This window comes from Hordeum vulgare, chromosome 4H (assembly GCF_904849725.1).
Source record: "Hordeum vulgare subsp. vulgare chromosome 4H, MorexV3_pseudomolecules_assembly, whole genome shotgun sequence".
Taxonomy (NCBI): Eukaryota; Viridiplantae; Streptophyta; class Magnoliopsida; order Poales; family Poaceae; genus Hordeum; species Hordeum vulgare.
Window position 1 is genome coordinate 438,697,313 of NC_058521.1, and position 72,089 is coordinate 438,769,401.

The window sequence follows — 72,089 nt, forward strand, 5'->3', positions numbered from 1 at the left end:
TTAATACAAAATTTTGCTCGATGTTTACCACTTGTTACCTTGCTGTTTTTATATTTTCAGATTGCAAAAACCTATATCTACCATCCATATTGCACTTGTACCACCATCTCTTCTCTGAACTAGTGCACCTACACAAAATACCATTGTATTGGGTGTCTTGCGGACACAAGAGATTTCTTGTGTTTGATTGTAGGGTTGATTGAGAGAGACCATCTTCATCCTACACCTACCACGGATTGATAAACCTTAGGTCATCCACTTGAGGGAAAATTGCTACTGTCCTACAAAACTCTGCGCTTGCAAGCCCAACATGAGTCTACAAGAATAAAGTTGTGTAGTAGACATCAAGCTATTTTCTCGCACCGTTCCCGGGGAGGTGAGTGCTTGAAGGTATATCTTTACATCTTGCAATTAAATCTTTTAGTTTCTTGTTTTTCACTAGTTTGGTTTTATAAAATAAAACTACAAAAAATGGAGTTTAGATTGCCTCAATGGTTTAGTCTTTTTAATCTCTTTCGTGAAAATAATGGTTTGGAAAATTATGCTCAATTGTTAGACGAAGAAATTGTGAGAATACGTAATGATAATTACTTGAATGATGAGCATGATTGCAATGCTGTGAGTTTGAATTCTATGAATGTCCATGATTTTAATAATATGCAAAGCCACAAGCTTGGGTATGCTACGTTTGATGAAGATGATATTTCCAGTCCTCCAAGTTTTGATGAGAAAATTTATTATCATGATGGCATGCCTCCTATTTATGATGACTATGATGATGAAATGTATGCTATAAAGAGTAACGATAACCATGAAACTTGTCATCATGATTTTAATATTCAATTTGGTTATGTCAATCAATTGTCTCATGATAGTTACTTTGTTGAGTTTGCTCCCACTACTGTGAATGGGGAGAAAATTACTTATGTGGAGAGTAAAGAAAATTCTATGCTTGTGCATCATGAAGATAATTCTTTATGTGATAGTTATATTGTTGAATTCCTTCATGGCGCCACTGAAAATTCTTATGAGGAAGGAACTTATGCTTGTAGGAATTGCAACAATAACAAGTTTCCTCCCTATGTGTTGAAAATCTTGAAGTTTTGCTTGTTTTGCCTTCCTATGCTAGTTGATTCTTGTTCCCAAAAAATGTTTGCTCACAAAATACCTATTCATAGGAAGAGGGTTAGACTTAAATGTGCTTGTCATATGCTTCATGATGCTCCCATTGTGTTAGAGTTCAATATTTTTACGTGGGCATCATTGAAATCATCATGCCAAGCTAAAAAGGCTTTAAAGAAAAGCGCTTGTTGGGAGACAACCCAACACTTTTACATTCTGTTCTTGTGTGTTCACATTATTATTCTACTTCATTAATCATGTTTTGTGTATTTTATTTCAATAAATTTCCAAGTAAAGCCTTTGGGATAGTGTGGAAACTTGTTAGTTTGAATCGGTGCAAAAACAGAAACTTTTGCCTCCAGTATATGAATTATGTGATTTTACTGGAAAGTCAAAATAGTCTGAACTTTTACCAAATCTTTCTACGCAAATTATACGAGTTGTCCTAATTTTTTCAGAATTGTTAGAGTCGGATAATATGATGTTCAGTCAGATCTTCATAGTCTATTCGGTTTTCGACAGATTCGGTTTTGCATGCATAGTTTGCTTGTTTTATTGTTTCTATAGCTTATATTGAGTGATATAAATTATGGGAATTATACAATACAGTACGTATCATGTGGTAACAATTATGAATCTTGTCTTGACAGTACCTAAGTGAATGATCTATCTTTATTATACTAACTCATCTCATGAAGTTTCGTTAAGTTTTGTGTGATTGAAGTTTTCAGGTTTTGGGTGAGATGCCAATATGAGGAGAATAAGGAGTGGAAATACCCAAGGCACACCGAAGGTAATATTCAAGGAAGACCCAAGCGTCTAAGCTTAGGGATGCCCCGGAAAGCATCCCCTCTTTCGTTTTCGATACTATCGGTATATCTTACTTGGAGCTATATTTTTATTCGTCACATAATATGAGTTTTTCTTGGAGCGTCATTTTACTTTGTTAGTATTTGCTTGCTGTTATTTATAATCTTGTTTTTCAATAAAAAAATGTCACACCCCAATTTTTGGCTTTCCTGACTAACTAACTTATTTCAAAATTTTGGACCAATTAAAATTTTTGTGAATGCTTGTGATGCTTGGAGTGACTATTGTTTGCCTGTTTGCTTGGATGCATGTGATTGCTCCCCCTTAATTCTTGCCATCCTCCTAATCACCTCCTCACTCCATGATCTCCTGCCTAATGATCATACCATGTGTTTAGGACAAATATCTATTTTGACCAAATATTATTTTCACCAAAAAGCTTTTCTTTGAATTTAAACTTTCAAACCCCAAAGATGAGGTTTGTACTACAAGTCCTCAAATTAGGGAATTTCTTTTGCACCAAAACTTTTATTTAAAACCTATTATCAAAATGACTTCCAAAAACCATCTTATTATTATTTTAAAAGTTATTTTATTATTTTATTTAAAAGCCCTTCTGTGAGGCCAGGAATGGTCTCCTATGAAGGAAAGTTATTTTTATTGCCTTCAAAATATTTCAGAAAATTTAGGGAAACTAAGTGGATATATTTATTCCATATTTATGAGTTTCAATACATGGTCATGTTCAAAATATTGGGCAAACCCCTCCAAAACCATTCCTTCCTATTTCAAGCTTTTGGAATATTTCTATAAGAAATATTCTCAATAAATTCCAGTAAAATTCTAGAATGGCATCTATGATATTCTGGATGATCTTGCCAAGTTTCATTTCAATCCAAGTTGATTTGACTCCCCTAATCACTCTAAAACCCTGTCTGTCCAGAAACAAATTTGAGAAACTTTACATTGTGAAGTGTCTCCAATTGTGCTCAAATTTTGTGGACATGTTCCAGTACTCCAATGAGGCATCCACACCAAGTGGTAATCAAGGAGAATAGAGGAACTTGTCCTAAGACCCTCAAAACCCTGTGTGTTGATTTCTGACTTTGACAAACTTTACATTATAAAGTTTGTCCAATTGACCTCAAACTTTTTGTGCATGCCTTAATACCCAAATAATGCCCCTACACCAAATATTGGATTTGTGGGAATTTATTTGAATAGGGTTCTAAGTAGAAACCCATTTCTGTCCATTTCTAGGGTTTTTCAAGTCTACATTGGAAAACTTGTCCAGCAAATCCCAAATTTGGTGTGCAAACCTATTTTCATCTATTAATTCATCCTGTTAAGTTTCATAGCCATTGGAATTCATCTGGTGGCCCAACCACAGATCAAACACCTTGTGTGCACTCACTAATTTGGTTTCAATTGCCCCTTCCACTTTATTCCTTGAGCTCAACTTTCTACCACAGCCTCACCTAGTCACATTTCACCTCCAGTAACATTCCCATGGCCGCTGGTCAATTATTGGAGAAGGTCCCTTTGTAACTCTCTCTCATTTTTACCCTTGGCAGCACTGTTTTACCCTTCTTCCCCTTCTTCTGCTTAAGCTATCACCCCCAACTCTTCCCAGAGCATCTAATACATGCCAAGGCTTCATTTAGAACCAAGACATGGCATGCTCATGTGGAGAAAATGAGCACCATTTCTTCAAATAGATTTCTGGCTGAATCATGGCTTTGAACAGCAAGTACTAGCTAAATTTGCTTTCTTGAGCTGAAACTTTGCAGTCTAGTAGTCCTTCCATGCCTAACACTGCCAGACATAATTTGTCCCCAAGTCTCCCCACCTAAGACCCACTTTTATCAGCTCCAAGTTTGTTGTTAGAAACTTTGCGGCAGTCAAGAGCCATTCAAATCAACTCCTCTAGCCTCCAAACTCCAGAGTCACTCTCCTGCGTGTGTGCCTTGAGTGCTGGACATGTTTGACTGGCCATTTGGACCCTGTAGACACAGGTGACCGTGGTGACCACCACTCTAGCATGCAGTAATGGTGCTCTACACCCTCTTCTACTTCTGCAGCTCGGTCCCCTCCTTGGCAGCATGCCCCAGTGCGCCAGAACGCTCCCCTTGACCGTTCAAACCATCCCCCGCCATTAGCTAGCCTCCAAATCCCCTCAAGCATGCGTGGCGACCACGCACCGAGAGCTCCAGAGAGCTCTTGAGCTCTCTCGGCCCTCCCCTCTCCTATCTTCTCTCCCCCGAGCCCTCACTTCCTCTCTCTCATTCTCCCTCTCTCCCTTGGACCCCGAGGCACCCCATTTTCTTTCCTCCCGTGCTCTGTCTCCCCTCCTCCAGTCACCATGGCCGACTCTCGAAGATCTCTGCGCGAGCCAACCAACCCAGGGGGTTTCCCCCTCGCCCCTAGGCTCTCTGGTGAGCCGCCGTTGCCGCGCATCCCCTCCCTTGAGTCCTCTCTCTTCCCCTGGCACCAGGGAGAAGATCCCCAAGAAGGTCGCGGCCGCCTGCCTTGTCGCGGAAGCCGGTGCCGCCCTGGCCCTCTCCGGCCAACGGGGGCCTCCAGCAGGGCACGGCACACGACCCCGGTGCCTCCGGCGGCAGGGCCGCAGTGAGAGGTGGCCGGAGGTGTGGGCCATCGGCGAAGGGGCGCCCCTCCCCCTGTCTCCTGCTCTGACGGGAGGTAGACAAGAGACCCGACAAGCGGGACCCATGCGTCAGCGAGTGAGGAGTTGGGCCACCCGTTTAAGTGAAGGCGCCCCACGTGCTTCGCGCTTTCCCCTGACCGAAGGCGTACTAGGCCGGTGCGCCTCCTGCGTGGCCAGCCTGCCGGTGTCCAGGGCAGTTGGGCCAGCACATTTGCCTAATCAGTGCCCTGGGCACTAGTTAGCTCAAAGGATGAGTATCTTTCTACCTTTTCTTTTTCATTCCTAACTTCAAAAATCCATTCTAAAATCATTCTAACTCCAAATATGTTGATTCAAATTTCAGCAGGTCCCAAAAATCAAGGCCTATCCATATCTGTACCTTGCACATTTTTCCAAGCACTTTTCCTGTTGTATTATTTTTCAAATGTCAATCTGGACATTGAAAACTCCATCTTTCAAAAATCCCATAGGCTTCATATCAACTCCAAATGGAGTGATTCAAACTTCCACAGACTCCTAAAATCATTCTCCATTTTTACAACCCTGGTCAACATTTTTGTGTGACCTATTTCTGTTGCAATAAATAACTAGCTCCTATTGCTATTTATTCCTCATTGTAAAATCTCTAGAATATTCATACCTTCTCCAAATCCAATGAAACAACTTCCTAGATATTTCTAAAATCATTCTCTGTTAAATGGGTGCCTCCACTCATTTTTAACAGAAAAATTTATGTTGGCTTATTCAATGGCCACCTATTACTCCTTTCACCTATTCAAAAATCCTTGATGATTCAAATCTCCTGTGAGAAGCTTCAGGTATTTTTATTATGACCAGAGAGGTCCAAGAAAAATAAAACTTCTATTTATAGAACACTTTTATTTCTGCTTGATGTGTGGCTTACTATGGTTATTTCCGACGATAGTTGACGGTAGACGGAGTATTCTGGAACGGAGCGGAAGACCTAGAAGACCCCGAGAACTTACGTGAGCAAGGCAAGCAGCCTTTAGCCATGACTTAAGCATATGAAATAATGCATGCTAGAATAGCAAATACTTTTACCGTTGCATGTGATCACGATGCCGGTTCATCATTGATGTGATGGCCCCGGAGGCTTCTTCAAAGCCCTTGCATGTTGATAATGTTAATCACATGGCTCCTCAGAGCACAAACATGATGAGCTTGATCTTACCATCTACGAGGATCATGCTACTGTCATGCTGACTAGTAGAGTAAGATCATTGCATCGAGCTTGACCCTACCCCGTGAGGGTCATCTCATACCATGTTGACAAGTAATGATGGAGCATATTATCATGAACATGATGATGAGTTAAATAAAAAGTTTATGAAAACCCTGTCGGGTGCCACTAATGCCCGAGGGTGATGATGAGTTGGTGATCACTTTTGGTGAAGTGATGCACCGGTGTTTTTGTGTGAGTATGGTTTCGGAAATGGGATTAGATTTATGATGTGTCGACCGTCCCAACCTTACCAGTACGACCATGATACCCCTTTATGGGATGGGGCTTTATTGATTACTCTGGTCGATACTAGCAAAGAGCCACATTACAAGTGGCGGGAGTGATCGGTGTCACTCTCGTGATGGGGTCGTGCCAGGTAGGACGACTATACCATTATTATGAGTTCCAGGCACACCGTTGGTCCCTGTATGGTTGATACGGTCCAGAGTCGGTGCTCGTAAGACATACAACACGTGGGCTGGGTACCAATCGAGTGGACCTCTTTGTCTAGTATCGTCAGGGGAAAGATGATGATCGGGTACTTACCTCGGGTATATGTGATATACCGCGAGTCGTGGATGACACAGAAGTTTCCCGTTTCTCGTGGGTGTAAACTATTCGAATAGCCGTGTCCACGGTCAAGGACAGTTGGGTGGTGCTGCTTAAACTACGTCCAGCATTTCCGCATAAACCAAGTGTGTGTGTGTGTGTGTGGTGTTAAAAAGGTGTTGTTATAATCATGATAATAATATGACCAAGTTCGATGACTTGGCATATAGGGTAAACCCGGATGGTTTAACCCTCAGCTGATATATTGAGGTTATGACAAGTCTGATGACTTGGCATATAGGGTGAACCCGGATGGTTCAACCCTTAGCAGGTATGTTGATATTTGTGACCTGTTCTTCAAAAGTAATTCTTTAAATTGTTGCATATACATGATCATTCCACCCAGATGAGTTACACTAAATATGCATGATATTGTTACCCTTCACTTTCATTGTTAGAATCATGGGCTGTTTGCGAGTACATTCAAAGTACTCATTGGCTTGCCACTGGTTATTTCATTGACCAGGTGTGAAAGACAGGATACGGTGAAGATAACTCGGTGACGTACTTGCGAGCTAGGACGCTTTCCAGTCAGAATGCCTGTAGGTTAAGGCTGATGGCATGGTTTCACGCTTTCAACCAATAATTCGGCTATTGGTCTAGTTTGGTGCTTTGGCCTATAAGGCCCTGTGAACTTAAGACTCGATCGAAGAGGTCATTTATTGTATCAAACGGTATGTATGGATGTAAGACTCTATTGTTCAGTATATGTGTTCAGTGAGCATTGATCCTTGGGATCACTAGGCACGGCGATCTCGACTTACCAGTCGGGGTCCCCACAAAAAAGTTCCAAGAATTGCTTTTAGTATGCTTGAATTACATGGGTGAGTTGTGCTGTATAAAAATAGAAACTTTTGTTGTAGTATTTGAAATATGTAATTTTACTGAAACATGGAAAGTTTCTGAAAATTTTACACAGTATCTTCATACAAATTATTTATCATGTCCTAAATGTTCATAATTTTTGGAGATACAGAAGTACACTGTTTTAATAAATTCCTACAGATTGTCCTGTTTATACGGATTGTTGTCATAGCTTTGTTATTTACTTCTTCTATGGTTTTCATGACTTATATTGGTAGATAAAATTGTGGAAATGATAGTATACAATATATAATGTTTAAAAATTATTATGCAACTTGTCTTGGAAGTACATGAAGTGTTGATTTATTCTTATGCGTACTAACCTTTCTCACGAGTTCTTTTCAAGTTTTTGGTGGATGAAGTTTTTGTGACATAGGTGAAACCGGGACATGAGAGGATTGAACGAGATACAAAAGGTCAAGCTTGGGGATTCCCAAGGCACCCCAAGACAATATTAAAAGAAGTATCATGCATCTAAGCTTGGGGATGCTACGCATCCCACCCCTCTTCGTCAACTATTGGTTAGCCTATGTTGAGCCTAAATTTTTATTCGTTCAAATGATATAGGCTATTCTTGGACTGCTATTTTTGTTTTGTTTATGGTTTGAATAAAATATCAAGATCTAAAAATCTTTACTGAAAGAGAGTCCTCATATAGCTACGTAATTGTTTGACTACTCATTTATCTTCACTTATATCTTTTGAGAGTAGTTTGATGTTTACTCTCGTGCTTCACTTATATCCTAAGTGTAAAACGTTGAATGAATTGAATATCATAAATATGAAGTTATATATATTCTTCATATGATTATCCCATGGGGAGTAGTGACTTCACATACTAGGAGTATAAGCGGTAAAATTTACTGGAAGTTAGCAAACATAACATTGATCATTTAGAAGATTCATGAAAGAACATTGAAGGGAGAGAGGTTTCACATATAGATATGCTATCTTGGACATCTTCTATGATTGTGAGCCCCATTAATTATTTTCAAACTTTATCAAGTAGTTGTCGTTCGACAAGGAAGACAACTTAATGGTTATGTTTGTTTATATTCACATAACAGTTATATTGTCATGGATCCTCTAACATGTGGTGCTTGTTTAGAACCTTTTGCTAGCCAAAACTTTGTACTAAGTAGAGATACTACTTGTGCATCCAAATCCTTGAACCTAGTTTCTTACCATGAGAGCCCACCATATCTAACTATGGATTGAATAAGATCCTTCAAGAAAGTTGTTATCGGTGCAAAAAGCAATAAAAATGCTCCTAAATATGTATGATCTTTTATTGAAAGGGAAAATAAGCTTTGTACAAACTTGAGATGGTGAAGAAATAAAAGCGACGGACTGCATAATAAAGGTTGCCATCACAAGGGGCAATATAAAGTGACGTTCCTTTTCATTAACAGATTGCACATCCAAAAATAAAAAGCGCATGACAACCGTTGCTTCCCTATGCGAAGGGCCTATCTTCTACTTTTCAAGTCGAGACAACTTATTAATCCAATCTATTAATTCCTTAGTTGGCAAGCATCATGTGGTGGGGAAATATCCAGACACATATATCCAATTGAATATAGGTGATCATGATTCATTATTTGTTGACATTATCCCCGAGATAAATAAGTTCGGAGGCGAAACTTTAAGCCCCTATCTTCCTTGTGTTTGACTGAAATTGTTTGTTCTAAAAATATACTTTGAGTGTGAGGAATCATGGAAGACTAAATGATAGTGGATTATGTGGAAATTGCTGAACCAAAGCTCTTACATAAACCCTTCCTGAAAATAAGATGAATTGTAATTGTTTGATGACTGAAAACACACTACAAGAAATATGCTCATACATGACGTTCTTTAAGAGGTTGTTGATGAATTCGTCATAAAGCTATGACGATTTCATCCAAGATGGTCGTAAACCATTTGAGGGGATCAAATCTACATATAAATTACGATGATATGAGTCAAAAACATCGTAACCGCATAAGATGAGATCGTCATAACTTCTATTACGATTATAAAAATATCGTAACATGTTCTAACTATGTTGACATGTCACTCGTGGGTCCATTCTATCCCATCTCATCCATGTATTGAACTGTTTTTTATACCACTTTTCTGTTGGGCTATTTTTTCAGCTTACTTTTATATTGGGCTGGTATTTTATCCTCCATGCTTGCTAATGGGCTGGTTTGTGGTCTGTCAAAAAGGCCCACATAAACAGTTTTACCTACGTGTCATGTCCATGTGTTATTTTTTGCCTAGTTTGTGAAGCAACCTACTATTATGTCATTCCAAAAATTCTCGAAACAATCTCATAAATACTTTGTATCATATATTCCTCAAATATGTGAAAACCCTTCCTTCCATAGTTTGAAAATAATTCAGTAATATTCATTTTCCTATTCTGTTCAGAATGGCACTTTGTGAAGGAAGTGCTATTTCTAATTCTTTGATTACCCTAAAAAATTGGGCACTCTTCCCTATCCAAATCATTGCCTCATGAAAACTTTCGTAACCATTTGCCTAGTAAATCTTTCTCAGCAAATGTCCAAAGTTTGTGTTCAGCTAACAGCTTTGTGAAGGAAGTACTCGATAGGACTATCCTGATGAGTTGAATTTTTTCCACATCTTCTATGTGCCCAAAACATAGCTCTCCACAAAATTTTAGCCCCATCTAACAATCCATGTGAGGTCATCATCCAATCTTTGTTTCTGGTAATATTTTTAGTTTGTGAAGCAACTACATTTTATATTGCTTTATAGTTAATGAAAATTTACCACGCAGTAAAACTAACCATATAACCTCACTCCACCAAATTTTAGCTCATTTAATTCAGCCAGTTTCCCTCAATATTTTTCCCAATATTCTGTTCAGTAGAGAGCATTGTGAAGGAAGTACAATTTTTGTTTATCCAAATTTTATTAAATTTTTACAGTTTCTTAATGTGCCCAAATTATCCTCCTCCTCCAAATTTCAGCTCAATCCAATCATCTATGTGAGCCCAGTTTCAATTATCATTTTCTGTCCAGATTGGTACATTGTGAAGCAAGTATCACTTTGGCATGTCCAAATGGTATATTTGTTTTACAGTGCCTTCCTATGCCCAAATTAACATCATACACCAAATTTCAGCTCAATCCATTCATTCATTTGATCCCAGCTTCAACATCCATATTTCTGCACACTATGTTACTTGGCAAATCAAGTGCCACCTAGGTTCATCCATTTGAGCTAAAAAATTGTCAAGAGAATCTCCTTAGTAGATGATCATCCTCATCCAAAATTTAGGCCCATTGTCTATGTTCATTACCCGCACCGCTAATCAAACACTTGGTTGCTAATTCATGTTTGAGCTTAGTTCAGTCTCCTCATGAGATTCTTATATTGTATTCTTCTTCCTAACACCTACCGAGGGATTGTCCAACCCACCAGACATGCCTATTCCACCCGGAATGCGTGGCAATGCAATGGTTAGGCGGTGACCATGAGGCTGGCATGCAAGTTCACGTGCTCTGGAGTTGGGGCCCTCGACCACCATTCAAACCTCGACGTCAAGCCACCACACCATGTATTTCTGATTAAATATGTACTTTTGTACCTATAAATTATTTTTGGAAAAAATAAAGAGCAAACCATAATGTAGCTGCAGTTCAAATTTAACCCGTTTCGAGCTGAATCGACATGAATTTGTCTTTTTCACGAGAGGTGGATAAAAGCTTTTAACACCCAACCATTTTGTCAATTGTACATTAAATATGGCTTAGTATTTTCGAAAAATGATTTGGTCCAATTTTGAAACAAATATATGGTAGGTCCTTCACGAAAAAACTCATTCTGGTCACTTGAAAAATGGAAAATGAATTTTTCATACAGGGAAAATGAAAACTTCCTTAATCAACATTGTTTGCCATTCCAATATGCACCCTTGTGCATAATATTATATCATTTCAACAAACTATGCCATAAATGTCGCTATAAGATTGATCATTTGGCTTGAAAGCCATGAATCTTCACACATGATAGCTCATTTCTAAGAACACTTTTTAATTACCATATTACAAGTTTATTATTTTTCCTGGTAACTTGGTCACATATTATAACACAACGCGAAGGTTTTGCATTTTTTTGATTGTTTTTGAATTTGTTATGCCCATTTCAAAATGTGGTCGAAACGGCGGGCATGACCGTTCATAGCTAGGGGTTGCATCTTGCCAAAATGAAATGGATACTTATTTACCTAAAAATGATTTTTGGAAAAAAATCATGAGAAAACTATCTAGTTCATATTTGACCCGCTTCCTCCTGAATCGGCATAAATTTGTCTTTTTCACGAGAGGTGGATAAAAGTTTTTGACACCCAACCATTTTGTCAATTTCGTATTAAATATGGACTAGTATTTTAGAAAATTGATGCACTCCAGTTTTGCAACAAATATTTGGTAGGTTCTTCACAAAAAACCCATTTCTGCCACTCGGAAAATGATTTAAAAAGCTAGAAACATCGAAAATGCATACAAATTGGTCCTCATCCATAAAATGTGGTCTAACTCTAGTAAAAATTTGCACGGTGCCCTTTTGCAAAATATTTTTGATAGATGCTTCACAAAATTTCACTATTTTTAGTACTTCAAAACTATTTTAAATCATTGATTTTCCGAACCAATGAGAAATCTTCCCACGGATCAATGACATGGCGTCCATCCATCCATCCATCCATATCTCCAACCCACATCCATCCATCCATCTATCTACAGAAAAAAAAAAGATACCCCACCCGCAGCCCAAACCCTAGCTCACACCCCCCATCGCACCCTTCCTCCCGATCCGGTGTCACCAGTCCTCTCCCCTACGCCAGAGCCACCGGCTCCCCCCACCTCCGATCCGGCGCCGCCGCACACTCTCCTCTCCTCTCCTCCTCCTTCCAGATCCGGAGCAGCCGAGCATCTCCAAGTCGCCCGAGCCTCTATGGGATGCGTCTGTCGCCGCCGGCGGTGGAGTTCGCGTTGGCGGATGGGAAGCGGCTGTTCGCGGAGGTGCTACAGGGCGGGACCATGGAGGTATTCTTCAACCTCATCTCCTACTTCCAAACGCAGTCAGAGTCGGCCTTCTGCGGCATCGCCTCCCTCTCTGTCATGCTCAATGCGCTTGCCATCGACCCCAGGCGGCCGTTGAAGGGGCCCTCGCGATGGTTCGACGAGTCCATGCTCGACTGCTGCGAGCCCGTCCACAATGTCAAGGTAGAGGGTGTTGGGGATATTACCTGTTAATAACCCGCCCTAGTTGGGCCAGGTCACCAAATCAGGCGATTCACCTGAGCGTGGTTTGGGCCTTGGCCTGGTCAGATCAAGGTCGTATGGCGGTTTATGATTTCCGGAAGGTCTCCAAGCTTTGAAGGACGGCGACTTAGAGACCACAGGGGTCACGATTTGTAAAAAGTAAAGTACCCTTGTAAACCCTAAGGGTTCGACCTGTATATAAAGGCGAGTCCCAGGGAAGGACAGGACAGGTTAGAAATCATCGAGTGCTAGGTTTGGTGAGTTACGCCCTCCTTGTAATCGAAACCACATCATTACAAACCAAAGCAGGACGTAGGCCTTTACCTCCTCACGAGGGGCCGAACCTGGGTAAATCGCCGTGTCTGTCCCGCTTAACCCCTTTGAGTCGCCACCAAGGTGCGATGGCTCCAGTACTAAGTCCTTTCACGAGGACATCTGGCGTGACAAAACCACGACAGTTGGCGCCCACCGTGGGGCCTACGCACGGTGGAGTTGAGTTCTCAAAGGGAGCCCTACCAGGGTTTGGGAGTTACGCGACGGGGCTCATGACCCGGAGCCGCCACGGGAAAACCTACATCGACAACCAGCGGTGGGGGCCTGAAGCGGATTCGATTGAATCTGGTTACACGGTCCCCTTCGGCAAGATCAACATCTTCATCGGCATGATCAGATCATCCGTGCCTGAGCCGGACATCTCCACCGACATCGTCGAGCCGGACAGGTACGTCCGCCCAGTAATAACGCCAAATCTGACTCGCCCGGTCTTTGTGGGGTTCACACAGGGATCGGAGGAGCCAGAGCGCTCGGCGACTCATGAAACTACACCGGTCAACTCTGATGACGAATCATCCATGGGCGATTCAAATTCAATCCGGTCTCTACATGGGGATTGTCTTGGGGGCTTGTCGTTGGCCATGGACCCTGAAGTCCTTGACCGAACCTGCCGCCAGATCGCCATTTACATGGCTGTTGGAATTACGCCCTGGAGGCAATAATAAATATAGTTATTATTATAATTCCTATATCAAGATAATCGTTTACTATCCATGCTATAATTGTATTGAATGAAGACTTATATACATGTGTGGATACATAGACAAAACACTGTCCCTAGCAAGCCTCTAGTTGGCTAGCCAGTTGATCAAAGATAGTCAGTGTCTTCTGATTATGAACAAGGTGTTGTTGCTTGATAACTGGATCACGTCATTCGGAGAATCACGTGATGGACTAGACCCAAACTAATAGACGTAGCATGTTGATCGTGTCATTTTATTGCTACTGTTTTCTGTGTGTCAAGTATTTGTTCCTATGACCATGAGATCATACAACTCACTAACACCGGAGGAATACTTTGTGTGTATCAAACGTCGCAACGTAACTGGGTGACTATAAAGATGCTCTACAGGTATCTCCGAAGGTGTTCGTTGAGTTAGTATGGATCGAGACTGGGATTTGTCACTCCGTGTGACGGAGAGGTATCTCGGGGCCCACTCGGTAATACAACATCACACACAAGCCTTGCAAGCAATGTGACTTAGTGTAAGTTGCGGGATCTTGTATTATGGAATGAGTAAAGAGACTTGCCGGTAAACGACATTGAAATAGGTATACAGATACTGACGATCGAATCTCGGGCAAGTAACATACCGAAGGACAAAGGGAATGACATACGGGATTATATGAATCCTTGGCACTGAGGTTCAAACGATAAGATCTTCGTAGAATATGTAGGATCCAATATGGGAATCCAGGTCCCGCTATTGGATATTGACCGAGGAGTCTCTCGGGTCATGTCTACATAGTTCTCGAACCCGCAGGGTCTGCACACTTAAGGTTCGACGTTGTTTTATGCGTATTTGAGTTATATGGTTGGTTACCGAATGTTGTTCGGAGTCCCGGATGAGATCACGGACGTCACGAGGGTTTCCGGAATGGTCCGGAAACGAGGATTGATATATAGGATTACCTCATTTGATTACGGGAAGATTTTCGGAGTAACCGGGAATGTACCGGGAATGACGAATGGGTTCCGGGAGTTTACCGGGGAGGCAACCCACCCCGGGGAAGCCCATAGGCATTGGGAGTGGCGCACCAGCCCTTAGTGGGCTAGTGGGACAGCCCAAAAGAGCCCTATGCGCCATAGGAAGAAAAATCAAAGAGAAAAGAAAAAAAAAGGAGGTGGGAAAAGGGGGAAGGACTCCTCCTTCCAAACCTAGTTGGACTCGGTTTGGAAGGGGAGATCTCCACCCCTTGGCTCGGCCGAAGTCCTTAGGGGTCCTTGGACCCCCAAGGCAAGGCTCCCCCTCTTCCCCCTATATATACGGAGGTTTTAGGGCTGATTTGACACAACTTTGCCACGGCAGCCCGACCACATATCTCCACGGTTTTACCTCTCGATCGTGTTTCTGCGGAGCTCGGGCGGAGCCCTGCTGAGACGAGATCATCACCAACCTCCGGAGCGCCGTCACGCTGTCGGAGAACTCTTCTACCTCTCCGTCTCTCTTGCTGGATCAAGAAGACCGAGATCATCGTCGAGCCGTACGTGTGCTGAACGCGGAGGTGCCGTCCGGTCGGCACTAGATCGTGGGACTGATCGCGGGACGGTTCGCGGGGCGGATCGAGGGACGTGAGGACGTTCCACTACATCAACCGCATTCACTAACGCTTCTGCTGTACGGTCTACAAGGGTACGTAGATCACACATCCCCTCTCGTAGATGGACATCACCATGATAGGTCTTCGTGTGCGTAGGAAAATTTTTGTTTCCCATGCGACGTTCCCCTACAGTGGCATCATGAGCTAGGTTCATGCGTAAATGTCTTCTCGAGTAGAACACAAAAGTTTTTGTGGGCGGTGATGTGTGTTTTGCTGCCCTCCTTAGTCTTTTCTTGATTCCGCGGTATTGTTGGATCGAAGCGGCTCGGACCGACATTACTTGTACGCTTACAAGAGACTGGTTTCATCGCTACGAGTAACTCCGTTGCTCAAAGATGACTGGCGGGTGTCAGTTTCTCCAACTTTAGTTGAATCGGATTTGACCGAGGAGGTCCTTGGATGAGGTTAAATAGCAACTCATATATCTCCGTTGTGGTGTTTGCGTAAGTAAGATGCGATCCTACTAGATACCCATGGTCACCACGTAAAACATGCAACAACAAAATTAGAGGACGTCTAACTTGTTTTTGCAGGGTATGCTTGTGATGTGATATGGCCAACGATGTGATGTGATATATTGGATGTATGAGATGATCATGTTGTAATAGATAATATCGACTTGCACGTCGATGGTACGGCAACTGGCAGGAGCCATAGGGTTGTCTTTATAACTAACGTTTGTGCTTGCAGATGCGTTTACTATTTTGTTAGGATGTAGCTTTAGTAGTAATAGCATGAGTAGCACGACAACCCCGATGGCGACACATTGATGGAGATCATGGTGTGGAGCCGGTGACAAGAAGATCGTGCCGGTGCTTTGGTGATGGAGATCAAGGAGCATATGATGATGGCCATATCATGTCACTTATGAATTGCATGTGATGTTAATCCTTTTATGCACCTTATTTTGCTTAGAACGACGGTAGCATTATGAGGTGATCTCTCACTAAAATTTCAAGACGAAATTGTGCTCTCCCCGACTGTGCACCGTTGCTACAGTTCGTCGTTTCGAGACACCACGTGATGATCGGGTGTGATAGACTCAACGTTCACATACAACGGGTGCAAAACAGTTGCGCACGCGGAACACTCGGGTTAAGCTTGACGAGCCTAGCATGTGCATACATGGCCTCAGAACACATGAGACCGAAAGGTCGATCATGAATCATATAGATGATATGATTAGCATAGGGATGCTTACCACTGACACTATACTCAACTCACGTGATGATCGGACTTGAGCTAGTGTAAGTGAATCATGAACCACTCAAATGACTAGAGAGATGTACTTTTTGAGTGGGAGTTTAGCGAGTAATTTGATTAAGTTAAACTCTAATTATCTTGAACATAGTCTAAGTCCACTTTGAATATATTTGTGTTGTAGATCATGGCTCACGCGACAGTCACCATGAATTTTAATACGTTCCTAGAGAAAGCTAAGTTGAAAGATGATGGAAGCAACTTTGTAGACTGGGCTCGTAATCTTAAGCTAATCTTACAAGCTGGGAAAAAGGATTATGTCATTAATGCTGCGCTAGGAGATGAACCACCCGCTACGGCTGATCAGGATGTTAAGAACGCTTGGTTAGCATGTAAGGAGGACTACTCAGTAGTTCAATGTGCAGTCTTGTATGGCTTGGAACCGGGACTTCAACATCGCTTTGAGCGTCATGGAGCATTTGAGATGTTCCAAGAGTTGAAGTTTATCTTTCAGAAGAACGCCCGGATCGAGAGGTATGAGACCTCCGATAAATTCTATGCTTGCAAGATGGAGGAGAACTCGTCTGTCAGTGAACATGTGCTCAAAATGTCTGGGTACTCAAACCGTCTGGCTGAGCTGGGGATTGAACTCCCGCAAGAAGCTATCACTGGCAGAATCCTTCAATCACTGCCGCCAAGCTATAAAGGCTTTGTGTTGAACTACAACATGCAAGGGATGAACAAGTCTCCCGGCGAGTTGTTTGCGATGCTGAAAGTCGCAGAGTCTGAACTCCGTAAAAAGCATCAAGTGTTGATGGTGAATAAGACCACTAGTTTCAAGAGAAACGGCAAAGGCAAGAAGGATAATTCAAAGAAGAGCGGCAAGCCTGTTGCCAATCTGACGAAGAAACCCAAAGCTGGACCTAAGCCTGAAACAGAGTGTTACTATTGCAAGGGTATGGGTCACTGGAAGCGCAATCGCCCCAAGTATCTGGCTGATAAGAAGGCGGCCAAAGAAAAATCAGGTATATTTGGTATACATGTTATTGATGTGTACTTGACCGGCTCTCGTAGTAGTGCATGGGTATTCGATACCGGTTATGTTGCTCATATTTGCAACTCAAAACAGGAACTGCGGAATAGACGAAGGCTGGCGAAAGATGAAGTGACGATGCGCGTAGGAAATGGTTCCAAGGTTGATGCAATCGCCGTCGGCACAGTTTCACTTCAGTTACCATCAGGATTAGTTATGAACTTGAATCATTGTTATTTAGTGCCTGCGTTGAGCATGAACATTATATCTGGATCTTGTTTATTGCGAGACGGTTACTCTTTTAAGTCAGAGAATAATGGTTGTTCTATTTCTATGAGTAACATCTTTTATGGTCATGCACCCAATGTGAGAGGATTGTTCATATTGAATCTTGATAGTGATACACACATACATAACATTGAGACCAAAAGAGTTAGAGTTAACAATGATAGCGCCATATTTTTGTGGCACTGCCGCTTAGGTCATATTGGTGTAAAGCGCATGAAGAAACTCCATGCCGATGGACTTTTGGAGTCACTTGACTTTGATTCACTTGACACGTGCGAACCATGCCTCATGGGCAAGATGACTAAAACTCCATTCTCCGGAACAATGGAGCGTGCAAGTGACTTGTTGGAAATCATACATACCGATGTGTGTGGTCCGATGAGCGTAGAGGCACGCGGCGGATATCGTTATTTTCTCACCTTCACTGACGATTTGAGTAGATATGGTTATGTCTACTTAATGAAGCACAAGTCTAAAACATTTGAAAAGTTCAAGCAATTTCAGAGTGAAGTTGAAAATCATCGTAAAAAGAAGATCAAGTTCCTACGGTCTGATCGTGGGGGTGAATATCTGAGTTTCGAGTTTGGTGCTCACTTAAGACAATGTGGAATTGTTTCACAGTTGACACCGCCTGGAACACCACAGCGTAATGGTGTGTCCGAACGTCGTAATCGTACTTTATTAGAGATGGTGCGATCTATGATATCTCTTACCGATTTGCCATTATCATTTTGGGGTTATGCATTAGAAACAGCTGCATTCACTTTAAATAGGGCACCATCAAAATCCGTTGAGACGACACCATACGAACTGTGGTATGGCAAAAGGCCAAAGTTGTCGTTTCTTAAAGTTTGGGGATGTGATGCTTATGTCAAAAAGCTTCAGCCTAAAAAGCTGGAACCCAAAGCGGAAAAGTGCATCTTCATAGGTTACCCAAAAGAGACAGTTGGGTACACCTTCTATCTCAAATCCGAGGGCAAAGTGTTTGTTGCTAAAAACGGAGCTTTTCTCGAGAAGGAGTTTCTCTCGAGAGAATTGAGTGGGAGGAAGATAGAACTTGATGAGGTTGTCGAACCTCTCATCCCTCTGGATGGTGGCGCAGGGCAAGGGGAAACCTCTGTCGTTGTGACGCCGGTTGAGGAGGAAGTTAATGATGATGATCATGAAACTCCAGTTCAAGTTTCTGTCGGACCACGCAGGTCGACGAGACCACGTGCTGCTCCAGAGTGGTACGGTAATCCCGTCTTATCAATCATGTTGTTAGACAACAATGAACCTGCAAATTATGAAGAAGCAATGGTGGGCCCAGATTCCAACAAATGGCTAGAGGCCATGAAGTCCGAGATAGGATCCATGTATGAGAACAAAGTGTGGACTTTGGAAGTACTGCCTGAGGGCCGCATGGCTATTCAGAACAAATGGATCTTTAAGAGGAAGGCGGACGCTGACGGCAATGTGACCGTTTATAAAGCTCGACTTGTGGCAAAGGGTTTTTCACAAGTTCAAGGAGTTGACTACGATGAGACATTCTCACTCGTAGCGATGCTTAAGTCGTCAGAATCATGTTAGCAATAGCTGCTTTTTTCGATTATGAAATCTGGCAGATGGATGTCAAAACGGCATTCCTTAACGGTTTCCTTAAGGAAGAGTTGTATATGATGCAACCCGAAGGTTTTGTTGATCCTAAGAATGCTAACAAGGTGTGCAAGCTCCAGCGATCCATTTATGGATTGGTGCAAGCATCTCGGAGTTGGAACAAACGCTTTGATGAGGTGATCAAAGCATTTGGGTTTATACAGTGGTTGGAGAATCTTGTATTTACAAGAAAATGAGTGGGAGCTCTGTGGCGTTTCTAATATTATATGTGGATGACATATTGCTGATTGGAAACAACTTAGAGTTTTTGGAGAGCATAAAGGATTACTTGAATAAAAGTTTCTCTATGAAGGACCTAGGAGAAGCTGCTTACATTTTAGGCATTAAGATCTACAGGGATAGATCAAAACGCCTGATAGGACTTTCACAAAGCACATACCTTGATAAAGTTTTGAAGAGGTTCAAAATGGAACAGTCCAAGAAAGGGTTCTTGCCAGTTTTACAAGGTACGAGATTGAGTAAGACTGAGTGCCTAGCAACTGATGAGGATAGAGAGCATATGTGATCCGTCCCCTATGCTTCAGCCATAGGTTCTATTATGTATGCAATGTTGTGCACTAGACCGGACGTTAGTCTGGCCTTAAGTATGGCAGGTAGGTTCCAGAGTAATCCAGGAGTGGATCACTGGACGGCGGTCAAGAATATCCTGAAGTACCTGAAAAGGACTAAGGAGATGTTTCTCGTGTATGGAGGTGACGAAGAGCTCGTCGTAAAAGGTTACGTCGATGCAAGCTTTGACACAGACCCAGACGACTCTAAGTCGCAAACCGGATACGTATTTATTCTTAATGGGGGTGCGGTAAGCTGGTGCAGTTCCAAGCAGAGCGTCGTAGCAGATTCTACATGTGAAGCGGAGTACATGGCTGCCTCGGAGGCGGCTAAGGAGGGTGTCTGGATGAAGCAATTCATGACGGATCTTGGAGTGGTGCCAAGTGCACTGAATCCAATAACCTTGTTCTATGACAAGACGGGTGCCATTGCCCTAGCAAAGGAACCACGGTTTCACAAGAAGTCCAGACACATCAAACGACGCTTCAACCTCATCCGCGACTACGTCGAAGGGGAGGACGTAAATATATGCAAAGTGCACACGGATCTGAATGTAGCAGACCCGCTGACTAAACCTCTTCCACGGGCAAAGCATGATCAACACCAGAACTGTATGGGTGTTAGATTTATTACAATGTAATTCACATGATGATGTGAGGGCTAGATTATTGACTCTAGTGCAAGTGGGAGACTGTTGGAATTATGCCCTAGAGGCAATAATAAATATAGTTATTATTATAATTCCTGTATCAAGATAATCGTTTATTATCCATGCTATAATTGTATTGAATGAAGACTTATATACATGTGTGGATACATAGACAAAACACTGTCCCTAGCAAGCCTCTGGTTGGCTAGCCAGTTGATCAAAGATAGTCAGTGTCTTCTGATTATGAACAAGGTGTTGTTGCTTGATAACTGGATCACGTCATTAGGAGAATCACGTGATGGACTAGACCCAAACTAATAGACGTAGCATGTTGATCGTGTCATTTTATTGCTACTGTTTTCTGTGTGTCAAGTATTTGTTCCTATGACCATGAGATCATATAACTCACTAACACCGGAGGAATACTTTGTGTGTATCAAACGTCGTAACGTAGCTGGGTGACTATAAAGATGCTCTACAGGTATCTCCGAAGGTGTTCGTTGAGTTAGTATGGATCGAGACTGGGATTTGTCACTCCGTGTGACGGAGAGGTATCTCGGGGCCCACTTGGTAATACAACATCACACACAAGCCTTGCAAGCAATGTGACTTAGTGTAAGTTGCGGGATCTTGTATTACGGAACGAGTAAAGAGACTTGCCGGTAAACGAGATTGAAATAGGTATACGGATACTGACGATCGAATCTCGGGCAAGTAACATACCGAAGGACAAAGGGAATGACATACGGGATTATATGAATCCTTGGCACTGAGGTTCAAACGATAAGATCTTCATAGAATATGTAGGATACAATATGGGCATCCATGTCCCGCTATTGGATATTGATCGAGGAGTCTCTCGGGTCATGTATACATAGTTCTCGACCCGCAGGGTCTGCACACTTAAGGTTCGACGTTGTTTTATGCGTATTTGAGTTATACGATTGGTTACCGAATGTTGTTCGGAGTCCCGTATGAGATCACGGACGTCACGAGGGTTTCCGGAATGGTACGGAAACGAAGATTGATATATATGATGACCTGATTTGATTACCGGAAGGTTTTTGGAGTTACCGGGAATGTACCGGGAATGACGAATGGGTTCCGGGAGTTCACTGGGGGGGCAACCCACCCCGGGGAAGCCCATAGGCATTGGGAGTGGTGCACTAGCCCTTAGTGGGCTGGTGGGACAGCCCAAAAGAGCCCTACGCGCCATAGGAAGAAAAATCAAAGAGAAAAAAAAAGAGGAGGTGGGAAAAGGGGGAAGGACTCCTCCTCCCAAACCTAGTTGGACTCGGTTTGGAAGGGGAGATCTCCCCCCCTTGGCTCGGCCGAAGTCCTTAGGGGTCCTTGGACCCCAAGGCAAGGCTCCCACTCTTCCCCCTATATATACGGAGGTTTTAGGGCTGATTTGACACAACTTTGCCACGGCAGCCCGACCACATATCTCCACGGTTTTACCTCTCGATCGCGTTTCTGCGGAGCTAGGGCGGAGCCCTGCTGAGACGAGATCATCACCAACCTCCGGAGCGCCGTCATGCTGCCAGAGAACTCTTCTACCTATCTGTCTCTCTTGATGGATCAAGAAGACCGAGATCATCGTCGAGCTGTACGTGTGCTGAACGCGGAGGTGTCGTCCGTTCGGCACTAGATCGTGGGACTGATCGCGGGACGGTTCGCGGGGCGGATCGAGGGACGTGAGGACGTTCCACTACATCAACCGCGTTCACTAACGCTTCTGTTGTACGGTCTACAAGGGTACGTAGATCACACATCCCCTCTCGTAGATGGACATCACCATGGTAGGTCTTCGTGTGCGTAGGAAAATTTTTGTTTCCCATGCGACGTTCCCCTACAATGGCGGGGGCGACTCAACCCACACAAAACCCCACCGGAGGCGATGGAACCGGCGAGACGTCTAGAAGCCCGGCTGCAGTCCTGGTGGATTTAGCGGCGGAGATCACAAGGCTGATGGCGACTCCCCTCACACCAGAAAACCAGGAGGAGATAAACAAGGAGCTGGCGAAACTCAGAGAGGCAGTGGCAAAGGCTCATCGGGATGCCGAGGTGGAGTCCGCCAGGATCGAGACTCGGCAAGCTCAAATTGTGGCCGAAAGGATGCGCTTAAACACTGACAACTGGCAGCTCGAAAGGCACCAGCGCGCATCTGACGCAGTCCATCAACGGAGACACCAGGGTCGCCTGCCCCATGATCTCAACCCGACCCGCCTGTTCGACACTCCACGAACCCCTGGGGCGGGAGCCGCCCCGGGGGGAGGACCGGGTCGCCCGCCTAACCCGCCGGTTCAGCCGGCCGAGGATCGCATTCCTCGATTCCGGACGCCTCAAGGCCACTTTTCCAACCCGGTGGACAACGTTCTTGCCGCAACTCGCCATCTGGAATCTCTTCCGATTCACGGCAACAATCCTGTCGAGATAGAAGCAAGGAACGCCATCGAGATGTTGAAGACGGCGGTGGTTCAAAATGCCCAGTTCTCACACAGCCTCGAGAGGCTGGATTCCACTCCCCAGGCAAGTTACACCAGGAGTCGGCCAGAGGACCAGCCCGTAGTAAACAGCGGGCCGCGACCCGTCCCACAGGACAACCCGCCTGATCAGAACCCGCCGGGCCGGGATCTCCCGAACACCCAAGTCGCCCCGGCCCCCCTCGTCGGGGGCGGTGGGCGAGTGGGGGTGCCATGCTTGGCCCCCTCCCTTCATAACGAAAGGATGCCCAGAGATTTTAAGGGACCAAGAAAGGTGCCTAATTACACCCCGGACCTTGAGCCGACATCATGGGTCGAGAGTTATGAAATCGCCATGGACATGCTCGACGTAAACGAGGCGGTTTGCGCCAGATACTTCACGATGATGCTCGAGGGGTCAGCACGTACTTGGTTGAAAAACTTACCTCCCAACTCCATCCAGACCTGGGCCGAGTTAAAAGAGCGTTTCATCAAAAACTTCCGAGGAACCTGCAAACGTTCGATGACGATCGTCGATCTACAGCACTATGTTCAGCGCCCTAATGAGTCGGCTCACCATTGGTCACGGCGGGTTGCGGAAGTTATCCATTCGTCAGATGGTATTACGGCACCTCAGGCTGTGCTGATCCTCGAGCAGAATTGCCATTATGAACCCTTGGTGCAAAAATTGGGGCGACTCAAGCGAAAGGTCCAAGACATGGGAGAGCTGATGGACACCCTCACTAGGTACGCTAAAGCAGATGACACCAAAGATCCTGGTGAGGACGGTAAGGCTAATTCTCCCAAGAAGGGCGAGTCATCCAAAAACCATACCCGGTTCCAGGGACGTAACCGCCACAATCAAGGGGCCAATGGCAAGCGAAGACCGCAAGAGGAGCCCTCGGATTTAGTCGCCAATACCAACGCCAACAATGGCAACCAGTGCCAGAAGAAAAACAGGGGGTTTAGCGGGAAGAGGCCGCGTAACTATGAAGAGCTACTCAAAGGCCCTTGCCCGCACCATGCCATGGCAGACGGTCCGGCGACTCACTCCTGGGAGAACTGCTTCGTAATGCGGGAGTTTCGGGCGGAGGCGGTCAAGAAAAGTCAAAACGATGACCCGAACCAGCGCCAGGAGCAGTTTGTCGCACCCAACCAACGACAGAACCCCTTCGGTGGCTTTCTTGAACAGGGGGCTCAGGGAGGCCCACAGCCAAGCGGCGGCCAGTACCCGATGCACCACCAGCGGCGGTATAACCCGCCAGGAGCCTTTCAGCAGCCACCCCCACACGGGGCTTCGCAGGGTCAGGATGATAACGGGGGTTTCCGCAGCAACCCCAAACAGTTAAGTAATGGGCAGTATCATGTTTTCACCACCAATGCTTGCAGGCGCGATAAGAAGGTGAGTCACCGGGCATACAGTGTATCTGAATCGGCGCTTCCCAGATACCTCTATTGGTCGGAGAAAACCATATCATGGAGTAGGGAGGATCACCCGCCAAGAGTTGACAACCCTGGCGATTTAGCGTTGGTCGTGGCTCCCCAAGTTGGGGGTTACACCCTGTCCAAAGTACTAATGGATGGTGGCAGCAGCATTAATATCTTATATTTTGACACTTTCCAAAGGATGAACCTATTGGAAAAGGATCTGATGCCTTCAACCACGGTTTTCCACGGAATCTTCCCGGGCAAGTCGGCCTACCCCATAGGCCGAGTCATGCTCACAGTGGCGTTTGGAACAGCGCAGAATTACAGGTCGGGGTCACTGATTTTCGAGGTGGTCAAATTGAAAAGCCCCTACCATGCGTTATTTGGGCGGCCGGCTTACGCCCGTTTCATGGCTCGCCCGTGCTATGTTTACCTCAAGCTCAAGATGCCTGGTCCCAAAGGACCTATCACAGTTGATGGAGATAGAAGGATTGCAAAGGAATGTGAAGAAGGGGACGCGGCTTATGCGGAAGTCGCCTGCGCTGCAGAGGAGCTCAAACACCATCGGGCCAATGTTGACCCGGCGGACATGTCACCCCTAAAGAAGCCAATGACAGATGCTGAGTCGCCCCTCAAGTTCAAGCCAACGGATGACACTAAGACAATCGATTTCGTTCCTGGCGATTCATCCAAGCAGTTCACCATTGCGACGGGTCTGGACCCCAAATAGGAAGGCGCGCTCATCGAATTCATCCATGAGAATCGGGACATCTTCGCATGGAAACCTTCTGACATGCCTGGTGTGCCGAGAGAATTCGCTGAGCACCATCTTAATGTTGACCCAAAGGCAAAACCCATCCAGTAGTACCTTCGCAGGTTTAACGAGGAGCGACGCAAGGCGATCGAGGAAGAGGTCGCCCGTCTCTTAGCCGCCGGATTCATCGTGGAAGTTTTCCACCCCAAATGGCTGGCTAACCCGGTTTTGGTACTCAAGAAGAACGTACCTTTCGTATGTGCATTGACTACACGGACCTTAACAGAGCTTGTCCAAAAGATCCCTTCGCTCTTCCCCGCATCGACCAGATCATTGACTCGGTGGCGGGATGCGAACGATTGTGCTTTTTGGACGCCTACTCAGGATATCACCAAATCAAGATGGCCGTGGAGGATCAAGAGAAAACAGCTTTTATAACCCCCTCCGGGGCTTTTTGTTATGTGTCCATGCCTTTTGGACTCAAGAGTGCAGGGGCGACTTATCAGCGCTGCATCCAGAATTGCCTTCGCAACCAAATCGGTCGCAACGTCCACGCCTATGTCGACGATATTGTGATCAAAACCCGCCAGGGGGAGACACTACTGGAGGATCTCAAGGAAACTTTCGATAATCTACGGGTATATCAGATGAAGCTGAATCCCACCAAATGTGTTTTTGGTGTGCCTGCAGGGAAATTGTTGGGCTTCCTGGTATCGGAGCGCGACATTGAAGCTAACCCGGACAAGGTCGAAGCAGTTACATCCCTTGGAAAGCCGGCGAACGTTAATCAAGTTCAACGACTGGCGGGTCGCATTGCGGCCCTAAGTCGTTTCGTAAGTCGCCTGGGTGAAAAGGCGATTCCTCTTTATCAGTTACTAAGGAAATCTGATCGGTTTGTTTGGACGAATGAGGCAGACGAGGCGCTCGAAGCCCTGAAACGCCAATTGGTTAACCCGTCGGTCCTGGCCGCCCCGACTAAAAAAGAGCCCATGCTTCTGTATATCGCGGCAAATTCCAAAGCAATAAGTGTGGCAGTGGTCGTTGAAAGAAAGGAGGAAGGGAAGGAGTACCCAGTGCAACGCCCGGTGTATTTTATCAGCGAGGTGCTAACCCTTTCCAAGCTGCGGTACCCACACTGGCAGAAGTTGGTATATGGGGTGTTTATGGCGAGTCGGAAACTTAAGCATTATTTCCAAAAACACCCTATCACAGTGGTTAGCTCTGCCCCCTTGGGGACATCATCCAGAATCGGGAGGCAACAGGGCGGATTGCCAAGTGGGCAATTGAACTTGGGCCGCATCACGTACAGTACACCCCCCGCACAGCCATCAAGTCTCAGGCCTTAGTTGATTTCGTCAACGACTGGACGCAGTTGCAGGCTCCGGAAGACAGGCCTGATCTCACTTACTGGACTATTTATTTTGATGGATCTAGGCAGTTGGAAGGCTCGGGGGCTGGTGTGGTATTGGTATCCCCTCAAGGAGATAAATTCTGTTATGTTCTCCGACTAATGTTTCCATGCACTAACAATGCTGCGGAATACGAAGCTTTGCTTCACGGCTTGCGACTCGCCAAGGAGATGAATCTAACGCGAGTCAGGTGTTTTGGCGACTCTGATTTGGTGGCGCAGCAAGTTTCGGGTACCTGGGATTCTCGGGACCCCATGATGGCGGCTTACAGAAGAGTTGTGTCTGATGTGGCGGGTCATTTTCATGGTTATTAGGTTGACCACATTGATCGGCGCCTCAACAAGGCAGCTGACGCCCTCTCACGACTTGGTTCCCAGCGAAAGCCAGTTCCTCCCAATGTTTTTTCTGGATATTTTGCATAAACCATCCGTGATTCTACCATCGGAGGAGGAGTTGGCAATACCAGACCCTGAGTCTCAACTCGTGGCGGCTCTCCACGTCACGCTGGATTGGGTTCTTCCTTATCTGGCTTATCTCGCCCAGGGCGAGTTACCAACAGATGAAGTTTCGGCTCGTCAAATCGTTCGGCGCAGCAAATCCATGGTCATCATCAATGGCGAGTTATATAAGCGGAGCGCCTCTGGAGTTTTTCAGCGATGCGTTTCCTCCGAATAAGGATGCATAATCTTAAATGACATTCACTCCGGAGATTGTGGGCATCATGTCGGGTCACCCTCTTTGGTGTCAAAGGCTTTTTGTCATGGTTTCTTTTGGCTGGCGGCTCATGCAGATGCGGAAGATATAGTTCGTCGGTGCGAAGGATGCCAGCGTTATGGGCGACAGGCTCATGTGCCGGCTCAAGAATTGAGAATGATCCCCATCACTTGGCCTTTTGCGGTCTGGGGGCTAGACATGGTCGGCCCCTTTAAAATGTCCTCTAACAAGAAGACCCATCTGCTGGTGGCGGTTGATAAGCTCACCAAGTGGGTTGAGGCGTGTTGGGGCATAGTTTATGCCTAAGTAATTTTGGTGATTGATGACAGTACCGTACAGGACTAACCGTGTGTGTCAAGGTTTCAGATAACACACGTCAACGGCACAAGACGACACGTCTCCTCTCTCATGGAACGGAAGCACGGCGCTCTCTACGATTCTCTTTATTTGAGTCATAGGAAAGCCGTACTATTAAGAGGGGATCCGTAGTGGAAAGGTTTGGGTGGAATCTATCTTTACACACGCACACTTCACATTCTTCCTTTCTTTATCTTTGGAGCGGCCCTCGCCTATTTGTCTTTAGCTCTCTGCAAAATGGTCCCCAGTGGTAGTACCGCTGGTTCCAGCGGTAGTACCGCTGGACTGCTAGCGGTAGTACCGCTGCAGCCAGCGGTAGTACCTCTAGCTGGCAGTAGTACCGCCCCTGGTCAGCGGTAGTACCGCTCCAGGTGCTTTGTTCCACCTACCTAGCGGTAGTTCATGGACGGACCCTTTTGCGAAGACTTTCTCGGCCGTAGTAGTGTTTGTGCACTACCAAGGGGCCAGCGGTAGTACCGCTGGTGTCAGCGGTAGTACCGCTGCATCCAGGGGTAGTACCGCCAGGCGGCGGTAGTACCGCTCCTGCTCAGTGGTAGTACCGCTGGAGCTCGGGCAGAGAGTGGGAAAACGGTCTGAATTTTCCCCCCACTATATAAAGGGTTCTTCTAGCTGAGGAACCCTATCTCTTACCTCTCTAAGCTCCATTGTTGCTCCCCAAGCTCAAAAGTTCCCGATCTCTCTCCCTAGCCAATCAAACTTGTTGATTCTTTAGGGATTGGTTGAGAAGGCCTAGATCCACACTTCCACCAAGAGAAAAGTTGATTCCCCCACCAATCCCTTGCGGATCTTGTTACTCTTGGGTGTTTGAGCATCCTAGACGGTTGAGGTCACCTCGAAGCCATATTCCATTGTGGTGAAGCTTCGTGGTTTAGTTGGGAGCCTCCAAGCTTTGTGTGGAGTTGCCCCAACCTTGTTTGTAAAGGTTCGGTCGCCGCCTTCAAGGGCACCTATAGTGGAATCACGGTACCTTGCATCGTGTGAGGGTGTGAGGAGAATACGGTGGCCTTAGTGGTTTTTTGGGGAGCATTGTGCCTCCACACCGCTCCAATAGAGACGTACTTCATGTCAAAGGGAAGGAACTTCGGTAACACATCCTCGTCTCCATCGGTTCCACTTGTGGTTATCTCTATCCTTTACTTTGTATTTGCTTATGCTTGTGACTATATCTTAGTAGTCTTAATAGCTCTCGTTGTTAGCTTCTATAGGGTTCACCTCATTGTCATATTATTTGTGAACCCGTATAGTGTTTATCTTAACTTGCTAAGATTAATTAAAAAGTGGTCGTTGTCTATTCACCCCCCCCCCCTCTAGCCAACCATATCGATCCTTTCAATTGGTATCAGAGCCACGTCTCTTTATTAAGGGTTTAACCACCCGAAGAGTATGGAAGGTGGAGAGGAAGTTAACCATGGGCAACCCGAGGACATGGACTTGACTTCGGTCACAAGGGACGACTTGAATACGGCTATGGCAGCCCTCAAGACGTCCTTGACGAGCGAAGTCAAAACCATGCTTAAAGAATTAATTGAGGGTCTTAAAAGTTCACCCCGAACCGGCTTTAGTGGTTAAACCCACCATTTCCGATTCGGAGGCCAACTCCTCTAAGGAAGCGGCTAAAGGTATGCGACCTGCTTCACCTCACGAAAAGGATGGGACTGGAACATATGCCTCAGTTCCATCTCCCATGGCCTATGGAGGACCCGTTCTCGCACCTCGTCTTAATCCTGTTGGTCCTCCTCCTAAACTTGTGAAAGGTGACTTTGTTAACTGGGTATTTTCTATTAAGTCTCATTTGAATCACAGCTCAACAAACTTGTGGAGAATTATGGAGCAAGGATATTATCCCCATGACCCAAGCAACCTCACTCCAAGAGAAGATGCAGACAATCAATATAATCACTCTGCGTTGTTTATTCTCCAGTCTGCTGTGCCACCTGAAGATCTTCCCCACTTACGTCCCTTCACATTGGCCAAGGATTGTTGGGAGCATATTATGGTGTTGTACAAGGGAAGCTCAAGTATTCAACAATCCAACTATGAAGTGATACTTGATAAGGCCGATGAGTTTGTGATGAAGGAAGACGAGGACCCTCGTGATCTCTATCGGAGGGTGACTGCTATTGCTGTGGCACTAAAGGATCATGGGAGTAAGGATGTGGATGATACATGGGTCAAGCGCAAGTTTCTCAAAGCCATCATGCCTTTCAATAAAGCCATGTCATCTGTCATTCGTCAGCGGCCAGACTTCCACTCCTTGTCTTCCAGTGAAGTGTTGGATGAGTTCATTGCAATGTCAATCATGAACGAAACAGCCGACAATGCACTTGCTCATGTTCGATCAAAGACAACTTCACCCAACCTTGCGTTGAAAGCAAGAGCAATGCTTGAAGAAGAAGAAGAAGATGAGGAAGAAGAGAGCTGCCCTGAAGACACAAAGTATGCTTATCATGAGCACATGGCTCTTGCATCAAGGCAATTCTGGGGAAATAAAAGGAACTCAAGACCCACCTTCACCAAGAACAACTCGAGTGGATTCAAACCAAAACAACGAGTAAGGACATGTTATAACTGTGGAAACGTGAGTCACTTCGTGGCAGAATGTCCCTATGAGAAAAGGGAAGACAACGGAGGCAAGCTCATTCGCAAAGACAAAACCAAATCATTTCCAATCAAGAACAACTTTGTGAAGAAACCTCACCCAAAAGGGATGGTGGCCCTGGAGGAGTGTCCTTCTGATGATGATGGTGATGATGATACAGTGGCAACGGCAACTGTTGCTATTGCCACTACCTCTTCCCAGAAGGTGTCTCTCTTCAACGACCCCAACGAGAACCACATCACCAAGTTCCTCATGGCAAAAGGTACCAATCAGGTAACTCCCATCATTAAGACCAACATTGCTTCTGCTCCTTCATTGTTAAATTGTGTAGAAGATAGTGATGTTGGAGAACTTAATGAGCATGATCTTGATAAGTTTCTGTGCACTATTAAGGGAGAACCCAAGAAGCACTTTGTTGCTCTCTTGGAACAACTGGGTGAGGCCACTGACCTCATTGAGTCTCATGAGGAGACCGTCTTCGAGCTTCAGGGACATAGTCGTGACTATGCCGATGAAATTGCCGAATTATCTAGTGCTCTAGAAGAAGAGCGCACTCTTCATTTGGCTCTTGAGGAGTCATATAACGATGACTGCGCTAAAATGCAAAAGAAACTAGATCATGATGTTGTTCTTACTCGCATGCTTAAATCTAAAAAGTATGCTCTTGAGGTTGGCCGTGACAGACTCAAAGAAGAGCTTGACATACTTGACAAGGCCCACAAAGCCTTGAAAGGTGTTCATTTCTCTCCGAAAGAGTCTCATGATCAACTCCAAGCAAAGCTTACCAAGGAGATCTCTACTTGTCCTCCCTTTTTGTTAATTGATAATACTTGTGCAACTAACCCCTATTGTGAGCATGTTCATCTTGTGGAGGAAAATGCTAAGTTAAAGGAGAAACTTGAGAAGGGCCTTGTGGCATGCAGACAAGGTGAGAAGAGTCTGAACGATCTCTTGAGCACTCAAAAGGGTGTTGTAGGAAAGGAAGGACTTGGACTTACCTCCAAGTCAAAAGGTAAAAGGAAGAACAAGAACAAACGATCTCTCACCCTCATGGACATCTTTGTCAAAGAGGGTGAGGGGACTCAGAAGGTGAACAGGAACAAGGTGGACTATGGGAACCCCAAGAAGGGCAAAACCGTTCCTACTAACACAGCCGGCAAACTCAATTCTTCTTATGTTTTATGTTGTGCTAGTGATGGGCATGTTTATGCTAGATTTGTTGGTTCCTACGATGAAGATACTGAATGGGATATCTGGGTTCCTAAGACCCTTGTCTCTAACATGAAAGGACCCATTAAAAAATGGGTACCTAAAACCAAGCCTTAATCTATTGCAGGAGTTTGCTTCCGGTGGGGTGTCATGGTTGCTCGATAGTGGAGCAACAAATCATATGACCGGAAGCAAGGACTTAGTGGTGGATGTGCATCCTTCTCCATCTATGCCCACCCATGTCCAATTCGCCGATGCATCCTCGTCAAAGGTATTGGGATTTGGTAAGGTGGTCGTCTCTCAAGATTTATCTATTGAGAAGGTCATGCTTGTTGAGTCACTTGCCTACAATTTACTTTCGGTTCGTCAACTTGCAATCATGGGTTTTTCCACATTCTTTAATATTGACATTGTGGTCCTCCTAAGGAGCAAGACTCTTAAAGTAGCCTATGTTGGACATGTCGAAAATGGTCTCTATGTGGTGAACTTCTCAAAGCGACCCACTAAGACTGCGACATGTTTAATGGCTAAAGTTGACGTGGGCTGGCTTTGGCATCGCCGTTTAGCTCATGTCAATATGAGATCTTTGCAAAGTCTTCTGACAGGGGACCATGTTCGTGGACTAACAAATGTGAGCTTTGCTAAAGATCGTGTTTGCAGTGCTTGCATTGAAGGAAAGATTCATGAAACTGCTCATCGTCCAACGACTCTTATCTACACTAAGAGGCCATTGGAACTTCTCCATATGGATTTGTTTGGTCCTCCAACATTTGATAGTCTTGGAGGCAGAAAATATTGCTTAGTGATTGTTGACGACTACTCAAGATATACCTGGGTATATTTCTTTAAAAGGAAGAGTGAAACTCAACAAACGGTCATCAACTTTGCTAATGAAGTGCAACGTCAACATGAAGCAAAGATCTTGATGATTAGGAGTGACAACGGCACCGAGTTCAAGAACTACACCCTAGATGAGTTTCTAGGTGATGAGGGAATAAAGCACCAATATTCTGCACCATATACCCCTCAACAAAACGGCATGGCAGAAAGGAAGAACCGGACCTTGATAGACGCTGCAAGAACAATGATGGCAGAATTCAAATCTCCATACAACTTCTGGGCAGAGGCCATCAACACAGCATGTCATGCGTCCAATCGGCTCTACATCCGCAAAGGCTTGAACAAGACTCCGTATGAGATTCTAACTGGAAACAAACCCAATCTCAAGTACTTCCGGGTATTCGGTTGTAAGTGTTTCATTCTCAAAAAGGGAGCTCGGTTAGCTAAATTTGATTCTAGAGCACATGAGGGTATCTTTGTTGGTTATGCTACAAACTCTCATGCTTACCGTGTCCTCAACAAGTCCACCGGACTAATTGAGGAGACGTGTAACGTAGAGTTTGATGAAAATAATGGCTCCCAAGTGGAGCAAAGTGGTCTTTGTGATATAGGTGATGAAATTCCTCCCGAAGCCATAAGAAGAATGGGGATTGGTCAAATACTCCCCATTGAGGAACCCCTTGTGGCCGAAGGAGAAGTACAATGCTCTACTCAAGTGGAGCCATCACCCCCATAAGCCCCACACGCTTCCGATGAACAAAGAGAAGACTCTCAACAAGTTGATCAAGCTCACGGTCAAGATCAATTGCCTAACAATGGTGATGTGCCCCATGATATTCAAGCACTACCCCAAGACCCCGAACCTACTCATGATCAAGATCAAGTGCAACCCCGAGATCCAGAACAAGTAGAAGCACAAGATCAAGATCAAGAGCAACCACTAATACAAGATCAAACTAGTGAACCTGCTCAAGTCGAAGGACAAGATGATGAGGAGACTGTCTCACAATTCCCGTCTGGAGCTCCAACAACCGGCTCAAGACGCAAGGGCAAACAAAAGAAACAAGTCGATGCTCCCCCGTTATCTAATGAAGAACTCTTGGAGTGTCGAGCAGCCAAGAATGCGAACAAGCTGAGAGTCAAGTCACATCTTATGAAGAATGTTCTTGGCTGTTTAAAAAGGGGAGTATCCACCCGTCAACAGCTTTGAAATTATTGTGAGCATCCCGCGTTTGTCTCGTATTGTGAACCTCAACAGGTACAGGAAGCACTCGATGATGAGGATTGGCTTATGGCCATGCACGAAGAACTTAACAACTTCGAGCGCAACCAAGTCTGGGATTTAGTGCCTCGGCCAACGGAGGAGCATAATGTCATCGGGACCAAATGGATATTCAAGAACAAGCAAGATGCCAATGGAATTGTGATTAGAAACAAGGCAAGATTGGTGGCTCAAGGCTACTCCCAAGTCGAGGGTATTGACTACGGTGAAACATTTGCCCCTGTTGCTCGTCTAGAATCTATTCGCATGTTACTTGCATTTGCTTCTCATCATAACTTCAAATTACAGCAAATGGATGTGAAAAGTGCATTTCTTAATGGTCCTTTGAATGAGTTGGTCTATGTCAAACAACCCCCGGGATTCGAACATCCCAAGCTCCCCAATCATGTGTACAAACTCAATAAGGCACTCTATGGCCTTAAACAAGCCCCACGCGCGTGGTATGAGTATCTTACTGAGTTGTTACAAGATCGTGGGTTTGAAATTGGGACGATTGATCCCACTCTTTTTACTAAGAGGGTTAAAGGGGATTTGTTCATATGCCAACTATATGTTGATGATATTATCTTTGGCTCTCCTAACACTTCATTCAATGAAGAATTTGCTGCACTAATGACTGAGAAGTTTGAGATGTCCATGATGGGAGAGTTGAAGTTCTTCCTCGGGTTCGAGATTAGACAAGGTATAGAAGGGACATTCATCAAACAAGCCAAGTACACTCAAGACATGCTCAAACGGTTCGAGCTCGAAGATGTCAAACCGGTCAAGTTCCCCATGCCAACCAGATGCAAGCTTGACAGTGATCCCAATGGTAAAGCAGTGGATCAAAAGGTATACCGCTCCATGATTGGATCCCTCCTTTACCTCTGTGCATCTAGACCGGATATTATTTTGAGTGTAGGGATATGTGCACGGTTTCAATCCGCACCAAAAGAAAGTCATTACATGGCTGTCAAACGAATCTTTCGATATTTGGCTCATACCCCAAACTTTGGCCTCTGGTATCCCAAAGGAGCAAACTTCAATCTTGTTGGCTATTCTGAGTCAGATTGGGCTGGAGATTGTGTGGAGAGGAAGTCAACATCTGGAGGATGCCAATTCCTTGGTCGCTCTTTGGTAAGTTGGTCTTCAAAGAAGCAGAACTGTGTCTCCTTATCATCCACCGAAGCTGAGTATGTGGCAGCTGCAAGTTGTTGTGCACAATTGCTATGGATGAGGCAAACTTTAAAGGATTATGGTGTCACTTGTGACAAAGTGCCTCTTCTATGTGACAATCAAAGCGCCATCAAGATTTCCCTCAACCCAGTGCAACATAGCAAAACCAAACATATTGATATTCGTCATCACTTCATTCGTGAACATATCAAGCTAGGTGATATTGAGGTTCACTTCATCCACACTGAAGAGCAACTTGCAGATATTTTCACTAAGCCTCTAGATGAAGCAAGGTTCCGGGAGTTAAGGCATGAGCTAAATATCATTGATTCAAGTAATGTGGATTGAAACTAGGCATATTGCACCTCACTTTGCATTCCATCTTGGTCTAGATGTAGGCATGGACATAGGGGGAGTGTTGTTCTCTCAATGAACTTTCCCTCCCCCCCCCCCATTATGCATAAATCAATCTAGTCTTTCACATTAGCCATTGTCAAATGGCACTTGTGCTTCAAAGACGAGTTTTGGTCATGAACCCAAGGATAATTCTTCGCGGTGTCATATCATTGTATCAAACATAGGTAGCCTCGGCCACCGCCCCTCCATCCTTTCTTGCGTATAGAAGAAAGGATATACAATGACAAATCAGTACATTTTCTTGGATGCTATCTCTTTTTACTCACTTGTCATATGCCCAAGTTCATCCCTTTTCCTTAGTCGTGTTGCAACATTTACAGCGGTACTACCGCTAGGGTAGCGGTACTACCACCAGGACCCCGGCGGTACTACCGCCAGGGGTAGCAGTACTACCGCCAGGACCCCAGCGGTACTACCGCCAGGTATGGCGGTACTACCGCCAGGATTCACATCTACCACGCCCGGCTAGAAAATTTCTAGGGTTTCAAGGGGGGAGCGGTACTACCGCCAGGGGGAGCGGTACTACCGCCAAGACCCCAGCGGTACTACCGCTGCACCCGAGCGGTACTACCGCTGGCCCGTACCCCTTGGGCTATATAAAGGAAGGGTTGCTTCACCTCTTCTTCCTCCTCCAAGAGCCATGAATCCCGGTAAAGCTCCTCCCTTCTTCTATTTGGTTGATGTTCGTGTTCTAGGGTTAGGAGCATTGGGGATTGGATCCATATCTTTGATCTTATGGCTAGTTCTTGGATGGCATGAAGGAGATATTTGAGGGGAGTATAGGTCCTATGGTTTGTTGTTGATCTTGTTGCCATGCCCTAGGATTTACTCGTTTTAGATCTAGCACTTGAACTTTTGGATTAGATCTAAAACATGCTCTCTCTTGCCTAGGCATGTACTTATTTCGTGTTACTAAGTGTTCCTCATGACAAGTAGGGCTGGGGTGTAGATCTTAGTGTTCATAATCAGCCCATGCCCTCGAAAACGATTTTTATCTGTCAGATCTGAAAGTCAAACCCCCAGCGATACTACCGCCAGGGGTAGCGGTACTACCGCTAGGACCCCAGCGGTACTACCGCCAGGGGTAGCGATACTACCGCTATGACCCCCAGCGGTACTACCGCCAGGGGTGGCGGTACTACCGCCATGAGCATTCACTATGTATTTTTCTGTGTTTTGTGCTTAGCAATGAGTGTTTACTTGTTTTGCGTTTTCAAGATTCATTGCCTTGACTCTTCTTGTCGCCTCTTTTTCGCTATGTGTTCTGTGTCACTGGTGGCTCTTCTCGCCGTTCGAACCCCCCACGGGACACGCAGTCCAAACAGTATCGCAACCAAGAGGCGCCCGAGGGGTCTGCCACCTCAGGTCTGCCACCAAAGAAGAAGTCCTTCAAGAAGGTCGCTCACAAGGATAAGAGGGTCAATGTCCGAACAATGTCCCCCAAGGACTTTCTGCAGTTTCGCACCAAGAACCACTATCTCAACGAGAGGTATGTGATCAAGGATGTTGACCATGTCTGGGCAAAGGACCAGTGCAGGATCTACCGTGATGTTATAGCTCATTTCAAGAAGAACTATGTCTTTGTTCAGTGGATTGACCTGGCACATCTTCAGCGGAACATGGACTATTTTGGTGATGCCCTCTCTCTGGTTGACAAACTGGGCATCAAGGACATCATCACCTTCAAGACGGATTTCGATCCCACTGCAGTTGCTCAGTTTTATGTCACAGTCCATTTCTCTCCTGATGCAGAGCGTTCCATGGTGTGGATGACTGGGTCAAAGAAGATGACCGGTACCTGGCATGAGTTCATGCAATTCCTTCGCATTGACTTCCAAGGTGCTGACACTCCTCTTGGGTTGCGTCCTCATGCTGCAGCCCCCGCCGATAGGGCCCCCGCAAAGGACAGACTGCAGAAACTGTATCTGAGGAAGGGGGTGCTTCCCAAGCACCTGGACATCATGCATCGGATCTTTCGCAACACCCTCTTCCCTCGCAGTGGTAACTTCGATGAAGTCCATGGCTCCTTGGCTGAGATGTTGCTGCTTTGTGAGGAGGCTATGTCTCAGGAGTCTGCTCAGCTGGATATTTCTGATGTGATGTTCACGGAGCTCTGGAACTGCATCATCATGCATAAGGTTCCCATCTACGGGCCTTACCTGTTCGCATACATTCGCCATAAGTGGCAAGAGGCTTTTCCGGAGGAGCTGCTCTACGCTCAGTCTGACTACATTGTGCACGACCCGATCAGGCTTCGCGTCAAGGACAAATGGGCCAACCCATCTACTTCCACTCAGCACATGGATACTGATACAGAGACTGCTGCTGACAGAGGAACCGCCTCTCAGTCCCGCTCGTCTGCCATGCCATCTTGGGCTATCAAACTGCAGGACAAGATGAAGACTCTTTTCTGTATGCAGGCCAAGGGTCAGTACCAGACACACGTGGCTCAGAAGGAGAGCCGCCAGAGGCATAAGCGTGTTCTCAGGACCCTGGATGTGGACATCTCCAGCGGCTCAGAGGACGACATCACTCTTGAGGCTACTTAGATGCAGGCTCAAGGGTACCAGTGGTCTGGCGATGAGGCGGAAGAGGAGGAGCAGACCGATCAGGAGGGGACAGATGAGTCTGGTGATGCTGAAGATGAGGAGTAGCTACCTGTGGCATTAGGTGTGCCCCTTTTTGGTGTCTTGTGCCAAAGGTGGAGAGAGTCTAGGATTTGCTTTCATATTCGAACTTTGCATTGCTTTGCTTTATTTTGTGTGGTTTGCTTAGAACTTGGTTTGCTTCTAGTTTGCTATCTTTTGTGAGACATGAACTTATGTGAGATTTATTTCCATCATATGTTGTGAGTCATATGCCCAGTATTGTCATATATCTCTATCTCTTTGTTCTCATATTATTCTCCGTGCAAATCCGGTATTGTCATCAATCCACCAAAAAGGGGGAGATTGTTGGGGCATAGTTTATGCCTAAGTAATTTTGGTGATTGATGACAGTACCGTACAGGACTAACCGTGTGTGTCAAGGTTTCAGATAACACACGTCAATGGCACAAGACGACACGTCTCCTCTCTCATGGAACGGAAGCACGGCTCTCTCTACGATTCTCTTTACTTGAGTCATAGGAAAGCCGTACTATTAAGAGGGGATCCGTAGTGGAAAGGTTTGGGTGGAATCTATCTTTACACACGCACACTTCACATTCTTCCTTTCCTTTATCTTTGGAGCGGCCCTCGCCTATTTGTCTTTAGCTCTCTGCAAAATGGTCCCCAGCGGTACTACCGCTAGCGGTAGTACCGCTGCAGCCAGCGGTAGTACCGCTAGCTGGCGGTAGTACCGCTCCAGGTGCTTTGTTCCACCTACCTAGCGGTAGTTCATGGACGGACCCTTTTGCGAAGACTTTCTCGGCGGTAGTAGTGTTTGTGCACTACCAAGGGGCCAGTGGTAGTACCGCTGGTGTCAGCGGTAGTACCGCTGGAGGCCCTGCGATAGTACCGCCAGGCGGCGGTAGTACCGCTCCTCCTCAGCGGTAGTACTGCTGGAGCTCGGGCAGAGAGTGGGAAAACGGTCTGAATTTTCCCCCCACTATATAAAGGGTTCTTCTAGCTGAGGAACCCTATCTCTTACCTCTCTAAGCTCCATTGTTGCTCCCCAAGCTCAAAAGTGCCCGATCTCTCTCCCTAGCCAATCAAACTTGTTGATTCTTTAGGGATTGGTTGAGAAGGCCTAGATCCACACTTCCACCAAGAGAAAAGTTGATTCCCCCACCAATCCCTTGCGGATCTTGTTACTCTTGGGTGTTTGAGCATCCTAGACGGTTGAGGTCACCTCGAAGCCATATTCCATTGTGGTGAATCTTCGTGGTTTAGTTGGGAGCCTCCAAGCTTTGTGTGGAGTTGCCCCAACCTTGTTTGTAAAGGTTCGGTCGCCGCCTTCAAGGGCACCTATAGTGGAATCACGGTACCTTGCATCGTGTGAGGGCGTGAGGAGAATACGGTGGCCTTAGTGGCTTTTTGGGGAGCATTGTGCCTCCACACCGCTCCAACGGAGACGTACTTCCTATCAAAGGGAAGGAACTTCGGTAAGACATCCTCGTCTCCATCGGTTCCACTTGTGGTTATCTCTATCCTTTACTTTGTATTTGCTTATGCTTGTGACTATATCTTAGTAGTCTTGATAGCTCTCGTTGTTAGCTTCTATAGGGTTCACCTCATTGTCATATTATTTGTGAACCCGTATAGTGTTTACCTTAACTTGCTAAGATTAATTAAAAAGTGGTCGTTGTCTATTCACCCCCCCCCCCTCTAGCCAACCATATCGATCCTTTCAAGGCGGAACCTATTGGAGCTTGCGATGCGGAGACAGCGGTCAAATTGTTGAAAAGCTGATTTTCCGGTTTGGATATCCGCACAGTATCATTACTGATAATGGTACTAACTTGTCCCAAGGGGCGATGCAGGAGTTTTGCCGTCGAGAACATATCCGGCTTGATGTTTCTGCAGTCGCTCACCCACAATCTAATGGGCAGGCGGAGCGGGCGAATCAGGAGGTTTTGCGAGGAATTAAGCCCCGACTCATGGTTCCCCTGGAGAAAACCCTAGGGTGTTGGGTTGAAGAATTACCTTCAGTACTGTGGAGTATCCGGACCACCCCGAACCGGTCCACAGGTTTCACCCCTTTCTTTCTGGTCTACGGAGCGGAAGACGTTCTTCCTACTGATATAAGGCATGACTCACCTAGAGTCGCCGCATATGTGGAACAAGACAATGAGCTGGCGCGTCAAGACTCCTTGGACACCTTATAGGAGGCACGTGACCTGGCTGCAGCCCGCTCAGCTATTTATCAGCAGGATCTACGGCGTTATCACAACCGCCGGGTTAAGAGCCGGACCTTTCAGGAAGGCGACTTGGTTCTTCGGTTGATACAAGATCGTGCTCGCATGCATAAGTTGTCACCACCTTGGGAAGGATCGTTCGTCGTCAGCAAGAATCTCCGCAATGGCTCTTATTATCTGGTGGATCTTCGCCCTAATCGGCCAACCACGGAGGCTGAGTCAACTCGCCCCTGGAATATTGCCCACTTGCGGCCTTATTACACTTGAGCTCTTAAGCTCTGCATTTTGTAAGTTTTTCAGTTTCATTATGAAGTAATAAAGTTAAAAAATGCTCCCCGACTTGGGGGCTTCTTCATTAAAAATCAATTTTGTCATCCTGTTGCGACCTTATGAGCCGACAGAATCATCATTTTAGGGTGGGTGCTCAAGTTTTCTGACTCGCCCCATCCTGTCGCGACCTTATGAGCCGACGAAACCATCATCTTAGGGTGTGTGCTCGAGCGTTCTGACTCGCCACATCCTGTCGCGGCCTTATGAGCCGACGAAACCATCATCTTAGGGTGTGTGCTCGAGCTTTCTGACTCGCCCCATCCTGTCGCGACCTTATGAGCCGACGAAACCATCATTTTAGGGTGTGTGCTCGAGCTTTCTGACTCGCCCCATCCTGTCGCGACCTTATGAGCCGACGAAACCATCATCTGAGGGTGTGTGCTCGAGCTTTCTGACTGGCCCCATCCTGTTGCGACCTTATGAGCCGACGAAACCATCATCTTAGGGTGTGTGCTCGAGCTTTCTGACTCGCCCCATCCTGTCGCGACCTTATGAGCCGACGAAACCATCATCTTAGGGTGTGTGCTTGAGCTTTCTGACTCGCCCCATCCTGTCGCGACCTTATGAGCCAACGAAACCATCACTTAGGGTGTGTGCTCGAGCTTTCTGACTCGCCCCATCCTGTCGCGACCTTATGAGCCGACGAAACCATCATCTTAGGGTGTGTGCTCGAGCTTTCTGACTCGCCCCATCCTGTCGCGACCTTATGAGCCGACGAAACCATCATTTAGGGTGTGTGCTCGAGCTTTCTGACTCGCCCCATCGTGTCGCGACCTTATGAGCCGACGAAATTGTTGTTTTTATTTTCCTTCATGGCATGGCCACGAGGGTTTCAAAACCTTTTTCCTGATTTATCTTGAAAATATTGGTTGTCATTTATTTGGTTTCACATATGTTTTTTTCAAAGCCTAAATCAGGTTGATGATCAAAATCACTTCATCCATGGCGGATTAAGCATTATAAAGGATTCTCAAATGGCGGATCAAATATTTCAAATCGCCTTAAGGGCGATATAAAGATTCTTTCGAGAGTATCACAAAAGCAGTACCGACTTATGAAAAAGACCTATTACATGGCTCTCAGGCCAAATCGATGAAGTTTATTCTGTTGGCGCCTTCGGATCATTTTGCTGCGAGCTTTGGCCGACCTCAATTTGCAAGTCACCCAGTACCGAGTTACACTTGGCCAGAGCCACGAAGTCATCTTCATCCGTCAGAATTGATGCCAGATCTGCTTCCAAGTCAAAAGGGTTCTTGGGTCGCCGAGGAGTTAAACTGGTCGTCACAAAGGTTGGCGGGTTGACCTTCTTGTTCTTGCTGTCATAAGCAGCCTAATACTTTGATAAATCCAGACTTGCAGCAAGTTGGGTTGCCGCCAGCCGGGAGTCCTTGACAACACGTTGATAGTCCTCTTTGACGAATTCTGACCCATCATCTTTGAGTTGAGGAAAGCCTGCCGCTACCTCTTCCGGGTTGATCTCTGGAGCATACGCCAAGCAGCGACTCAAGGTAATCAGTACCCCCTTCCGGGCGGCTGACCGAGTCAACTCGCCAATCTGAGGGGGAAGCGTTGATAGGCAGCCAAGCATCTTCTTTGTGGAAGTTATAGGCTCTTTGGCACCCATCACAGCTTTAACAGTTAAAACACTGTCGGTGTACAGCTGCTCTGTCAGCGTGTAAATCGCCTTCAGCATCAGCATGCAATCATCCTGAAGGTTGGCGGCTCTCGGACCTGTGTAAGGGGTCATGATAATCAGCGACTTACAATAAGAGTTATTGATAAAAAAGGATCAAAAGTTTGAGTAAGTTTACCAAAGACGGCTTGCATCATGTTTGAGATATGACGCTTCAAGACAGACAATTCTTGTTGCACAGTATCCAGCCTGGCTTCAGCCTTCTCTGCTCTTTTTGTTGCAGCATCTTGGTCAGCTTGAGCTCTTTTCAAATCGGCTTTGAGTTTTTCCAGCTCAGCCAGGACCAATTGATACTTCTCCTCCGACTTAGCTCGGGCATCTTGCTGACCAGATAAGTTTTTCTTTAAATCGCCAAGCGCCAATTCAGTCTGAGCAAGAGTTTCCTGTTGAAAGTACATAATAAGGGGCAAGTCTCAGAATTATTGCAAGCAATATCCCTGACACTTGGGGGCTAATGTATAATTTTTTTCAGATGAAATTATACAATATCAAGACCCGGCTCATCCTTTTACTGATGACCCGGCCCTTGGGGGTTACTGGTCAAAAGTTTTTCTAAATTTATCAAGACCCGGCTCATCTTTTTACTGATGACCCGGCCCTTGGGGGTTACTGGTCGAAAGTTTTTCTAAATTTATCAAGACCCGACTCATCTTTTTACTGATGACCCGGCCCTTGGGGGTTACTGGTCAAAAGTTTTTCTAAATTTATCAAGACTCGGCTCATCTTTTTACTGATGACCCGGCCCTTGGGGGTTACTGGTCGAAAGTTTTTCTAAATTTATCAAGATCCGGCTCATCTTTTTACTGATGACCCGTCCCTTGGGGGTTACTGGTCGAAAGTTTTTCTAAATTTATCAAGACCCGGCTCATCTTTTTACTGATGACCCGGCCCTTGGGGGTTAATGGGAGTGATACAATATAACAAAGCTTACCTCATGTTTATTTTTTAGCATCCGGAGCAGGCTTTTCTCCATCTCATAACTCGCCTCTAGGTGACTTGCAAAACCAGAACGGAGTTCTTTGAACTCTAGATTTTCATATTCAGAAAGCTTAGCCTTGGAGAGTCCAGACTCAGGAATGGTTTGAGAGGAGGATGCCACATGCTTTGAAAAAACCGTTGTCGCCGGTTTGGAGAAGCTGGTACGAGTAATAACTACATCATCCGGGTCTTCTGCTGTCATCAATGGACTTGGCGGCTTAGGGGCATCCATTGTTTCCTTAGGCGAGTTTGGAAGATCCATTTGATTTTCGGGCTTGCCTTGATCCGGGTTATCTTGGATCGACAGTGATTCTTTGATGGGTTCTGAAATTATAACAGGAGTTGACCCGCCGGTTTTCCTTTTCTTGGCATGTGCCCTAAAAGAGGGGAGAAGCGCATTAAAGAACTGAAAGTTTATCACCTTCAGATTCAAAGTAAAATTATCAAAAGACTTACCCAGGGACTCGAATCATTGGCGGAAGTGTCGACATTACTGAGTCGCCAGATGTAGGAGGAGAGTTCTGCAAGAATTATATGTCAAAGATATAGGCGGGTTATAGATGTGATCCAAAGAAACATGAAGAATTGCTATTCATGGGTACCTCATTTGGTTTCCTCTTGTTCATTGCTGGTAAGCCGGACACCAGATCACCGGAATGACTTCGGATTTTCCGATTTGAAGTATGTTGTGCTTTCTTCAGTAGGAAATTTGGGTCCAAATAAGCATTTGGATGTGAGAAGGGAACTTTCCCACAAATTCCCTGGCCGGCTTAGGTGGAGAAGGAGATGAATCGGAGGAAACAGAAATTACCTCTACAGAATCCTCCTGGCTTTCGTTGTCTTCATTCTATTCAAGAGAGGCAGAGATATAAATACAAAGTTAACAGTAGTGGATGGCGAGTGAAAAGAGGATAGGTTTTTACCTCCGAAGGTGCATCGCCGACTTGAGACTCATCGGCTTCGGATGGCTCGGCCGCAGCAGCTTTGCCCTTGCCCTTGGTTTTCTTTGGGGGCGGCTTAGCGTGCTTCATGGCTGGCCTTTTGGGTTTCTTGGACCAAAATTTATCACCTTTCTGAAATAGCATATGTTACAAAAAGCCACAATTCAAATGAAACATAAGAAGTAAAGACAAAAGGCGGGTTAAATTTGCTTACCTTGGGCGCCGGATTAATTTTGCAGAAAGGCTTGAGGCCGATTTGGCCGCATTTTCCCGCAGGCTCGCCAGTCAGCTTCTTGATGATGGTGACAATATCCTTTTCCGCTAAAGCCGTATGGAAATAACATTGAGGATGATCTAAGGTGCCATCAAATTCGCACATTAGCCCGTACCGGCGACTCAGAGGAAGGATGCGCCATTCGACCCAGCAGCGGATCAAGTCAACCCCAGTAAGGCCGTTGTTCGTCAAAGATCTTAACTCGGCCAATACTGGGATGAAATCTGATTCCTTCTCCTCGGTGAGCTTGTCTGGAAGCTTGAAATTCGTTGGAAGGCGATCTTTCCTATAGCCCAGAAGCTTGTTTTCGCCTGCAGGTGAGGTCTCTTGACAATAGAACCAAGACTCGCCCCAACCTTTGGGATGGCTTGGCATGGCGAGTGAGGGAAACGGGCTATCCCTACGGCGTTGAACATTGACACTGCCGAGTTCCTGGCTGGGGCCGTTGTGAAATTCCGTTCGGCGATTTAGGTGGAAAAAGTGCCAGAATAAGGGAACTGAGGGTTCAATCCACAGATAAGCCTCACAGAACACTTGGAATTGGCATAGGTTACTTATCGAGTTAGGTCCCAGATCCTGGAGGCGGACGTTCATGAAAGCCATGGCGTCTCTAGGAAACTTTGATCCAGGCGGCTTAAAACCTCGCTCAAGGTGTTCAACGAAAATGACTATCTCCCCTTCTTTGGGGTTGGGGAGATCCTCTCCGAACCCGGTACGCCAGCCGATAACATTCTGAGGGTCCAAGTTGCCCGTTTTCACATAGTCTGCTAGTATGGTGTCGTTGACTTCGGTAGGGAGCCAGTCACTTTTGAAGAGGTGCCCATGCTACAAAGAAGTAAAGTACGGATGAATTTACATGCCTCGAACATCTACTTTAAGGGGTGAAATAAGTTCATTTGACTCACCAAGTAATTTGTTCACGGACTGAGGGAAAAACTTGACCCGCCATATTAAGAGCCGGGTTGGGTTGCTATGGCGACTTACGAAGTTTGGTTATTCACGAGAGCTATGTTCTAAAGGTGTCGGAGACGTTCGTTCAAAACAGTGAAGTGTGAAGACTACAAACAACTTTATGCAATCAGTGGGTAAATTATGGATCTACTGGACAGATGAAAAAACATGAGAAAAATGGCTGGATGCAGCAATTTATTACCAGGATAAGGTGATGTCGTTCGCTTGACGAAACATTATTCTAGACTCGCAAGTTAAGAGCGGATGAATGAAGGTATTCAAAACATTGGCTATCTTGTCGACGTTTGCGTTAATCAGTCAAGGACAGGTAACAGATACTCACGAAGAACATCAAGAACATGGCGATGTTGGAACTTCGAACAAAGATTGGATCTGTTCTTAAATGGGAGGTGGCCTAACCTGATGCTTTCGGTCGGAAGTGGTCGACGGCGACGGAGGCTGTTGGAGAAGCACGAAAGTCCTGTCGAGCAAAGAGATCTTGGGCGGCGACGGAGTGCTTGGCAAACGGCGAGGTGGTTGACGGCGACGCGGTGGTCAATGGCGGCGAGCGGATCGGCCGCGGTACGAAGCTTGACGACGGCGAAGATCTATGGGCGGCGCCGAAGCTTTCGGGCGAAGACAGGAAGTGCAGTCAGCGGCGGAGCCCTCGGGAGGCGGTAAGGTTTTCTCGCTGTGATAATGGGGAGGAGATTGATGATACTGGTAGGTGGGAAGCGCCAGTCATGTCCCCTCCCCCATCTATTTAACAGGGCGGGCGCTGGAATCGAGGTGCCGTGAGCGGGAACCGCCGGGGAATAAAAAGATTCGCTATAATGGCGTTCTGATAATTTTGGGATAACGATGCACCAGGATCCGTTGGGATTACGTCAGTCTTCCCGGAATTCAAGGGATAAGAAGATGCCAACGAGAAATGGTTTGGCGACTTAAATATTTTTAGCGCCACATGGCGGGTTACAATTTATGGCGTATGGAGAAGAATGAAGAATGAATCGCCTTTAACTGAGCAGAAATATTGGCGTGAAAAAAGTTCAAGTCAATCTGGGGCCTAATGTTGGGGATATTACGTGTTAATAACCCGCCCTAGTTGGGTCGGGTCACCAAATCAAGCGATTCACCTGAGCGTGGTTTGGGCCTTGGCCTGGTCAGATCAAGGTCGTATGGCGGTTTATGATTTCCGGAAGGTCTCCAAGCTTTGAAGGACGGCGACTTAGAGACCACAGGGGTCAAGATAGGAAAATACCCTTGTAAACCCTAAGGGTTCGACCTGTATATAAAGGCGAGTCCCAGGGAAGGAGAGGACAGGTTAGAAATCATCGAGTGCTAGGTTTGGCGAGTTACGCCCTCCTTGTAATCGAAACCACATCAATACAAACCAAAGCAGGACGTAGGCCTTTACCTCCTCACGAGGGGCTGAACCTGGGTAAATCGCCGTGTCTCTCCCGCTTAACCCCTTTGAGTCGCCACCAAGGTGCGATGGCTCCAGTACTAAGTCCTTTCACGAGGACATCTGCCGTGACAAAACCACGACAGAGGGCATCACCTTCGGCAAGGTGGCCTGCCTCGCCCACTGCGCCGGCGTCAGGGTCCAGTCCTTCCGCACCGACCAGACTACCATCCACGACTTCTGTGCCCACCTCGCGCGTTGCGCCGCCTCCGAGGACTGCCATCTCATCTCATCCTACCACACGAGCCCCTTCAAGGAGGTTCGTATGCGCACACCTTCTCTCTATTTCGTAATTCACCCCAAGATTCCCCCTGCTAGATCATCTGATGCGGCGTGCGGGGGTGCAGACTCGGACTGGCCATTTCTCGCCCATCGGCGGCTACGACGCCGAGAAAGACATGGCGCTCATCTTGGATGTGGCGCGCTTCAAGTACCCTCCTCAGGGGGTGTTTCTTTCCAGGGACTTTTTGGTGTAGGGACCAAAAAAAGTCCCTTTTAGTCCCATGTGAAAGAAACAGGAGGGACTTTTAGGGACTAAAATAGGGTATTTGGGACTAAAGGAAGAAGTCCCTATGGGAGGGACTTTTTGGGACTTTTTTGGCTCTTTTCCCAACAATGCCCCTACTTTTAGCATGTCATTTAATAACTTCTAGTATATTACTAGGGGTAACATGGTCTTTTTGCATGTCATTTAATGACCTTTAATCTATGTTTAGTCCTTGAAAAGAAACGGGTAGGGACTAGAGACTTTTTAGTTGGGACTAAAAAAGTCCTAGGACTTTTTAAAGAAACAGGGCCTCGTTGGGTTCCACTGACGCTTCTCTGGGATGGCATGAACAGGACTGATGAAGCAACGTCCTCGAGACCGCCGCCTCGACCGACAGCGCCGGAGGGGCGGAGGACAAGGAGCGGACAGGGGTCGTGGTGGAGAAGAAGGAGGACGGCGACGTGGAGATGGGGCCGACGCGCTGCTTCGCCACAGCCCACATCCCTGCCGCTGCCGGATTGGCTCGATCCGGAGACCCAAATCTGAAGGTGTGAATCCCCCGTTCTCTCTGGTGTCTAATCTGGGCTGCTCCGAAATACTAGTAGTCTGTACCTTCGCTCCACTATAGTAGGCGCATTGGAACTTTGATAGTATGAAGCGTAGATTGCCCATGGCCTCCGGTGCTGCCGTGCTGTGATATTTTGAGTACTCAAGTCCAGTGTGTCTACTCACGAGGCGACCTTATGTGATGTCTACACGGATCCGTGGTAGCACTAAGATCTCGGTTTTCTGCTGACCAGTTTGGTGCTCGTTCTTGAAATGTTCATGGTTATAGAGGGGATTCAGTTGTAGTAGCATATTCTGGGAAGTCCACAGGTTTAGCTTGCATGCAATTTCTTTATAGCATACTCTGTCAAGTGTGTGCTCAGTATGTTCGAACTAGTAATTTCATATATTCAGATAGGGACCTTTCTTCCTGTTATTAGCCCAAAAAGAGTGATGCTAATTTGCTAAAGGTCCATTTGTTCATCAGGCTCTATGCTCTCAATATCCTGGCCTGGCACAGTATTTTTCTCATAGCAAAATTACATAGTTGTACAATCTATAGCTGTTCTGCAACATGCGTTGGTCATCTTAAAATGATGCTACCTAATGCATATCATGATTTTCAGACCTTGGATCAATCTACTCTTTAGGAGTACTTTGGAGTCTTGTCTTATTTTTTTGTATTTCAGATGAACCAGTGCTCTCATGTTCTACTAATTCTTAGCTGGTCGCCCGAACATGTTTTTTCAGTTTATACTTGGTGCCACTAGAAGCAGATGTTGCTGCGTTACACGCCTGCTATATGTATGCAGCGCTGCACTTATACCATGTGTTCTCAGCCTAGTCAGTTACAAGGAGGTTTGTCATAGAGCATTGCCTTATGGAAGCATTCTCGCTCACATGCAGTCAGTTATCACACAAAAATGTGAAGGAATTAGAAGTAGTTCTATATCAGGGCTTTAACTGAATGTGATGTAACACAACTGCAATAAAAGAAAAACAAATTATTGTCTCCGTGTAATTTTCGCACTTGGTTGTGTAATTTTGTATCAGATTGTGCTACAGGTTTGGTAGCAGATTTTGGTTGTGCTACAGGTTTTGGTTATATTATCAGATCTTGGAATGTGCTTCAAACTTTGTGGTGTGGGCTGTCATTTAGAGATGCTTCAGATTTATGTGTATGAGCTTCAAAGTTATATGGGCTGTTATTTATAGATCCTTTAACAACATAAAAGAAAAGAAAAGTTGTTGAATTCAAAATATGAAAAAGGCCAAAATTGAACTGGACCAAATGTGTTTGGGCACTAAAAGGCCAAGGCCCAAATTATAATGATAAATAAAATTCAAAAAAATATTATAAGTGGATGTAAATAGGCTAAGTCTCCAAAAGAAGCCTAATAAGAAAAAGCCCAAAAAAATAAAACCAGCCCATGTGATCAATTGAAATGGGTTGGGTGATTTCAGTCATGACGTTTTGATTTCGTCGTAATTTTGCCACGTAGGACCGCCATGTAGGATTGGGTTAGATTGCCAACGACGATTTAGGATCTTCGTAAAGGTTACAATGATCCAGGAATCGTCATAAAAGTTACGACGATTTCGATCAAAACGTCGCTGCTGTCAGTTTTTGACGCCTCTTTTCGGCGCTTGGTTTTTTGTCATAAAATCGTCGTAAATTAAAAACCGTGACGATGTAGCGACAAAAATATAGCGTCGTGTATTAGCATATTTCTTGTAGTGACATAGTTTGCTATATTCCAAGAAAGTTTATGGTCTATACTTTAACATGTGAATAACTTGCTACTCAATCTTGAGAAGCTTTATGAGAAATACTTGTTGGTTATGATGCTAGAAAAATGTCTAAAATTATCTTTGATCAATATTATACATTATGATAGCATTCACACTTCATAAATTATTTCTTTTATCATTTACCTACTCGGGGACAAGTAGGAATTAAGCTTGGGGATGCTGATACGTCTCCAACGTATCGATAATTTATGAAGTATTCATGCCATATTTGCCTATGTTTATAATAGCATTATATGGTATTGATGCACTTTATATGATTTATTTAGAACTAAACCGGACTGGCGTTGTTTTCAGCAGAATTACCGTGGTGTTGTTTTTTGTGTAGAAAATGAAAGTTACTGGAATCGCCCGAAACTTTTTTATGATTTTTTCTCGAATATATGAGCAACGTTGGAGCGAAGAACCACTAGAGGAGGTTTGCCACAGAGGCACAAGCCAACAGGGCGCGGCATGGGCCTTGGCTGCGCCCTGATGGCTTGTGGGGCCCACGTGGCTCCTTGCGCGTGATTCCAACACTGAAAAATCCTATAAATCCCAGAAACCCCATAAATGAAGAGAGAACCCCCGCTATGCCGCCGCAACTCTGTGTATCGCTGAAAAACCAATCTGGAGCAATTCCAGTACCCTGCCGGAGAGGGAAAACCATCACCAGTGGCCAGCTTCAACATCCCGGCAGAGACCATGATGAGGAGGGAGTAGTTCACCCTCGAGGCTGAGGGTATATACAAGTAGCTATGTGTTCAATCTCTCTATATCATGTTCTTGAGATGGCACGATCTCAAGAACACGAGCTTTGTTAATAAAGTTGGATCATATGATGTATTTCCCTTACCGTCTAGTTGTGATGAATTGAGTCTTTTTCGTTAAGATCTCGTCATGTTGGATTGAGCATATTGGTATGGCAATACTTGATGTACATCTTGCGTGGGATACCCGTAGTGACATTGGGATATTCTATTGATTCACTTGATATATGTTTAGCCATCAACTTACGGGTTCCGGTCACCTTCGGTATCTATGCATAGGGGTTGATTGCACGTTTTCATACCATATTCTTCGATAGAAATCTTGTGGTGCTCCTTACACGTTCTTTGTGTTGGATTGAATATGATAGCTCTGAAGTTGTTTTATGCATGTCGCATAATTTACCCACGGATACTTGAGGTGACATTGGAGTATCTAGGTGACATTAGGGTCGATTGATATGTATCATTGGTGTTATTCTAGGGCGAACTCTTGAATAGATTGAACGGAAATGATAGCTTGATGTTATCGTAGTACGAAGTCTTGAATAGATTGATCGGAAAGAATAACTTTGAGGTGGTTCTACTACCTACACAATTTCATCTTATTATTCTCCACTACATAGGAACTTTGGAGTGATTCTTTGTTGCACGTTGAGGGATCCAACTATGTTAGCATTGTTGAGAGATTGCACTAGTGAAAGTATGTACCCTAGGCCTTATTTCCAAGCATTAATACAACGTTTTGCTCGATTTTTACCACTTGTTACCTTGCTATTTTTATATTTTCATATTACAAAAACGTATATCTACCATCCATATTGCACTTGTATCACCATCTCTTCGCCGAACTAGTGCACCTATACTTTACCATTGTATTGGGTGTGTTGGGGACACAAGAGATTTCTTGTATTTGATTCCAGGGTTTCTTGAGAGAGACCATGTTCATCCTACACCTACCACGGATTGATAAACCTTAGGTCATCCACTTGAGGGAAAATTGCTACTGTCCTACAAAACTCTGTGCTTGCAGGTCCAACACGAGTCTACAAGAATAAAGTTGTGTAGTAGACATCAAACTATTTTCTGGCTCCGTTGCCGGGAAAGTGAGTGCTTGAAAGTGTATCTTGGTTAAGAAGACAAAGAGACAAAAGTGATCACCAGAATTGGGCGGCTAGGTCGCCTGAGTTGGACGGCTCATGGGTCGACTTCGGACGAGTTTAACGACTCGGACGTGGCGGGTGACGAGAGGTGCACTGTGGACGTTCAGAACGACGAGGTGAAGATGATGGGGTACCGTCACTGTCATTCGCGTTCGTTGGAGGTCGTGGGTGGTGGCTGCAAGGCAGAACGCCGGGGAAATTCTGTGCTTCTGCTCATTCTGGCGACGACGCTGGAATCATATGTTGGCAGCGGTTAGACTCGGCTCCACGAGCAACTAGGAAGAGCAGGGAGGGGAAGAGCTCCAACAGGAAAGGGATTCAGACAAGGGAAACATGCGACTTCTTGAGGTTTTATAAGGGTCAGGGGAGGGAGTAGGGACAGAGATGAGCGGCAAGGATGCGTTAAGGGTGGTCGTAAAAGCAGCACTTTTCCCTTGTTCTAGTGGCCAACTAGATCACTGATGGTGCGCGTTTCCACGCCCGTCAACTTTATCAATAGAATGACAGGAATTACATCATGAAAAAAATGAATTTACATAAAATCTAATCACACCTTTTCAAGGTAGAAATGTAGAGGCGTCGGACAAAATGTTCCTTTTTGCACGAGGTGGCAGCAGGTCGGTGCGGGGATGTCATAGTTCAAAAGAATTAAATTATTGTACAAAGGAAATATATTGAAGTACCACTGCTTTATATAATCTTGGGTAGTCTACAAAATTCACAATTAGCCAGTTTTGAATCTGGGGACAGCTACATAACATCATTCCAAAACCTTGCACTTGAGTTTATTTCCTCCAGATTGGGACAATCACAACATTTCTTCATAGCAGGTTGATGGAGAATGAGCAGTAAAGAAAGAAGCATGTCATATGGACTGCGACTCTGGATCGATCAACTATGATTAATAATCAGGGTTGTTTTAATACGAAACTTAGTAAACGGAATAAAAAGTATTAATTTTAATCGAGGCATCACAATTGGAGTTGATGGCATCAAATTATCATATAACAATTTCTCAAAGCTGTAAAATAAGAGCGTTTAGATCACTAAAATAGTGATCTAAACACTTATATTCGCTGGTTGTGAAAAGTAACCCTGATACATCATGTTAAACGGGTAATCCAACAAAAAAGACAAACTCCCTGTGTAAAGAAATATAAGAGCGTTTAGATCACTACTTTAGTGATCTAAACGCTCATACATTTGTTTAGGGAGGGAGTTTATATTTTTTACATTTTAACTTAATACATGCAGCAATGTTTTTCAAAAGTATGCTTATGATTAATACAGACTTTTGTCAAGAAATCATCTCTGCTATTTGTTTCATTTCCACATACCGTGTTCTTGAAAGGGTTCACTTCATGTCAGCAAAGATAATGAGCCTTTGAGTTCAGCGATGTTTCTTGGAAAACATAATAATGAACCAGATTGTTAACACATTGAAAAGAGAGATATATGATTTGAATGCATACACTACGGGAATACCCCTTTTTTTCATTCCATATGCACTTACATGCCGTAAATCCATTGTATAAAGGACAGCAATGGAATCCAGCCAAAATACATGTGCAAGCTTTGCAGCCCTGCAAGTTTCTTTCCTGGTTTTGTTGCAGGAATAGGCACGGTGTACCGGACCAACACAGTTTCTCGTTTAGTATTATTAAAAAGTTGTAATACATTTGGCCAGAAACAACAAAATATGGAGAGTACTCGATGCATACCTGAAAGAAGGGGCACAATGAATCTCCACGAAAGATGCTAATCTATCCACGAGCTATGGTTGAACAGGGATGCTGCAATAGAAGGAAAGAGTGGATGACCTGTGCTATTCCTGCGTGAAAGACATACATTCAGAAGAACATTCGAACAAAGCCATATTTCTGAAATCAACTATGAACCGGTTCCCTCGTGTGCGTGTCGGATCCCCTCAACCGCCCGTTCCCTCGCGTGCGTCGGGTCAGCTTCATCCCCTCCCGCTGTGGATCTATCGTCACCTTGGCTCCCCCACCTGCGTGTCGGATGGATGCAGGAGATAAATGGGCTCAGAAAGCACAGATCGCTGCGTAGTAGCTTCGTTAGTTAGACACATATATAAATGGGCCCAATAAGCCCACTCAATGACAGGGTTACAAAAGTATCCGAAATCACTACTTAGCGAATACACCTTCCAACGATTACTTTCACCATCACAAGTTGTGACAAGTGGCGCACTGCATGCGTGCCACTTGTCGCAACCAGGGGTTTTCACTTTTTTCGTAGATCCGTATTTTCAAAACGTTTTATCTCCTAAACCGTGCGTTCAAATCTCGAACCGTTTTCACTGTTGACTTTCTCGCGTCGAGATCTTCAAAACTAGATTACATGTTGATAGATTTTGACGAACTTTTTTTTCATGAAAAAAACTCGAAGAAAAAAACCGAACGAAGAAACTCGGCCTCACGCGATAGAAAATAAAACAGAAAACGCGTTTTTTTCCTTATCAAAAGGCACGGGTCGTGCCTCTCGCGAAGGCAAAACTGTGCCTTTTGCGGAAGCAAAACTGTGCCTCTCTAGAAAAATGCGTTTTTTTCCTTTCGGAGGAGGCACGGGTGTGCCTCTCGCGAAAGTAAAACCGTGCCTCTCGTAAAAAAAACACGTTTTTTCCTTTCCGAAAGGCACGGACGTGCCTTTCGCAAAGGCAAAACCGTGTCTTTCGTGAAAGCAAAACCGTGTCTCTCGCAAAAAATGAAAACGCGTTTTTTTCATTTCTGAGAGGCATGGTTGTGCCTCTCGCGAAGGCAAAACCGTGCCTTTTGCTGAAGTAAAACCGTGTCTCTCGTAAAAAACAAAAAAATCACATAAAAAACACGCGTTTTTGTGAAAAAATAAATAAAATTGTTTCGTCCAAAAGTTATGGAAGACCGATGAAAAATCATAACACTAAAAAATCAGGAAAAAACCACTCAAAAAAAGCGAAAACGCGTGCGAAAAAAATCCGAAGGGAACGCTTAGAACGCGACACGTGGCGTCGGCTAGAAATGCGCCAAGTTGCGGCGCGGAAACGATCGCTGAAAGGTTCGCGAGGGAGCGCTCCCTAACTAGTTGCTTTCAAAAATTTCCCGACGGTAGCGTCCGGAAAACCCTATTTGACATTCTTTGCCTAAAATAGTCGGGCAAACGCATAGGGCCGCGATAAACTGGGCCAGCTCATCTCCCTCTGCACGCAGTTCCGGTTTCTACTTCATTTTTTTATCCTTTTTTCTGTTTGTTTGGTTTTTTGTTTTTCTGCTTCTGTTTCTTTGTTTTCGTTTTTTCTGTGGTTATTCAGAAAATATTCTTGATTTTATAGAAATGTTCTAAATTTCAAATATTTTCTGTTTTACAAAAGCATTCCTGGCTTCAAAAAATGTTCGGCATTTTAGAAAAAAGGTCCCACATTTCTATAACATGTTATTTTTTTCAATAAATGTTAATTTTCCCTTTTTAATTATTTCCTTCACTTTGTCCTTTTTTTCCTTTTCTTATTTTTCTCTTTGACATTTTGTAATTGTTGTTTTGAATTTCAAAAAATGTTCTCGTATTCACATTTTATATTTAAATGATTGTGCTTCAAAAAATGTTCCTGCTTTCAAAATGTGTTCATCTTTTAAAAAAAGTTCGTGTTTCAAAAATTGTTCCCGTATTCAAAAATCCGCATGATTTTTTAAAATGTGTTCCTTTTTTCATAAATTGTTCACAATTTTTAAAAATGTTCATGTTTTATGAAAAATATATTTTTTTAAATTTGTTCACAAATTCAAAACTTGATCAAATTTTGTTCGCCAATTCAAAAATTATTCATGATTTTAAAATGTTTGAGAAGTTTAGAAAATACTTTTCATTTTCTGAAAAAAATGCCGTTTCAGAAAATGTACGTAAGTTTAAAAATCCAGTTTTAAAAAGTGTACATAAGTTCAAAAATCTTCATGTTTCAAAAATTGTTCACAAATTACAAAAAATGTTCTTTCTTACATAAAAAATAATATATGTTTGTAAAATTCTCCTGTTGACAAATTTGTTTATAGACTAAGAAATTGTTTATGTTTTCCAAAAATTTAGTGTATTTAAAAAATTGTTCGCGCTTCCAAATTCATTCAAGTTTTAGTAAATTGTTCTTAGTTTCAATATTTATTCACAAAATTCAAAAAATGTTCACTTTAAAAAAATTGTTCGCTCTTTCAAATTTGTTTGGGGTTTACAAAATTGTTCCCCTTTTCAAATTGTTTTTCTCAAGATTCAAGAAATGTTAGGATATTCAGAAAATTGTCCGCGCTTCCAAATTTGTTCACTATTTTTAATTGTTCTCGGTTTCAAAATTCGTTCTCAAAATGCAAATAAAGTCCGTGCTTTAAAAATTTGTTCGTGCTTACAAATTTGTACGGGGCTTTTCAAAATTGTTCTCCTTTTCAATTTAAAAAAGCGTGCTTCCAAATTTTTTCACTTTTTTAAATTGTACTCATTGTCAAAATTTCCTCTCAAAATTTCAAAAATATTTGTGGTTTAATTTTTTTTTCCGTGCTTTCAAATTTGTTCGGGGGTTTTCAAAATTGTTCTCCTTTTCTAAATTTTGTTCTCACTATTCAAAAAATATTCGTGCTTTAAAAAATTGTTCACGCTTCCAAATTTATTCTTGTTTTCTTAAATTGTTCTCGGTTTCAAAATTTGTTCATAAAATGAAAAAAAAACATTGTGCTTAAAAATTTGTTCGCTCTTTAAAATTTGTTCATGGATTTTCATAATTGTTCTCCTTTTCAAAATTTTGTTCTCAATATTTAAAAATGTGTTTGCTTTAAATAAAATTCCATGCTTCCAAATTTGTTCATGATTTTTCAAAAATGTTATTCAAATTGAAAAAATGTGTTTTCTTCAAATAAAAAAGGAAAGGAAAAAAGAATATAAAAAACAAACCAAAAAAGAAAATAAACAAAGAAGGAAAAAAGTAACAGAAAAAAAGAAACAAAATTGGGTCAGCCTAGTCGGGGCGTCCACCTGTGCGGTGCAGGGCTGCCTGCCGTAGTGAGCGGCAGGTAGGAGTACCCATAGCGTCCTATTAGGACAGCCGAGTCAGTCCCGGTAAAATGGTGCTAAAACAAAGATCTGACGGTCGGATTTAGTTCAAACACGAAATCCTACAACTAAAATCATTGAGGATGTGAGAGAGCTCGGTTTAGGTTCAGTTTTACTGTCTTAAATATGGCTCGTTAGGACATAGTACCGAAAGAGAGAGATTTACGAGGAATGCAGGAGGGGTCCGACGCTGCGAATGCACCAGTAGCGGCTGCGTGGTTGTCAGATCTCAGGAAGAAGACGGCCTACCTTGTAGCCCAATGGTCCGTAAAAAACAAATAAAGAAGAAGAAGAAGAAGAAGAAGAGAGAGAGAGTGCTCTTTCGAGAGCCTTCTAATAAGCACCCCCACGCGTCGCGACTTGGACCGTTTTCAGACGTCGACATGTGTCACGTTTTGAACGTTTTTTTCGGATTTTTATTTTTTATTTTTCTTTTGCACGCGTTTTCGATTTTTTAGATTGTTTTTTTTACTTTTTTAGTGTTTTGGTTTTTCACCATCTTTCTTACCTTTTTATGATAAAAAATTCAAAAAACTTTATGCAAAAAAACATGTTTTCAGTTTTTTTTGTGAGAGATACGATTTTACCTTTGCGTGCCGTGCCTCTCAGAAACAAAAAAAAACATGCTTTTTTATGAGAGACACAATTTACCTTCCATCAAAGGTACAATTTTGCTTCCGCAAGAGGCATGGTTTTACCTTTGCGAGAAGAACGTCTGTGCATTTCGGAAAGATAAAAAATGAGTTTCAGTTTTTTTTCATGCAAGAGGTACGACTTTGACATCGTAAGAGGCACACCCGGGCATATCAGAAAGGAAAAAACTTTTTTTTCTGCAAGCACAATTTTTCTTTCACGAGAGGCACGGTTTTGCCAACATGAGAGGCACGGTTGTGCCTCTCGAAAAAGGAAAAAAATGCAAAAAAAACTCATTTTCATTTTTTTACTATCACAAGAGCCACGGTTTTTTCATGAAAAAAAATCATCAAAAGCTATCAACATGCTCGACGCGAGAAACCCAACGGTAAAACCGTTCAAGATTTGCACATACAGTTTAGCAGATAAAATATTTTAAAAATACGAATCTAGAAAAAAGGAAAACTCGATGTTGCGACAGATTACTCGCATAGAGTGCACCATTTATCGCAACATGAAAAGGTGAGAGTGATCTTTGAAAGATATACGCCTCAATTAGTGACTTCGAGAAGAAGTAGAAAAAGTCGAGGGATGATGAGTTGTGCATGCCGCCTTGGGACCTCCTACGTGATGTGCGTTGCGTCCAACACATGCGTACCACACAGGGCATCGTCCGACTGGGCCGGACCAGCTTTTTTTGTCTCACAAAAATCTGATAAATTTATTATTTATGTTTTTCTGTTTCTTTTTTTCCTTTTTTCCTTATTTCCTTTATTTCTTTCTTTTTCCTTTTTTCATTTTTTATGAATATGAAAAAATGTCGAATTTTCCAATCATCTTTTGAAAACATGACATTTTTAAAATGGAGAATAGATTTGAAAGCGCGAATAATTTCTAAAGCACGAACATTTTTTGAATCTTGACAACAAATTTTGAAACCAAAAACAATTCTGAAACTTTTTGAATAAATTTGGACGCACAAACTTTTTTAAAGCATTAACATGTTTTGAGTCTTAAGAACAAAATTTTGAAACGGAGAACAATTTTTGAAAATGCCCAAAAACATTTGGTAGCACAAACGCTTTATAAAGGACGAACATTTTTTAAATCTAGAGAATTGTTTTTGAAAAATACTGAACAAATTCATAAACGCGAACAATTCTCCAAGCATAATTGTTTTTTGAATCTTGAGAACAAATTTAGAAAAATAGGATCATTTTTCTAAAAACATGTTTTCTTTAACAAAAGAACATTTTTTGAAAATCCAGAACATTATTTCAAAATCCAGAAAAAAAATTATGAACAATGTTTGAAAAATTACAATTTTTTGAAATTTCAAACATTTATTAAACTAAAATCATTTTTTAAAATTTAGGAACAATTTTTGAACATTACTATAGTTTAAAATTTCAAAAATTCTTGATATTTCGTACATTTTCTGAAAATACTGAACATTTTCTTAAAATATCGAACATTTTTTTAATACTGAATATTTTTGAAGTTATGAATATTTTCGAAAAACCGGCAGCTATTTCAAATTTAGAACAATTTTTTAACAGTCAAAAGCAATTTTCGAATTTAAAGAACAATTTTCAAGCATGAATTTATTTTAAAAATATATAATAACATTGGAAAAAAGAAGAAACAGAAACACAAAAGGTAAAAAAAAATCAGTTAAAAATAAAATAAAAATCGCTTCAGGAAACCTCCTAGAAGATTCCCAAAACCAGAATCGAAGCAAACATTAAAGGGTGGCCCACATTGCATCGCTCCATCGTGTTTCGTGTGCGAAACCTCAATGTCTTGATGCAGATAGCGTTAAATAGGATTTTCCTGCAACCCATGTTGAGCCGTGCGGGAGCACGCATCATGCTGCGTCCTTCAACTGCTCGCCCATTCGCAAAGAGGAAATATAATTGGTTTGGCCCAGTTAGCAAGTTAATTACGGTTCAAACAATTATCAAGTAAGTGCCAATTGTTTTCAATTGGGATAGACAAAAAATTCCACGCTAGTGTAGTTATCATTTATAGTCTAGTTACTGTACTTTCAGAATTAGTAAAGTTATCTTTGTGCATAAACTTGTTTGAACAATGCCTTATGGGCTTCAGAATTTTTGCAGCATAATTCTTAGGGTTATATGAACAGCCAAGATGAAAAACAAGAAGTATTGAATATTTCCAATAACAGATTTGGAGAAGTCATATTATCTCCTTTCATATTTTCATTAAATGATTTATTGGAAATACTAAAAGCAAATAAGTTCCAACTTCAAAGGAGAACCTCCAAATAAAATCATTTATGAATTTATTTTTTACACCACAATTGAGAAGGTCATTTTATTCTCACTCCACGACATCGAATGTGCTTTTGAAAGCATTTCAAATGAGTTAAAAAAATTAATGAGTGCCCTTTGAATTCTCGACTAGACTTTTCAACCATAGTTTTCTTTATTGGATAAAAATGTTAACCAACTTTATACCATGGTTTGAGAAAAGTTTAAACAAGGACTCAAAAAGTTTTATTTCGAGTGAAAATAAAGGCAATTCAATCAAATTATCTTCTTATTAACATTAAAATTTTGGAAAGTTTTGGGATGTTATATCTCTGATCTATTGGTTTGGTTTGGCCAACTAAAATTAGTTTAACTTCAATGCGAGTGGTGCGTTGTAATGGGGTTCAATCTTGCGGTGCTTAATCCAAGGCGGCAAGCGCAACTCTGCTCGTGTTGCAGCAAGCCTTGTTGTAAAGGTTCATGCATGTTGAGTGGAAGAAGATCGGATGGTTGTCGAGCTCACGATTCTAGGACTACCAAGGCGGCGGATGTTTCCTAAACACCACCCGACGGACGCATAACAACCGCTTATTTGGGAAATGATTAGTGTGATGGGGATTTTTTTTGTTTATGCAAAAAGCCTCTTGTGGGCGAGTTCCAACATTCCCCATGTTCGATATCCCACTCACTGGACTGTCGGGAGCCCCATAGGCATATTCCTCCCCCTTTACCTATCTCCGGCTACGCTGCTCGCCAGAGTGGCAAAGGAGATGCTTCAGCCATAGGTAAAGAGTTGCACCCGCTTCCGTGAAGTGTGGACCCGTGCTTGTTTTGGGGGCGGGGAACGACGGTGACATGTGAGAGAGGATGAGGCACCGACTGTGGATGTCGGCAACTTGCCCGTGGTGGCCATCTTGGGACCAAAGTACCGACAATCTTCCGTTTTCTACTTCTCCTTCATGATGGCGGCGAGTGCGGACGTGTGGGTCGTCACCACGTTGATGTCCGTGCAACCGACTTCTTTCTTTGCGTGCATGGAGTGGCTACGCGCGCTCAACGATGGATGGCGTGGCCGCGGGCATGAGAGGTGTCGTCGTCGCCATGCTCCCTGACGTGCTCGCCTGGAGCAACTCATCACTTCTCATCGAGCTAGCCTTGAGCGACAAGTTGTTGAACCACGTGCCGGCTTGGGGTGGCAACTGTCTCTATCGGGCTAGGCGAGGGAGGAAGAGCAGCGAGCTGCCTTGTTCGTACTCGTATACGGTGGGCTCGACGAGCCAGCCGGCTGGCTTGTATGCCGAAGAACCGCTCTTCACAAGCCATCAGAACAGTGAACAAAATGTTGAAGGAGATGGGGGAGCGGTGGAGGATTGTGATTCTTGCTCGGCGTCTGGCCTCGTTTAAATATAGGGCGAAGGGAGGGAGCGCAACATTTTTCTCAGCTTCCACACGAGTTTAGTGAAGGCGTTTGAATGCGGCGAGAAGGCGTGTTCAGCTTGGCGTGCAGCGGATGACACCCTCGACCGACGAGCCACTTGAATGGCGGAGGCACTCAGAGATCGCGTCTGCCCAAGCCGCATTCAATATGGAGGAGCGGGCTCTACAGCTGCATGAATGCACGCAGCTCGCGCCACTCGAGAACCATGCGCGAAAGGGGGTTGCGAACTGAGCGAGCCATGAGGCGCCTATCGGCAAGGCTTGGAAAAGCCTTAAGTTTAGGCTCCCTTCCTTCACTGAACTGATTCACCCGGGTCCAAACCTGCTGAGCTAGCTAATTTTTCCTTTAGGGGGTTGTGGTTTGGTGGGTCTGGGAGGCCAGAAGCGGGTCTCGGATCGGTTTGGACTCTTGTAAACCTTCTCCGCGTTTATCTCCAGTTTGCAAAAGACACGCATACGAATACCGCCGTGAACTGATACAAGATCGCGTTTGATGGCTTTCGCGGTCCGCACAACGTATTTAAACGACTGTCGGAGATTTGAGGGTCGACGTTGAAGATGCCATTAGAAGATTGGCTAGAGATGTCCTAAGAGCATCTCTAGCACACCCTGTAAAAAGGCTGAACCCACAAAATTCCCGCGAGTATACGTGTTCGTCCCGTTTTAGTTTCCACAACAGACCCCGTATCGCGCATCTGGCCCGTAATTTTTTTTACCGTGGCCCGGGAAAACAGCCCCCAACAGGCATATATGCGGTTTCACCGCTCGGATACAGGTCAAACCATATCCTCCATCGTCTTAGCTCCGTCTGGATTCATCTCCCACTCCACCCTAATTTCTCGCCGCCGGCAAGAAAAAAAAAACCATGGCGGGCCGTCCCCACCATGGACGGCCACGGAAATTGACGGGATGATGCCGAGCGCCGTCGCCACCGCGCCTCCGACGCCGCACACAAGCGGGGGTCCTGGAGGTGGCTGAACTACGGTCGTCGGCTTCCGAATACCGCGAGCTCGAGGAGGACAAGCGCGAGCTCGCGGCCCGACGCCTCGGCTCCTCCGGCTCCTCTGCCGCTGGGAGTTCGTCCTCGGGCGCCTCGTCCTCATGGAAAATCACTCTGATGAAGAAAAAAAGGCCGGAGGAGCTCAGGCCGCTCGCCGTCAAGCTCGAGGACAACCTCGTCCCGCCGCGTGGAGGGGTCATCGGCCCCGAGGACTACTTCCCCCGGGGCAGGAGGATCACCTCATGTGCGCCATCATGGAGCGCTCGATGAGGGAGGCGGAGGAGGAGGCCGCGCGCAACCGCCACGGCCTCGAGATCGAACAGATCTTCCTCGAGCAAGGCGTCACAGCGTCGCAGGCGAGCGCGTCCAAGGAGGCGGACCTACGCGTCATGAAGGCCGAGCAGGACAAGATCTGGATCGACCTCGACTCTCACGAGGACTGAGTTCCTCCGGCTCCTCCGTCGCGTCATCGTCGCCGCATCCGTCATTTTTGGTAGCCTAGGCTCGGGTACGCTGCACGTCCCGTAGTCCTCCCCCTACCTAGTAGTATGAAGAACTGATGTAGGTTGATGATGAAGAATGATGTAGTTTGATGAAGAACGATGATGTATTTTGATGAAGAACGATGATGCAGTTTCACTCGTAATTTTTTTTTACAGTTTCATATACATGGTTTGATCTTTGACACATGAAATGACTGTAAACGTATTTTGCAGGTTGTTTTTTTATTGGATTTGATAGAGATGCTCTAAGAGTTGCGAGTGAGCTGGAGCAGCAATGACACACGGTTCAAAGGGCTGCGTGACAGCGCAACGTCGAAAACGCAACATTTTCCAGCAATCATAGTTGCTTCAGTAGAAGATTCAGCCAGTCAGCTGGCGTAGCAACCAAGCACTTGAAGGAAAAGGGAAACAATGGCGAGTTGCTGACCAGGCAAGCGACGGGCCGCGCGCAGACCGCCTCCGTCGGACCGTACGGCACTTCGTCCTGCTTCCCTCGGATGCACTGTGTGTGCCGTGTCGGTGCGCGCCGTTCGAACAGTAGCAGAGGCCGCGCGACAGAGAAGGCAGGCCTGGTACATGCTAGATGACCGACTTGTGACGAGTTGATGGCCTGGGATGGACGTAGTACTAGTGGCTGGCCTGACGCTTGTCACGTCAAATTTCATCTGCGTCACCGGCCGCCGTGTCGGTCGCGCGCCCAGTTGAGAGCGAGATCAAACGATGAGGTGGTTTCGGGTTCTTGGTTTCAGTCGAGATGGCACCATCAGAGCGTCCGTTGATCTGTCGCTGCAGAGTAGTTTAAGGTTCGTTTCGATAAGCCCTGCTGCTTGCTGCTACGACTCCCGTATGTTTAGCATTGAATCGACAACGATGATAATACTAACTAACGGACCCTGACTGAGTCTTGGCCTGTTGCCCACCTGTGTCCGCATGGTCTATGCGTGCACATCGGCCGGCAACATGTGATAGATAGATACGAACAGAGAGGGTGAGTCGTGACATGAAAATTCATGCACTCAGCCTGCACTGAAGCTGCAGGACTCCGATCGATATCAAGGTCCATACGGAGGAGACCACGAGTGGATGGACTCTAGTAACGACACGGGCCCTGGCGGATGACACGTTCGAGCCCAAGCCCCCTGTATTAATGACCCCATTGTCAGGATGTAGTAGGTGGCATCCATCTGCTCTCGCGACATACGTGGTCTAACGCGTATCTTGTCTCCTCATCCTCTAGTTCTGGTATATACATGCATGGCTCACGAAATGCTAACCATTTCGGCTACAGACGTACTACAGCAGGCTCGTATGAACATGGTCCCCTGCAGGCTCGTATGAAGATGGTCCCTTGCGTAGCTACGTACGCTAGCAAACTTAGAGCAACTCCACGTCCCGCGGGCCTTTTTTCTTATCGCGGGGCAAAAAAAAATAAAAAAAAATCATCCAATCACGTCTTCAGGAGTCCAAATTTCATCGGTTCGAACCTAAATCAATGTCGGCGGACCTAGGTCGAATCCAACGCGCTCGGACTCTCGGGACGACGAGGAAAAGGAATTCTTGGCGAAAACAAAACCGTGTCAAATCCTTCCGTGTGGACCCGTCAAGTCAGCGATTGCGCGTTGATGAGAGGCTTCATTCTCACCGCCTCGGCTCCCGCGCCACCGGTTGGGTTTTCAAGGCCTGAAGGTGCGGTAATGGCGAGCCACTACGCGTCTCGTCCTTTCCCGTCATGCGTACACACCGCTTCGACCTTCTCCCCGCTATAAAAGTCGTGCCTCGCCGCCGCTCACCGCACACTCGCCATCCATCCCAATCTCTCATTTCTCTCGCCTTCACCATCGGAAAATCTCTCCCTTGAGGCCATGGTGGAACGATTCCCTCGCACCGGAGCGGTGGCCAACGACTTCGGCCACCGCTTTCTACACGAGTGGGAGGCGCGTCTTCTTCATGAGGCGAACTACCCGAAGCTGTCGAACATGCGCGTGTCGGGCGCGCGGCGTCTGAGCGCTCGCGGCGTCCCCGTACCACCGCCACCCTCCGGCGCAGAGTGGTAGGCTGATATCACGAGGATCCAAGAGTCTTTGCCCGTCGACGCGCGTGAGCAGCCCACATACGCCCCTAACAACCAACCCGTGTGGACGGCGTACTTCCAGCGCCGCCACGAAGAGCAGCCGGCGTCCAGCAATGGTGCTTCAGGGCCAAGGGGGCGCCACAACTCTGATGTGTGTCGTCAATTGTGGGGCGCCCCCGGGCGCACGCTCCACGCCGTCCTCGAGCACCTCGAGGGAGGCAACGAGTCATCGTTGGAGTACCCGACGACGTCCTTCTCGCGCCGGAGCGGGAGCTGGCTGTTGAGGCGCATGACGGTGGCGTCAACGTCGTCCTCCGGCTCTCGATCCTCCGGTGCGACGACGCCACCCGTCGCCGTCAAGCCCGAGACACAGGAAACGTCGCTTCGCCGACGCAGCCGCGGTGGCAACCTCGTCATAAACGAGGGTCGCCGCCAACCTTCCCCACCCTGTGACCACCTTCGCCTTGTCAAGTCGAAGAAGGAGCCAGCGGTGACCGTCGTGGTGAAGAAGGAGCACAAGGCCATGGTCGCCGACCTCAATGTCGGCCACAAATGGTCACGGAAGGACTACGTGCGGGAGGAGATCGAGCGCGAGCGCATCGTTCTGGATGAGATCGTCGAGCGGTGCCGCAGTTGTGAAGAGGGTGGCATCATCGTCTTCTCTGACGGGGACAAGGAGGCGACCGCATCGACCCCGCCCGTCCGCAACAACAACCCAAGACAGGGCATCAGCAAGGACGTCGGTGATCCTCTTGAAAATATGCGCTAGAGGCAATAATAAAGTGGTTATTATTATATTTTCTTGTTCATGATAATTGTTTATTATCCATACTATAATTGTATTGATTGAAAACTCAAAAACATGTGTACATACATAGACAACAAAGTGTCCCTAGTAAGCCTTTAATGGACTAGCTCGTTGATCAAATAAGTCTAAGGTTTCCTAGCCATAGATATGAGTTGTCATTTGATAACGGATCACATCATTAGAAGAATGATGTGATGGACAAGACCCAAACCTTAAGCATAATGTTTGATCATATCCAATTTATTGCTATTGCTTTCTGTTGAAATTAGTAGTGGGCCTTAGGCCCATAAGAGAATTTCAAAAATCTCCAAGGGCTCATGTAGGTGGTGGCATGACAAAGTGGTGGTGGGAAGTTTAGTCCCACCCCGCTAGTGGAGGAGAAGTTGGACTCCTTTATAAGGGTCTTCTTCTACATGCTATTCGAGAGTGAGAAGAGAAGAGGCCCTCGCGCACTCCTCCTCCGCCGCCAGCCTTGCCACGTCTCATCACGACGCGACGCGGGTTGCGGGAATGAGCCGAGCCGAGCTCATACCTACGTGCTTATTTTTGCCGGCCAGGATCGGAGAATACGTAAAAAATGCGCCATGGTCTGAGACGTCGGATCGTGGGCTGTTACCGACTCAGACGTGGGTTCACCCCACGTCTCTCCACCCGGCCACCTATATAAGCAGGGCTAACGCCAACCCTAGCCGTCACGAGAATCAGATCACATCTGCCTCACGCGCTCGTTCCTTTGCTGCCGCCGGCGACTCCGTCTCGTTCACCGCGTACACGATCGATGGGAGAGCAGGCCTCCGAAACCCTGCCTCTCTGGTTCCTGTAGGGGAGAGGGGCGATTAGGTTTTTGGGGAGCGATCACGCGACTCCTTGCCTCCGTCCGTCTTCTTCGTCTACATCCATGTCGTCCTCGTCATCGCCATGGATGAACCATCCGAGACCGATCGTCTTGCCCTTGAAGCTGAGAAGAAGAGGGCAGAGGATGCTACTGCTACGGTTGCGTCCGCCGCCAACGCCGCTGCTACGTCCAACTGGCCTACCGGAGGGTATAACTCGTTTACCCCACTCCTGTTCGTTTCAACCCTAGCAATACTACTGGCATGCATAGATGTATCAACTATATGCGTAGTATGTGCTAGATTAGTTCATGATCAGTATGTCATTAGTCTAGTCAATGCCATGCTAGTTATTATCTTGTGGATTAATCTACTCGGAAAATTGCCTATTTACTCAACAATTCAAAAATCTAATGTGTGTAGGAATTTTTTGAGTAATGGTTTTGCTGTTGCACTGAAACCGGATAAGTTTACCGGTACTTATTTCAAGCGTTGGCAAACGAGAACCACCTTATGGCTCACGGCTATGAACGTGTTCTCGGTAGTCGGTGTCACTCCCACGGGAACAATCTCTCCTCAACAGGAGAAGATGTTCGCGGAGGCCACCGTCCTATTCCTTGGAGCAGTTATAAGCGTGATCGGAGATAAGCTGGTTGATGCATATTTACACATGCATGTTGCCAAGGATCTGTGGGAGGCGCTCGAATCTAAATTCGGGGCCACCGATGCTGGGAGTGAGATGTCTGTTATGGAGCAGTTCCACGATTACAAAATGGTTGACAACCGTTCTGTATTGGAACAGGCTCATGAGATAATATGCATAGCTAAAGAACTTGAGGTTCTTAAGTGCAATTTGTCGGGCAAGTTTGTCGCAGGCTCTATAATTGCCAAGCTCCCTAATTCCTGGAGGAACTTTCCTACTACTCTGAAACATCAGAGGCGTGAGTTCTCAGTAGAGGACATCATCAGCCATCTGAGTGTTGAGCAGAATTCGAGAGCGAAGGACTCCAATGGAAAAGCGGTTGAAAGCCCTTGTGTTGCCAATATGGTACATCAGAGGAACTTCAATTCCCACAAGCCCAAGGGAAATAATATGTCCAACAGAATACCGACTTCAAGTAGAAGGAAAAGAAGACCTTCAAGAAGAATAAGAAGGGAGAGGGCTGCTTTACTTGTGATTCAGATGAACATTGGGCGAACAAGTGCCAAAACAAGTACAAGAAGCCGGCGCAGGACTCCAAGTCCGCCAATATGATTCTGGGCAACAATGAAAGTGGTGCATCTGGGTACGGTAATTTATTTACTGTATTTTTAGTTTGTGAGTCCATCGATTGGTGGGTGGACATGGGTGCAAATATTCATGTGTGTGCTGACATCTCATTGTTCTCTTCTTATCAGGCCACAGGTCGCGGGTCCGTATTGATGGGGAATGACGCGAGTGCTTCTGTTCTTGGTGTTGGCACGGTCGATCTGAAGTTTACTTCGGATAGGATCGTGCAGCTGAAAACGTGCAGCATGTCCCCGGCATCAAGAAGAATCTTGTTAGTGGCTCCCTTCTGTGTAGAGAATGGTTTAATTTGGTATTCGAGTCTAATAAATTAGTTGTTACGAAATATGGACTTTTTGTTGGTAAAGGTTATGAATGCGGAGGTCTCTTCCGCCTTTGCCTTGCAGATTTTTGTAATAAAGTCGTGAACAATATTCATTCGAGTGTTAATGAATCTGAAGTTTGGCATTCACGTCTTTGTCACATAAGTTTCGGCGTTATGTTGCGGCTAGCAAAACTGAATTTAATCCTGACTTTCACTTTAGCCAAAGGTTCTAAGTGTCATTCGTGTGCGCAAGCAAAGCAACCTCGCAAGCCTAACAAGGCCGCAGAGGAGAGACACTTGGCACCATTAGAACTCATATATTCTGATCTTTGTGAGATGAATGGTGTGTTGACTAAAGGTGGAAAGAAATATTTTATGGCATTGATAGATGATTCCACTAGATATTGCTATGTGTATCTGTTAAATACTAAAGATGAGGCTCTACACTACTTTAAAATCTATAAGGCAGAAGTTGAGAATGAACTTGAAAAAAAATAACGAGTACAGTCTAATCGTGGTGGAGAGTACCTCTCAAACGAATTTGATGCTTTTTGTGCGGAACACGACATTATTCATGAGAGGACGCCTCCCTATTCACCCCAGTCAAACGGGGTTGCCGAGCGGAAAAACCGTACTCTAACTAATTTGGTTAACGCCATGTTAGATACATCGGGTTTATCTAAGGCATGCTGGGGGGAGGCTATAGTGACCACGTGTCATGTCCTGAATAAGATTCCTACAAAAGATAATGAGGTCACTCCCTATGAGGAGTTGTCGAAGAGAAGGACGACGCTCTCGTACTTACGTACTTGGGGATGCTTGGTGAAAGTCAATGTGCCGATCCCCATGAAGCGTAAGCTTGGACCAAAGATTGTGGACTGCGTTAATTTGGGATACGCTAAGAATAGCATAGGCTATAGATTTCTAGTAGTGAAATCTAAGGTAACTGACGTGAAGGTCGGTACAATTATGGAGTCGAGGGATGCTACGTTCTTTGAGGATATTTTTCCCATGAGAGATGCAAAGCACTTCTAGACAGGAATCTGAGAAAACGCCCGAGCGTGCCATTCCTATGGAATACTATGAACAAACACACAATGAAAATCCTGAGGAGGATGACGAGGAAACCCTTGGTAGGGGCAAGAGACAAAGGATTGCAAAGACCTTTGGTGATGATTTCCTCGTATACCTCGTGGATGATAATCCCACTTCTATTTCAGAAGCGTATGCTTCTCCAGATGCTGATTACTGGAAAGTTGCGGTACGTAGCGAGATGGATTCCATCATGGCTAATGGGACATGGGAAATTACTTATCGTCCCTATGGTTGCAAACCTTGGGATGCAAGTGGGTGTTCAAAAGGAAGCTTAGGCCCGATGGTACGATTGAAAAGTACAAGGCTAGGCTTGTGGCCAAGGGCTATGCCCAAAAAGAAGAAGAAGAAGATTTCTTTGATACTTACTCACCCATGGCTAGACTGACCACCATTCGAGTACTACTCTCATTGTCAGCCTCGCATGGTATTCTTGTTCATCAAATGGACGTTAAGACGGCTTTCCTGAATAGAGAGCTAGACGAGGAAATCTATATGCAACAGCCATATGGCATTGTGATAGATGGTCACGAAGGAAAAGTGTGTAAGTTGCTGAAATCTTTATATGGCCTGAAGCAAGCACCTAAGCAATGGCATGATAAGTTTAATATAACTCTGACATCTGTTGGCTTTGCTATTAATGAAGCCGATAAGTGTGTATACTATTGCCATGGTGGGGGCGAAGGAGTTATATTGTGCTTGTATGTTGATAACATACTGATATTTGGAACCAACCTCAAGGTGATTGAGGAGGTTAAGTCCTTTCTGTCTCAAAACTTTGAGATGAAGGACTTCTGCAATCCCACTATGTTGAGAAGATTCTGAGTCGCTTTGGATATTCAGACTCCAAAATTTCTCAAACACCATATGATCCTAGTGTGCTGATTCGAAAGTTCAAAGGCACAGCTATAGATCAATTGAGATTCTCTTTACTCACAACAAACGGCTAAGAATCCGACAGATCCCTTTACTAAAGGGCTATCACGTCTTGTGATAGATAGTGCATCGAGGGAGATGGATATGAGACCCACATGATTGCCATGGCAGTAACCCAACCTATATGATCGGAGATCCCGTGAAGTAGGACCTGGGAAAACAAGACAGTGGTGAACTGAGGAGAGTAACTTTACTAACCCACTCCGTTGGAGATGCAATGCACTCGGATACTGTATGGTAGGATGACTATTGTTTTAATGTGTTATAAAGCTTATGTGCAAGCAAGATACTTTCCTGCAGAGCGATCTTTGAAGAAACACACCTATATGAGCCTGACTGTTGGTCACAGTCTATGAGATTGGGGTGATCTCTAGTAAACTCATGAATGGGCCAGGAGTGTGACTAATATGCTCCACCCGAGGGGTCAGCCTTCGGTAGCCTAGTATTGGGGAACGTCGCATGGGAAACAAAAAATTTCCTACGCGCACGAAGACCTATCATGGTGATGCCCATCTACGAGAGGGGATGAGTGATCTACGTACCCTTGTAGACCGTACAGCAGAAGCGTTAGTGAACGCGGTTGATGTAGTGGAACGTCCTCACGTCCCTCGATCCGCCCCGCGAACAATCCCGCGATCAGTCCCACGATCTAGTACCGAACGGACGGCACCTCCGCGTTCAGCACACGTACAGCTCGACGATGATCTCGGCCTTCTTGATCCAGCAAGAGAGACGGAGAGGTAGAAGAGTTCTCCGGCAGCGTGACGGCGCTCCGGAGGTTGGTGATGACCTTGTCTCAGCAGGGCTCCGCCCGAGCTCCGCAGAAACGCGATCTAGAGGAAAAACCGTGGAGGTATGTGGTCGGGCTGCCGTGGAAAAGTCGTCTCAAATCAGCCCTAAAACCTCCGTATATATAGGTGGGAGGGAGGGGACCTTGCCTTGGGGCTCAAGGAGCCCCAAGGGGGTCGGCCGAGCCAAGGGGGGAAGGCTCCCCCCCCCAAACCGAGTTGGACTTGGTTTGGTGGGTGGGAGTCCTTCCCTTCCTTCCCACCTCCCTTTTTTTTCTTTCTCTTTGATTTTTATCTCTATGGCGCATAGGGCCCTTTTGGGCTGTCCCACCAGCCCACTAAGGGCTGGTGCGCCACCCTTATGGCCTATGGGCTTCCCCGGGGTGGGTTGCCCCCCCGGTGAACTCCCGGAACCCATTCGTCATTCCCGGTACATTCCCGGTAACTCCGAAAACCTTCCGGTAATCAAATGAGGTCATACTATATATCAATCTTCGTTTCCGGACCATTCCGGAAACCCTCGTGACGTCCGTGATCTCATCCGGGACTCCGAACAACATTCGGTAACCAACCATATAACTCAAATACGCATAAAACAACGTCGAACCTTAAGTGTGCAGACCCTGCGGGTTCGAGAACTATGTAGACATGACCCGAGAGACTCCTCGGTCAATATCCAATAGCGGGACCTGGATGCCCATATTGGATCCTACATATTCTACGAAGATCTTATCGTTTGAACCTCAGTGCCAAGGATTCATATAATCTCGTATGTCATTCCCTTTGTCCTTCGGTATGTTACTTGCCCGAGATTCGATCGTCAGTATCCGTATACCTATTTCAATCTCGTTTACCGGCAAGTCTCTTTACTCATTCCGTAATACAAGATCCCGCAACTTACACTAAGTTACATTGCTTGCAAGGCTTGTGTGTGATGTTGTATTACCGAGTGGGCCCCGAGATACCTCTCCGTCACACGGAGTGACAAATCCCAGTCTTGATCCATACTAACTCAACTAACACCTTCGAAGATACCTGTAGAGCATATTTATAGTCACCCAGTTACGTTGCGACGTTTGATACACACAAAGCATTCCTCCGGTGTCAGTGAGTTATATGATCTCATGGTCATAGGAATAAATACTTGACACGCAGAAAACAGTAGCAACAAAATGACACGATCAACATGCTACGTCTATTAGTTTGGGTCTAGTCCATCACGTGATTCTCCTAATGACGTGATCCAGTTATAAAGCAACAACACCTTGTTCATAATCAGAAGACACTGACTATCTTTGATCAACTGGCTAGCCAACTAGAGGCTTGCTAGGGACGATGTTTTGTCTATGTATCCACACATGTAAATGAGTCTTCATTCAATACAATTAGAGCATGGATAATAAACGATTATCTTGATACAGGAATTATAATAATAACTATATTTTATTATTGCCTCTAGGGCATAATTCCAACAGCCTCCCACTTGCACTAGAGTCAATAATCTAGCCCTCACATCATCATGTGAATTACATTGTAATAAATCTA

General features: G+C 45.2%; 1 protein-coding gene across 1 annotated transcript; it reads left to right on the top strand.

The window, feature by feature from the left end:
- The first annotated feature begins 12,287 nt into the window (after positions 1-12,287).
- On the top strand, positions 12,288-47,775 carry LOC123450594 (glutathione gamma-glutamylcysteinyltransferase 1-like). The gene is made up of 5 exons (XM_045127763.1): positions 12,288-12,554; positions 45,483-45,488; positions 46,831-47,001; positions 47,090-47,184; positions 47,544-47,775. Exons 1-5 carry the CDS (start codon positions 12,288-12,290, stop codon positions 47,773-47,775), a joined length of 771 nt encoding a protein of 256 aa, XP_044983698.1.
- Positions 47,776-72,089: the final 24,314 nt, after the last annotated feature.

Bases quoted from the DNA above. Each gene is read 5' to 3' on its own strand.
- LOC123450594 (XM_045127763.1), top strand. From the start codon at position 12,288: ATGCGTCTGTCGCCGCCGGCGGTGGAGTTCGCGTTGGCGGATGGGAAG. The intron at 47,002-47,089 runs GTTCGTATGCGC...GCGGGGGTGCAG, and splicing joins ACACGAGCCCCTTCAAGGAG to ACTCGGACTGGCCATTTCTC. The intron at 47,185-47,543 runs GGGGGTGTTTCT...AACAGGGCCTCG, and splicing joins CGCTTCAAGTACCCTCCTCA to TTGGGTTCCACTGACGCTTC.